The sequence below is a fragment of the Phascolarctos cinereus genome, unplaced genomic scaffold, assembly GCF_003287225.1.
Source record: "Phascolarctos cinereus isolate Bilbo 61053 unplaced genomic scaffold, phaCin_HiC Scaffold_726;HRSCAF=1367, whole genome shotgun sequence".
Classification (NCBI taxonomy): Eukaryota; Metazoa; Chordata; class Mammalia; order Diprotodontia; family Phascolarctidae; genus Phascolarctos; species Phascolarctos cinereus.
In genome coordinates, this window is record NW_027556098.1 from 119826099 (window position 1) to 119898187 (window position 72089).

A 72089-nucleotide genomic window follows, 5' to 3' on the forward strand; every position below is an offset into this window, starting at 1 on the left:
GTATGCTTAATATTCAGAATTCTTTATATGGCACAATTATATTTGTGCAATGTATATTACCAACAAATCACATTTTTGAAGTATGCTTTAATCATTTGTGTATATGTGTAATGCAGTCCTGTAATATTTCCATTATCTTTTTGGCTGAGATGTCCACTATGACACTTTGCTGGCTGGAGATTGGATGAAAAAGAGAGCAGCTAGGTGGCGCAGTAGATAGAGCACCAGCCCTTAAGTCAGGAGGACCTGAGTTCAAACACGACCTCAGATCAAACACCTGACACTTACTAGCTTTGTGATCCTGGGCAAGTCACTTAACCCCAACTGCCTTTTTAAAAAAAGAGAGAGAGAGAGAGAGAGAGAGAGAGAGAGAGAGAGAGAGAGAGAGAGAGAGAGGAGAGGAGAGGGAGAGGGAGAGGGAGAGGGAGAGGGAGAGGGAGAGGGAGAGGGAGAGAGAAAGAAAGAGCCTACTTTTTACTAGCTGTGTGACCCTGGGCAATCACTTAACCCCAACTGCCTAAAAAGAAAAAAATTGCTTATTATGTGCTGGGGGTACATAATAAAAAAAGCTCAAGGAATTTTTCTGACAAGGAGACCAACACATATAGGAAACTAGCTCACAAGGGAAAGCCCCTGTTGTCCTGAGACATCTGGCCAGCAGACATATCACAGGATTAAATCTTTTAATCTATTATTTATAAAAACACAAATATAATAAAATAAAATTCAATAAAAAACATGAATATAATCCATATATTTATATGATCATGATTAAATATGAAAATATATGAAAATATAAATTAACCTATTAAACTTGTAATTAAATTATTAACTTGGGGAAGAATCCTAATGGTAAAAAAGTGATTGCAGATTTGTTTTCTTCTGTTACTGTGTCCAAACGAGCTGGACATAGTGAATTCCCAGGTGAGGAAACTCTCTAATGCTTATTAGCACCTTCTCTATAACTTGTCCTTAAGAATTACTTGAGTGCCTTGCCAGGGTCAGAAAGCCCGTATACACCACTACCTCTTATCCTCTAATGTTGGTTCTTACTGTTTAAATACTGGATTACCAAATGTTAACAAATTATCCAAATATTAGATTACCAAATTTTGGATTATGTTCAAATAATGGTAACTGGATAATAAGAGGAATTATGGTCTATCAAAACATTTACAGTTAATTCAAAATTTGTGAATTTATACCTGGTATATACTTTTGCTTTTTCTTTTATTTTGAAAATTTTAACATTTTTTATTCTGAACTTAATAAAACCAGCATTTCTAAAACCAAGTCACCCCATGGCTACCAACATGATACAAATGTCAGTTCTCTGGATGCAAACAACTTTCTTCATTGGATCTTTCTAGTTAATTTGGGCAAGTCAGAATGAATTGGTCGCTCAATTGTTTCAATACTGCTGGTTAGTGTATACAACGCTCTCATATATTGAATTAAATTGAATTTACCAAGATCTAGATAAAATAAAGTCCTAGAGTAAGCATGTATTTATACAATACCCAATCTGAAAAAGTAAAAACCTCAAAAGAATACAGGAGTCACAAAAATTAATGTCTTTGGGCATTTTATTTAGTCAAGTAACAAGAAACCTCTACAATATTTCACATACCAGCTAGTCACTAGTAACAGCAATAATCTATGCACCAAAAACACAGCTGAGTAGTACAATCACAACTCTAATGCAATTATTTTTAACCTGCTGAAAGTTTTAGTGGATAAACATTGATGAAATAAGCACACAGTGAGATGCATGCAAGTACTAGGGGAAATGTCACCCAACACCAAAAACAAGGAAGCATGAGCACAAGATGTCCCTTCTTTGATCTCAAGCCTCAATTGATGGGCCATGCTTTTTAGCATAGAAAAACCTTATTATCAGCAACAAAAACCACTATACCGAACATTATGGAAATGCTCAGGAAACCCCCATGTCTTGGGCCAATTAAATCAAGAATGATTTGAACCAGAGGAAAAGTTATTAACCCTTCCCCAAACCTATGTACTCCTAGGACATAGACATGCTCTTGGTTCTAAAGAAGAGGTCTGTGAGCTTAGGTAGAAATGTTTAGAAGCACTGGGCCCAACCATGTAGCCTCCTTCACATAAGCGGCTGTTATTACTGAATTACCCTCTCTAGATCATTGGTGAGGTTAAGATCAGATTGCACAAGAATTCAGAGACAGGCACAATTCAAGTTCCTCAATCTACAATTTCACTTGAAGACACCTTAATGGACCTGCCATTGTCTGGGTATGTGGTAATTTTGGATGACCTCGAGAAGCCAATGGCTAGGATAGGCATTTGCTAAGAGGAAATCCCCTTTACCCACATAGGCCTCCAGGTTTGTCTGCATCTATAATGATCACCATTCTATTAAGCAAATAAACATGTTCAGAGACCCCTGTAAACCTTCTCCCACTCTTTCCCACTCCACCCCCTTTCCAGCTTAAAAAACCCTAAAACTCAAAAAAACCCAGGTCTGCTCTGAATCCTAACTTTTCATTAGGACCAGCTCAAGAAATGCAACCAAGTGGAAAGTAAGCACATTCATTCATTGTTAAAAGTAGGCCCTGACATATTAGTCTAACAGAAAATTTGGAGAAACCACAAGTATAAGGAAAACACCCATATTAAATGGGGGGAACCCACAAAAACCTGAAACAGTTTTTTACAATGGCTGAATATTTACTAGACAATGTTGACTACAAGGTATGCTTCTGCAACTAAAGAGGAGAATAAAAAGATGCTGAAAATACATGTTAGATACTAACGATCTTCAGGCTTTGAAGATGTCATTGCATGAAGAAAATTATGGGAAACACTGTCCCCGATAATTACGTACACCCTTAGTGTAACATATGGAGATCACTGTCTCCGATATAAACACCGTGGTAGGCAAAAACTACCTTGTTCTTTACTCATTATGGAAGACACTGCTTCCGATAATGTAAGCTAGATTTGTAAAAGAGGTACTGGAAGTTTTGCACTGAAATTCTGATGCAATGCAGGCATGCCAATTTTAAGATGCAACATTTTACAAAGATGACCACCACTACTAAAATCTTTTTTAAAAAATAGTAATTGGGTTTATTTATTTCAACTTCATTATCTTTGTGCTAAATAAATGTGCCAATCTTGCCTAAAATGTTCTAATCCTGACATGTTCTGCTCAATAGGCTATTTCCTCAAGGATTTGACTTCATCGCACCATTTACTCAAAAAGTTGTGGTCAGTCTAAATTTTAGAGTCAAGACCTGTCCGGTGGCAGCACACAAACAAGTCAAATGCAAAACTTCTAGTATCTGTTCAGATTTATTAGCAGATGCTGCTTTTAATTCAAAAAAACGACAGTATAACTGTCATAATTATGGAAGGCACTGCTTCCGATAATTATCTTCTATAAAAAAATGAAACACCATTTATAGTGAACTCTGTCACTGATAAATAAAGACAAATAAATATCTCAGTGCCAAATAACAGAAAGCTTTCCCATGAAGTTAACTATTGGCCAAAATTTGGCAAATATATAGTTTAGATTTGACAAACTGAGCAAGAGTGATAGCTTTTCAATAGTAAGCATCAACCTGACCTAGTTCAAAGGACTGCATGGAAAAGTCACGAAGGCCAATTTTCTTCTTAGGGGAGGGGGATGGAGGTGGGGGAGACAGCAGGAAAAAATTATTATCAAAAAAGTTCTTTGGCTTTAGTCTCCTCTATTCATGAAGAATTCTAGGGTACACACCAGGGTCATGCTTCTGTGAGAATCACCAAATGAAATTTATTCAGGCAAGTCACCTCTTATTTTAGACACTCCTGGCAAGGAAGTACTCTCCCTGATTGACTCTGTTTCACAGAGGGAAGACAACTCTCACATCTCATAACCTCATCTCTTGGTCAACAGCAAGAGAATATATTAAAAGTGGACACGGAGTCCTCAGTGGACATCTTCTTTTTCATGTTCAGGGTAACAATTGTTGAATGAGGACTTAGTGCCATTACTGGACCTGTGGTTCCCCCAACTGCTTTTGGTTGTGAAGGGGATGAGCTGAGAGGCAGTTAACACTGCAAATAACCTTAGATGGAGCCTACAGATTAACTAGAAGGAAAAGTCTTAATTTTCAATAATGAGTTTAGTTTGGCAGGGGTGTAAAAACACTCACCTGGCGTTAAGTACAATTACCTTGTACTAATTGCTAGGCAGGATTTAACTCTTTAACAAAGCTTTTAACTTTATAGTCCTGCTGAAAATATTGGGTAAGACCAGTGATGATTTTTGAGGACTACACTGCCTTACTGTTCTCAGATGAGTTGTGGGAGTTTCATCTAAAATTCATTGTCTATGTCCCAAATATTACCAGCCAGTGCATTTGCAGCCCCTTGAATTGTCCAGGTAGCAAGGGCTAACTGGTTTCTGAACAATGTTTCATTGAAGTTATTGTCTTTATTCTTCAAAAGCTGTAAATGGTCTAACAAAGCTGAAAGAGTATGAGAGCCAGATCCCCAGAAGATATGACGAAAGGGAGTTTCCCTTGGAGAGACATAGGGAGAGAGGAGGCTGTATTCCACCTAAAAAAAAAAAAAATTAATCCTCTACCACAGGTCTGGAAACCACAACTTTTAAAAAACAAAACTTTGAAAGACAAGAATTCTGACTAATGTAATGACGAAAAACGATTCTAGACAAGAAAGGGAACAGACTCGAAATGGTAGGAGACACATTTTTTAGACATGGCCTAGGTGGAAATTGATTTTGCTTTACTATGCATTGCTCCCCTCGCTCATTTTCCAAAGGTAAGGAGGTGGGACACAAAGTATGGAACATAAAGATGCAAAATACAACGGGTCAAAAAGCTGAAATGGAAGTAGGCATGAATATCTACAGGAAGAGGTCCTTAGCCCCTAAGGCAGTTATTATTAGGCAATCAATACACTGGGTGGCCCAAAATTCAGGTGCAGCTTTCAATTAAAGTATACATTTACAGACACTTTAAATCTTTAAGGCTTCATAAAAAAATTTTTTTAGTTTAAGAATTTCTAATGCAAATAGTGAACCCACTTGCCAAGTTATTACCTGCTGTGTATAGAGAAATCCTATTTTACCTACAATTCAAGATGGAGACATTTCCCACCTATCTCTAAGTTCAGTGCCTAGCTCCTAGGTCTCCTCTTAGCTCAGGACTGTTGGATTTTCTTTATTCTGTAAATGAAATATTTTTGCCAAGAGTAAATTACTTACTTTCATGATACGATCATTGATTTCTCTATTAACAAGTCTATTAGCAGTGTCTGAACGATAGAGGTCATTTGTGAGGTCATGAGTAGCCCTGCTAAAGTCCCCACGAGCAGAGAACATCCATTGGTAATTCAGATTCAGGCTCTGAAACAGACAACACGACGTTTACAGCCTAAGAGGGCAAGTATTCTGTTCAAAGTCAATTCCCAAGGACTTAATGAGTCCTCCCATTCCTAGACAAGGTCAATGCATTTCCCCACAAATTTAAGCACATGACATTGAAAACTCAGATAGCCAACCTAGTAGACAAGAGAACCTTTGTGGAATTAAAATACTAGATTTGTCCTAGGGATTTAAGCAATACAAAGCAAAGTACAATAGAACACTTAAATTTGTCTCATTGTGGCACACTCAAACTTCCCAAGAAGATCTAAAAACAAAGATTCTGAAAACTAATACCTAAAGAAATAAACCAAGCTTTATATAGTACAAACCTTCAACTCTGACTTGTAGAGCAAAAGCTTCCTCACAAAACTGAATAACTCTTCATTGTACCTTTCATAATCTAGGTACAACTCATGGTCCCGGGTAAGCCTAATCACCATTTGGACAGCCACTTCTGCAGCTGCCTTCATCAGCTCTTTCAGCTGAGGAATATTTTTCAGTTTATTGTAAGTATCCAGTTTGGTGCCCAAATATGGGTAAGGTATATTCTAGAAAACAAACAAAATCTGATTAGTATTGGGAAAGTTTCGGGAACCTTGAGTTCAGATTTTATTTCTAAGGGAAATTTAATATTAAATAAAAATTTCTAAGCGAGGGGAGAGTATCAGACTAGTGGTCATTTTAACAAGCATTTACTGAGTGTTTACCTATGTGTCAAAAATGAAAGCTCCTGACTTCAATTAGCTACGTGAAGGCATTAAGATACTTATGTGCCAATTGATGGAGACAGAAAGGGGAAAAGGTCTGGGACCTCAAGGCAATTATATTCTACTGGAAAGGGAAACACCAATACAGTTAAATACTAGATGCACAATACAGTTAAATACTAGATGCACAGTCAATGATGGGGAGGTCGCTAGAACCAAAGGGACCAGGATAGGCCTATAATGGGAGACACCCACTGCTCCATGCCTGTGAGGCAGCCTATGCAAAGCCATGGAGACAGGAGATGGCCATTGTGTCCAGGAAACAGTGAAGCAAGTCTGACACTGAATTGCTCTAGAAAGTCTGAATTATTCTGGAAAGCAATTGGGAATTATGTCCCAAAAAGTTACTAAATTACCTTTGACCTAATAACCATATCACAAAGAATGAGGAAAAGGACCCACGTATAATGGCTCTTTTTGTGGTGGCAAAGAATTGGAAACTGAAAAGATGCCCATCAACTGGGGAATGACAGAACAAGTTATGGTATATGAATGTGATAAATGAAGGTGGTGGTTTCAGAAAAACTTGGGAAGAGTGGAAGGAACTAATAGAGAGTGAAATGAGCAGAACGAGAACATTTTATCACATAACAGCAATGCTGAAAGACCTAGTAACTGATCAGTACAACGACCCAAGGACTTGTGATAAAACATGCTATCCATCTCCAGATAGAGTGCTGATGGACTCAAGCATGTAGATGGATGTTACATAGAGCTACTCAAGTTTCCCAAGCAGAGAAATGACATGGTCTTAACTGTGATTTAGTAACATTAAAGTGGCAGCTCATGATTGTCTATTGACCCTCTACAGTACCTATTACTCCAGTAGCTCTTCCCTAGGACTCCCACTTCTTTGCTTCTCTCCTAATACCCAGTGCTTCAACCTCATTCTTGTTGCTTGCACTTAAACACTAAGTGAGCATCAGTTCTGCTGATGTTGACCCCTACCTCTCTATACTATGTGGGCCCTCTCATTCCCGGCTTTGATAAAGCTGGGTCTCTCCTGACCAACATGCCACCACTGCCAACAATGCTATGCTGCAGTTGTAAACTGACTAAACTCTCCATTATTCTAACCATTCAACACAAGCATTTGCTGAGAATCTATCATGGGGAAAAAAAGGGGAAAGGAAGGAGATTCAGCAGTAGGAGACCTTTATAAGGCAGTAAATATAAAAAATCCAGCACTGGCTAAGAAAAAGAAGATAAATTAGTGGAACAATACACAGTAGTAAATGACAATAACAACTTTGTGTTTGACAAATGTAAAGATTTAAGTTTTGGGGATATGAATTCATTATTTTGGGAAAAAAAGCCTGACAGAAATTTGGGCATATTAGGCATCAATATATTACATCACGTATCAAGACCAGGAACAAGGATAATATCACAGCTACTATTTCTATAATACTATGCTGCCAGGCACTGTAAAAAGGATGCATGAAAGAAAACTATATTTTATATTTTTATAGTATGTATGTGACCCCCAGTTGTGGTTCTGGTTTATTTTTAAACATCTCTTTCAAACTCACCTCACAAAAACGGAATGAAACTGATGGGATTCCAGAATAAGCAAGGAAAGGGTAAGCAGCATTTTCCAGTGAAAGTGGCTCCCTGCAAGGAAACCAAATATTAGCCATTATGACTAAGAATACCTCTACAGAAAGCATTTCCCTCTAAACAGTTTTAGTGAAATGGAACATTGGAGTAGGCCATTTTTTAAAAAAAGCTGTTTTAAACCTTAATATTTTAATACAGAGCTAAGCATTTAGCTCATGTGATTAAGTTGGTAGGCCACTGTTTCTTCATTCAAGTAGCACCCAAACTTACACCTCGCTGATCCAGTTAGTGTCTCTGAAGAGAGGCTTTCCTGTAATTGGATGGTTCACCTGCATGCAAGAAAGACTAAATTGGCATCAACTTCAACTGAAAGCTGCCTGAGCTCAGTAACTTCAATAATTTTAGAAGCAGTCAGCTTTTAAACAAGATTTAGACTAAGACTGAAGATGGAAGAGGAAGAAGAGTATAAAAGTTCAAGTTTTCATTTCAGTAATATCCTTTTAACAAGGTCCACTTATTAATGTAAAAAATTTTAATTCTATTTATGCCCACAAGTTGCTTCTTTTCCAAGGAATTACTGATCTCAAGAGTGGTTCATTACTTTGACAATGGATACAATGGTTTTTTTTGCTAGCAGTCCCCATCTCCTGATATGACCACCTCTGGATATGAACTATTTTGCATACACTTAACTGATTGAATTTTGTAAACTAAACTCATGGTATTGAGTATTTACTTAATCCTAAAATATAACTTTGATTTACATTTATTTTTCTTCTCCAATCTATCTTAGGAAATTTAGTATGGCATTTTACTTCCTGGCCCAAAGTGGTTCCTTACTTTAAATCAGGCAGAGGGACTTAGGGACTAGGACTAAGGTCCTAAACAATCTCCTACCCAGCCTACCAATCCATTCGACCTAGCGGGTTTGTTTTATTTGGTCCTTCTAGCACACGAGAATGTTTTCATTCTCATCTACACACATCGGTGTTCTCCCTGTCGGGAACGCCCACCTGCTACATCTAATGCTAGTCCTGACTTCCACCTCACTTTTGTGAAACCTTGAACCCAACCCATAAGGCCCTTGTCGAACCTGTTGGTTATGTTAGTGCTATCTTCTCTACCATACATGATCTGATGAGCCACACTGTACTTGGCCCAGAGCAGGAAATCACATGTTTACCGATTAGCAAGTAGGGGAATCTAAGTTAGTTCTATTTGTAAATGCAGATGTTACAAAAATGCAGCTTACTACATGTGTCATGCACAAATGTGAGCCAAGTCACAATCTTGTGGTGCTCTAGGAAACTGCTGGAAGCATTCCTTGCTGAGAAGGTGCCGTACTGGCAGACAGAATTTCCTCACCTGGCAGTTCCCATTTAACATACAATCCAAAGCACCAATTTGAAGGACTCACCTCTTTCATGATTCTCTCGATGAGCGTATACAACAAGGGACTGGCAGAGACTTTGAAGTTACTTGAACCTGTAAAGTCAACAATACTTATTTTCCATAGTAATTTTTGACTTACCATAAACTAATTTTGATGGTGGTCTAGATTCAATTTTAAAGTGATTTTTAAAAAAGCTTCATAACCTAACTCAAAAAACCTAATTAAGTCATTTAGAGACACAGGAAAAAAAATGACCAGGGTCCAGTAATAGCTTTTAGTATGCTACAACTCTGATTTAAGAGAAACCCTATTGAATATTTTCAGAAGTCAAAGCAACATCTTTACAAGTATATACATATTTAGGGGCAGCTAGGTGGCGCAGTGGATAGAGCACCGGCCCTGAAGTCAGGAGTTCAAATCCAGCCTCAGACCCAACACTTGACACTTACTAGCTGTGTGACCTTTGGCAAGTTACTTAACCCCAATTGCCTAAAAGCCAAAAAGAAACCCAAAAAACAAGTATATACATATTTGTAAGTATACATAGCACAGCCTGACAGAACTCAAGCCAGAAATCCAAGAATACTATTGTTTCATATGGAATAATTTGAGTGGTCAAATGTTAAGGTGATTAATGAATTTATTGTTGCTTAGGGAAAGTGATGGTTCTAGGCTGAAATGCTACTCAAAGTTATCTCTACAAAATGTGAAACGAGTGGTGAAGTTAGAGCTGTCGGTGCCATTTCCATACATACAAGCTTTCCTGAGGCTCCCTTACTTGCACCTCACACTGCTACCCCCCTGGAAATCTGTAGAACATAAGCTTACCAACAACAGCAGTGTCCAAATTGATGTAAGCAACGGCCTTTAGGTGCAATGTGCAAAGGTAACCCTAAACAAGGAATCCAAACAAAACATAATTCAGTTTGAAATGAAAAGGCTGGCATTTCTGTTAAATATCATTGACATGTCCATGTTAACTAGTACCATTAATTAAGAACTGGAGAACAGTATTAAAGACAGCATACCTCTAGCCATTCAGTGGCACCAACAGATCCAAATTCTCCGCCACTCCAGCTGGCAAAGACGACGCTTCTTCTAGGTTTATACCCGTCTTAAAACAGAAATGAAATTTTTCTGTTAAGTTGTGTTGATTCTTTTCGTATTTGACCTCAGTTGCTCCCCAACAGACTGCCTCCCTCCACTGAACTCTATATGTTTTAGGAGGAGAATATAGGACAGCCATTAAGCAAAGGTGACAGTGTACCCAGAAGCCTCTACCAGCGATTGGTCTTTTTTCCAGGAACAACAAATTTGAATCTTATTGCCTTTTTTACTCTATATAAACCAGGCAAGTAAAGTAATTTACAGCCTGCCAGTAATACCACAGTCAGTTAGATAATGAACAGACAGACCGCCTCTAAGCGGTGCCACTAGCAGGTCTCAATACAGATGGTTCGACTGAATGAAAAGTGAGACTGTCCCTGCCCTCAAAGAGCTTATACTGAGGGAGACATTGTACACATAAGGGTTCAGTTTACTGCAGATACTTGGGGTACTGGTTCTGTTACTGTCAAGGATCTTGGTAAGCAATGGCGAGGCAGATGGTACCCAACCAAGTGAGTCCAAGGACCTGAATGAAATGGGGCCTGAGATACTGCTGGCAGAGACAGTAATGGCAAGGGGGAAGAAGAGTTTAAGCAATCAGCTGAGTCAAGCACCTGGTGGGAAGCCATAACTGGGGGTCCAGTTTCTGGCTATCACGGTAGTCTTCGTGGTCAGGCTGCCTATTAGAGAGGAGGAAGGCAAGGTCCCTTAGCTCCCTGTGGTGAAACTCCATTGCTTAAACAAAATCTAGGGGGAGGTTTTAACTGAAGACAGAAGCTTCTGCTAATGTGCCTGAATGTCCTATGTTGAATGAGGATTACACCATCAATTTTTGCCATGACTTTATCCTTTTTATGACCAAAAGGCTCACTGAAGCTTTTTACCATTTTTTCACCCTATAAAAAGGCAGCTGAAATGGAATTTTCTCCATAACCAGCTGATCAGCCAGTGAATAAGAAAGCACTTTCAGCTCAGCTACAGATCATACCTTTCACTTCACCAAGAAAAAAAACTGAGGCCTTTTGCCAAGAGTACCCTCATCTCACACCATGCAGATATCTTCCTCCATTATCCCCACCTTCACCTGAAGAAGCTACTTGCTTCTCTTTTATCAGGATTGCTGATCTTTAGTTTTCATCTCCCTGTCTACTGGTGGCTTCTATAAGCATGCTGCCACAGTGTGCCCAATCCTCCAATACATTTGATCCATCCCATCCCTGCCAGCACCTGGTGGCTAAACTCCTTGAGAAAGCTCTCTACAACTGATGCCTCTATTCCTTTCTCACTCTTCTAAACACTGTATAGCCTAGCTTCCAATCTCATCATTCCACTGAACCTGGCAAAACAACTGTCATCTCTCACAGCCTTTTCTTAATGTCTGTCCTTCTTGACCTCTTTGGTTAATGAGCCTTTGGTGCTGCTGCTCATCCTCTTCTGTATACCCTCTTTTTTCTAGGTTTTCATGGCATTGCTCTCTCCTGGTGCTCCTTCTCTGCATCTCTGCCGGTTCTTCCTTCAGGTCTCCTCACCCCCACGGCTCTGTCCTGGGCTTCTCTTATTCCTCTATACGCTCACCTCTACTCTCACATCACCAACTGCCTTTTGGACATTCAACATACTGTCCTGGAAAACAGATCAACTGGGAATCTCAAACTAAGAACATCTAAAACATTCCCAACCCTGGTGTCATCCTAGAATTCTTCCTTTCTCTCATCCCTCTATATCCACATTTGTTGCCAAATCCGATGGATTCTATCTTCACAGTATTTCCGGAATGTGTTATCTTAATTCAAAACAGCCGACTCACTGGTACAGGCCCTCATCACCTCATACCTAAACTACTGCAATAGCCTTCTGGTACAGCCAAAGTGATCTCACTAAATCACAAGTCTGATCATGTCTCACATGGCTTCTCTATCATCTCTAGGATTAAACAGAAAAATCTTTGATTTGGTCTATAATGACCTTCATAGTCTGACAAGGATACTCTTTCAGTCTTCTTACACATTACTCTCTTCCATATAAGTTTCATAACAGACCTTTCCCTTCTGAGATTATCTCCCATTGACACTGTATTTATCTTTTATGCATGCAGTTTGCACGCTGTCTCCTTAAGAAAGTGAGTTCATTGTGTAAAGCAATGCAAATCAAACAACTCTCACATACCACATCACACCTATCAGATTGGCCAACGTGACAAAACAGGAAAATGATAAATGTTGAAGATGCAGGAAAACTGGAACACTCCTGCATTGTTGGTGGAGCTGTGAAATGATCCAACCATTTTGGAGAGCAATTTGGAACAATGGCCAAAGGGCTATAAAAAAATGTGCATACCCTCTGACCCAGCAATAGCACTTCTAGGGCTGTATCCCAAAGAGATCACACAAATGGGAAAAGTACCCACATGTACAAAAATATTTATAGCAGCTCTTTTTGTGGTGGCAAAGAACTGGAAATTGAGAGGATGCCCATCAATTGAGGAATGGCTGAACAAGTTGTGGTATATGAATGTAATGGAATACTATTGTGCTATAAGAAATGATGAACAGGCTGACTTCAGAAAAACCTGGGAAGACTTGTATGAACTGAAGATGAGCAGGGGCAGCTAGGTGGCACAGTGGACTGAGCATCAGCCCTGGATTCAGGAGGATCTGAGTTCAAATCTGGCCTCAGACACATAACTAGCTGTCTGACCCTGGGCAAGTCACTTAACCCCATTGCCTAGTTAAAAACAAAACAAAAAAAAATGCACAACTATAATTTAAGGTCACGCTTTGTAAATTATGTTAGTCCTGAAGTAATTTTACCTTTAGACACCAAGTCAGAATATGCACGTGCAATCTCCAATAGAAGAGATGTCCCTACAAGAGATTTGGCAGTTCCGGGGCCCCAGGCATCCCTCTGAGCCCCAATCACAACATAGCGATCTGCAAATAGAAAGATCATAACGAATTTATGGTTAACTCAGTTCAAGCTGAAGTGAAGAAGTGAAAGATCTTGAAAACAAAATAGGCTTTTTGGGAAAGATCTGTAGAGTACTACTCTGCCCTTCATTACAAGCTGGGACTATTTGTGCTTTGGGAGAAAAGACAGCAAATTGGGGCACTGGCCTTGAAGCCCTAGACTTTATGATACTGTGACTCAGGTGAAAAATAGGTTGCTTCTTAACACAGCCCCATCCCTATGAGCAAGACATGCTTCTTGAAAAGACTTTTTGTGAAACATGGATCAAGTAACTAGTCTATGATAATGATGAATCTAAAAAAAAGTCCTAAGCTGCTATCATTGACTAATCAAGAGTTCAGGAGTCAAATGCTTAAGTATTTTAACATGTATATCCGTATAGCACAAAGAGGTAACCTACCAGTAGCTCACTCAGTATGTTATTTTTCAAGTATTTCTTTTCAAAATATTTTTTTTCACTTGCTAAACTTACAAAGAGGTTCAGAAACAGCTGTTTCTCTAGCTCCTACAAACTGGAAATCATGATGTCAAATAATGTATTTGAATTCTGATTTAGATAGATCAATATATCTCAGCTTCCTAGAATGTTACTGAATTTTCCCTACTAAAAAGAATAAGCTGAAACTGTAGGAGCCGTAAGCAGCCAGCAGGAGCATACATAGGCCAAAAGTTCATCTGGGATAACTAATACTTAAGTATCTGAGTGTCCACTTTTAAATATATATAAAAAAGGAAGAACATCAAAGAAAGCCTTACCTGGTTCATCTATGCCTTTGACAACTCCAAAGACGTTGAGAAGTTTTCTTTCTTCTAGCACATTGTTGACAGTAAGTCTCACATTCATTTTTGAGCTCATCTTACAGTTATTACCTCCAAACCAGGATGAGGGACAGTCCTCTCCCCACATTTCACTGAAATGGAATAAAGATGAATTGCCACCCCTCCTTTCTGCCAAATAACCATCAGTCATACAAGTGTTTGATGACATCAGACCTTGGAGAACAAGAGCCACTTCTTGGCAACTACTCTCTTCCCTCCTCTGTTATTTACTTACCTACTTTACCTAATAAAGAGATTCTTGCCTAGAGTATAAGCAAAGTTAGGAAAGAGACCCAATCCAATAGCCAGTAACATGGAATTTAACAGGGATAATTATAATTCTACAAAGGGTAAAGATCTGGCCTGAAAACAGATCACAAAAGACACTAGGGCAAAAGACTTTGGGGCTTTTATTTAAGTATACTTGACTCTGAAACATAAGCATCATGGATTTAGGGCCAGAAGGACCTTAGAAGTCACAGAGTCCAACTCTTGTCATTTCACAAATGAGAAAGATATTTTCCCAGGGTAGTAAGTAGTAAAGCTGGTTTCAAATCCAGCAGCCTTTCCACTTACCACAAGATTGAATAATGGCTTATGTTTTAAGGTAGACCAAGCCTCTTCAAAACCCTTAGTTTCCCTGTTCTCTCCAAATCTACAAACATTTAACACGCTCTCAGAAAAGTCCATCCCAAATCTCCAAAATTATACCTTACACAAAGACAACTTCTTACCTAAAGAGTTTCGATGCAAGTGCTCTGGAGATTGTTTGGACAGGAATATTAGGTAATCCTGATGACTGGGATGGCGGGAACTGAGTGTGATTGAAGGAAGGGAAGCCAGGTGTAAAAGGATCACCTGTTCCTAGATGAGCCTATTAAAACAAGAAATTATTTCATGAGTTAACAAAAAGATCAGTTTCTATCAGTATACTATGACCAAGCAAATCTAGGTCCTAGATGATAGAAGAGTGTTTTAGCAATATCTAGGGACTTGAAAGATTTGGGAAATCAAGGATCCTTGATTTTATTTGTACACATGACCTGTGCTTCCATTTCTGGGTGGAATATGCCCCATCTTTCAGAGGTTTATGGACAACTCTATAAAAATCATAAAGCTGCCAAGATGACACTAAGAAAACCTATTTTACAGAATTACCAACTAATTCTCAAAAATCAGAGCCAGGCCTTTCAAAATTCACCTAATCCTCTGGTCTATAAAGGTTATAACTATTTCAGAAAGATGCCATATACACTTCTCCATTTCCTTTGATGAAGACCAAATCCAACTACTTCTGGAGAACATTCATCCAGACAGGGAGAGAAAAAAAACTTACATGTCCAAAAGGTACAATATCTGCATCAATAATATCAAAGTCAGAACGGGCAAGGTATATCAAGACACCAACTGCTTTATAGGCTTCAGCATTTGCAACCTAGAGAAAAATGACAACATTTTAGGTTTGACAGGGTTAAAATGTTTGGTTCTATGTTTCTACAGAGCTTAGACTTCCAACCAAGATGATTATGATTTCATGAACTGGACAAATGGACAGAAGTGGCACCAACAAAAGCAGAAGGCAGAAATTCAGCTCGATATAAAGAATTAAGTAGTGAGAACCGTATTCCTATATGTATGCCTTTTCTTAAAGGCAGCATGACCAATTCAATTCAATAAACAAGGGCTACAGATATAATGAGGCAAGACAGTCCCTGCGCTCAAAGGAATCTAATGGAGGAGACAACAAGGCATATTATACAAAGCAAGATATATACAGAGGCAGACCCAGACAGATGATGAGGGCCTGCACCAGAGTAGTGGCAGTGGCAGAGGAGAGATATGTTGCAAAACTGACAGGTCTTGTTAACGGCTTGGGGGGGGCGCTGACACGAGACTCCAAGATGACTCCTAGGGTTATGATCCTGAACAACTGGGAGAGCGGTATTGCCCTCTACAGAATGTGGCCATAGGATGGCATATGTATGATTATCATATTGCTTGCCTTCTCAATGGGTGGGGGAGGGGCAGAAGGGAGAGAGAGAATTTGGAATTTTTAAAGTTTAGAATTTTTAAAGGAACAGCAGGCCAGTAATCAGGCTAGCACAAGTGCCAGGCTGAGATCTCTTAAATCTGGCCTGAAATGCCAATGAGAGCCCTGAAAGATCTAGGGGACCCCTTCCAGGTATGAAGGGCAACACAGGAATCCAGGGGATCCAGGGCAAGACCAACCAGGGCCAACCACCTTACCCCCAAATAGTAAGGCAGAGCCTGGAATTGGCACAAAGCCCCAGTTCATGAACAAATCAAAGAAACACCAAGCAGTATGAAAAACTATAGTTCTAGAAATCAACAAAAAGTTTGTTCCAAAGGAACCTGTCTGTTTTGTTAACAGCCCTTCCCTATTATTCTAGCCAATAACCTACTCACCTTCTCCGCAAAAGAAAGTTTCCCAGCTCTAAGTAAAACCACAGATCCATCTATGGTAATATTTTTTAACTTTAGCTGCTCGAAGTCATCTTTGGAACCATAATTAGCATAAACCAGTGTACCCTAGAAAACAATTGTTTTAAGTCACCATTCTAGTAGAATAACTCTACAAGCTAAATAATTCTTTATTGTACTGATAGTCAAAGGCTACCATATATTTACTCAAACACACATGTCAGGAATAAAGTAGAGTGACAGCAATACTTTGAATATGGCAATATTGTGTAACTAGATCTATATTCTTAAAAAGAAATATGTAGGCATATTTCATAGTAATAGCTTATCCGGTTAAATTTTAGATTTTCTGAAGGTTTATAGTTTGGCTTATGCAGTAATTAAAATACTTTTAAAAAATCACTGGCCAACATCTTTACACTTACATTAAGTTCTAGGTGACTACCTGGAGTAAGTGAATAATTGCAACTGCAGAATCAGAAGCACTGCTATGAAAAATCTTTCTGAATCACTAAGAAGAAAGAAATTAGCCACCAAAAATGCAACATCCATACCCGTAAAATTTAGGTTATTCATTCTAGAATTTTCTGGCATTTCATTATATACAGTCTTAAGAAGCTAGTGCAAAGTCTAGTACTGTTTTCTTAAATTTATAATTAAGTCCCTATCTGCAGTCATCATTGTATTCATATTCTGGTTTTCTATACGTAAGTACTGACTTATTACAAGGATGTTAATCACTGAGGTATGAGTCCAGTGATAGCCAGGCTTGCCAGACCTCCGGAATAAAGCTCTCTTATAGCCAAAACCAAAGCCAACGCAAAATAGGGTGTTAATAAATAGGGTCTGGGAGTTTTGTACCTCATGACTCACTTACGTTTGCTGTTGAATTGTTACTGTATGCCACATAACCATCTGATATAGGCCGAGTGTCACTGTTATTTCCACTTGCATCAAATATGGTCACTGAGTTCTGAGGACCACTAAAAAAAAAGTTTTGTACATTCTAGAAAGAATGAAGCACTTTAAAATGGCTAATGTTTTGATTATGTAACAACATCTGACATGATCTATGAGTTAACATTTACTTAAGATAAAGGATTTCATATTTTAAAGCAGCCATTTTGTAAAATCCCCACTGTTGTCAACATACCTGCCTTTGACTTGTAATTTAACATAGTGTTTATCTTTCCAGACTTTGCCCATGTTTAGGTCCCTCCACTGCTGATAAATAAAATATCCAAGCATCTCATCCTCTTTCGAGCCAGCCTCATGAGAAGCATACTTCTCACTCAATGTGCTAGAAAGAAAGGCCATTCAAAATTCAACTCTTAATTTTGGAAGAAAAATGAAGCAAATTTAAATCATTTGAGACTAACTCAAGTTTCAGATGACAAATCTATTCAAGTTCTTGAAAATGGGTTCACACAATACTTAACTCCACAGTGCCACTTGCCCCCAACCTTCTGTTTCTCTTACTATTGGAGTACTTCAAAAAAGCTAAATACAGGCCCTTGTTGACTCTCATCCAACCCACTGGAACTGCCTTTTCACAGGCAGAATCACCTTGATCAATCATTACCTTTCCATATTTAAGGTTGCTTTATCCTAATTACTGATTACATTCTCATCTTATTTTCAAAGAGCAGGTAGAGAAATTCAGAGTAGATGCAATATTCAGAGCTCAGGATCATATCCAGTTTTAGATATTCTTATGCTGTCAATCCCAACAAGTTACAGATTTCTAAAACCACCTAGTTTTAGATGTAACATAGTTTCTTATTAACTAGAAAAAATATATATACTTGCTATTCTACTAACAAGTGCCATTTGCAAAGTGTCATCTTCTTATAATGTCTAGAATGTCTTTTACTTTCTTCTGCTTTAAGACCCCTTCAATTTATCTGCATCTAGGCTCATCTTCTAGGGCTCTCTAGACTCCACAGCCTGGCAGCAACAATTGTGCCTCCCAATAAGGCAGAAGATGCCCAGGCCTTACCATCACCCTGTCACTCAAGTCCTCTGGACCTCACCATCTTGGAAGTTGCTGGGCCCTGCAGATTCCTCTACACTGTTACCTGACCTGCTGGTACACCTTAATTTTGTTTCTTCCAGTTAGACTGTGTCGAGCTCCTCAACAACAAAGGCTCATTTTCTCTATTCGTATTCCCAGTGTTGAGCACAGTGCTTGGCACACAGTGACAATATTAATCTATTTTAGTTTATGCTAATAATTCAATCTTACTTATTTTAAACTAAAGGCGTTAACTTAAAACTATCAAGACAATCTTCCAACTGTGATACCTATTTTGCATAATGGTTGAAGTTCCTGGAGTAGTGAAGTAATGGAACTTCTCTTAAATAAGCATTTGTCTGCCATGGTCTACCAACAGATTCCTGACAGGCACTTGGCATTGTAGACATGACCCAACTTAGTCAACGTATCTACATGACATAAACTAGTACAGCACAGTAACTGTAACATTATATGATGATCTATATGAATAACTTAGCTATTCTCAGGATTACAATGATCCAATGATGAAAGGTGCTATCCATCTCCAGAGAAAGAAAGACAGTTTTTCTTTATTTTTCTTTGGTTGGTCTGTTTTCACCCCTGTCAAGGAAGCACCATTCTTCCAAATTCCCAGGTTTACACTCTGATGTTGTTTTTGCCTCTCCGCTCTCACATTCTGCATATGCAACCAACTGCCTGCCAAACCTTGCCATTTCTGCATTTCTACATACACAGCCACCACCTTGGTTCCAGACTAACAGCCTCCCAACTTATCTCCCCATCTTCTCTCTCCCCCACTATACCTATATCACAGGCCTGGGAGGGGTGGGAGTGGTGGGGTAACAGTGAGGGTCCTTGGGGATTTACGGGGTGATTATATCACCCCTTGACTCGACAAGCCCCAGTGGCTCCCATTACTGCATTACACTGGCTCTCCCAGAAGTCCTAGTACAGTTTATAGCTACTGTTAATACTCTGCAACCTGTTTTTTGTCCCTACCATTCTAATTATCAAATATAATGTCTCAGGTTTTTAATCCTAGATTTTTAAGATATGGCCTCCTTGAAAGTCTGTCCTTGGCTTCTGTGAAATGGCATTGTTTCTAGGTGTCTTTTAATCTGATCTCTACAGCTCCAGAGAGCAGTCATTCAGAGATGGCCCTTTGGCTTTCCTCACTACATCCCTCCTATGTGGATCACCTCAACATATTTTTGGCCTGAACTGTTTCCCCCATTCTAGTCAAATATTTCCAACTATGGATAAATGCCTATATGGAGCTATTTCATTAGTCTAAATCCCAGAATGCACATCTGTAACTCTTACCTTCTTATTTTTTGATAAATGACTACCATACTGTCAGATCTCTCAATTCTTTCTTTCTCTGCCGAGTTCACGTAGGTATTTTCTACCTCACTATACTATTGCTATATTATCAATAGCTCTATTTTCTTCAAAAATCAAACAAAACCAGTTCAACTCTGATCATGTCACTCACCTTCCCAAGTCTTTAGACCTCCTTACTACCTACCAATAAAACCTAAACTTTTTAGCCTGGTATTCAAGGCTTTCTACTTCTAAGCCTCTCACCACACCCCACAAAGATGGACTACTCACCATTCCCCAAACATGCCTTGTATTTTCCTATCCCCCATGACTTGATCACATTTCCATTTCTACCTGGGGACATTCCTATCCACCCAAGATCAAATGCTGCCTCCACAAAATTCTCTCTGGGAAACAAGTATTTTTCTGAACTCCCACGGTATTTTCACACTTCACAATGCTTAACCAAAATAAGCAATAGCAAGCAAAATATAAGTGCTGATCTCCATTAGACCACACCTTTTTCTTCATTTTATTAATTCACACCTAGCATCTACAATATGCAAAGGACTATGTTAGGTGCAGGGACGCAAACTATAAAGTGTTGTATATCCCATTTTAATGGTTTTCTAATTACAAGATAAGAAACAGACCCCAAGTTCTTACCTAATTTTGTCAATAAGATTTTCAGCATCCAGTCTGTTTGATACCATTTTTTTGAGGTCATTCCAAGATAATTCAGGTTGAGAGTCCAGGAATGGAAGTTCCTCTGGCGAATCATCCTCTTCCTCAGTTTGCTCTGTTCCTCCATTGGAAGCGTTTGAACATTTACTGTTGGTTTCTAGCTGCTTACAATAACCCAAGTAGCCGACCATAAATCCTAAGGATAAACAAGAGTTGCTATCTGAGGTATAGTTCTAAAACTATAAAATTTTCCCCTAGTCATATAACCCTATTCACAAAATGTCAGAGCTACAAGGAATGGTGTGGGTCATCTAATCCTCCCAGTTTATAAGCATATGTGTAATTGACATTTTTAAAAAGCTAAATACCTCCTAAGTTATTGCTTTTAACATTTGCTTAAAATTGTGATAAGCCTTTGGGCTTTGGTTTGAGCCAAACCAAAAATAAAAACAAAACAAAACAAAACCTACCAAAAGGTCTCACTGGTCTTAATAAAGTAGTTTATTATATTGTATATGTTTATTTAAATACCACTGATTGATCAATTTTAGTAGTGGAACTGATCAGATATCCAGGGTGACATTTTATACAGATAAAAAAACTGCTTTTCACTTACCAAGGCCAAAACAGACAGCCATGACTCAATTCTAGGTCACAATTCCTGGTCTAGTATCTTCTATAACACTACTGTCTCAGTGAAACCTACTCAGAATTAGTCTAACAAAGCAGAAGTGGCATAAAAGAATGAGTGGTGGATGATGAAGGGTCCCTCCTTACCAATCAAGAAAAAGATCGAAATCGCAATAATCCCAAAGCAGATGTTTCCACTAATGGGCTTTTTTTTGACGACATGGGGATGATTATTCTCAACGTTGCTTTCACTACTGTCTTCATCTTCTGCAGCCAGTTTCATTTCCACATGACTACTGTCACCATCCATTTGCCGGGCCAAACTAAAACGTGTGTATGAAAGTGGTTCTCCACTAAACTAAAGTTTAAAGAGAAATAGATAAAAGTGGATGAAAAGGAATTAGGAGTTATGTTAGAAAGGGGAAAGCACACGAATTCAAGAATACTTATGTTTTGGCTCTTGATTTCTCTCCACATATGTATCCCTACACTCACCTAAAACATCAGCCAACTGGCCCCTCTCGTTATTCTTAGTTATTCAAGTCCCGTCATCTTTTATAGATTTTCATCTGTATACCCCTTGTTGGGAGTTCCTTTTCTGAAACATGAGCTGAAAGCGTTTTTCTTCTAGACATTATACCAGGCTTCTATAGGAAAGTGCTCGGATTAAACCTGTTCTAGAATAATCATCTCCTGAAGGAATTGGGCCTCAAAACTCAAAGTTCAATCACAACTTTAATCACAAAAAAAAAAATCACCCCAAGCAGTTCTGGTAGCATTTGATATTCTTCCTAATTTTATCACTACAGTCATAGCCATGCTTATCAGGAAGCATTTACTAACGGGTCAGGCACTGTGCTCTACTGGCACTAGGAATACCAAGACAAAGTCTCTACTCAAGAAGCAAACATTCTATCAAGGGAGATACCATGTAAGTACTAAGTATAAATAAAGACCAGCTGGTGAGAAGGGGAGATCAGAAAAGACTTCCTACAGAAGGAAATGCTTGAGCTGTGTCTTCAAGGAGGTGACTGAATGTATTAGGTGGAAGCAAGGACAGTATTTGAGGCCTGAGAGGCCAGTCCATGAGAGGTCAGTTCAAAGTCAAAGCATGAGCCGAATACCGTAATGAGGATCAGAGAAAAGAGTGGTATAGCTGAACTATGGACTACCATAGTGGAGAATCATGTATAATGAAATGGAAGCCAGAAAAACAGACTGGGGCCAAGTTTTGAAGGGCTTAAAAAGCCAGGAGTTTTATGTATTCAACATTCTTGAAGACGCACAAAGAACAGATGTTTTATGTTAACAATATGTTATCTTACCAAGTTGGAGATTGCTGATCTGGCATGATCCATCATACTGAATTTCTACACCAATTGCTCCAATAACCTAATAAGGTAGAATAAAGGGAGTTATTAAGTTACAGAGTTAAAGTGATGACTACTAATAGCCTACGGTTCAATTATCTTAGTTCCTATGCCAGATCTTAAAACTTAGTTAAATAAAACCATGAATATGAATAAGGATATTTTATACATTTACTTTATGCTTGTTTCTTACTATGTTATCTAGGCAAGCACCACTGTACTGTTCAAAGATCAGAAATTAATATTGACAAAGTGCTACTTTTCACTTTAAAGATAAAAGTATTGGGGCAGCTAGGTGGTGCAGTGGATACAGCACCAGGCCTGGAGTCAGAAGGGTCCGAGTTCAAATCCGACCTCACACATAACACTAGCTGTGTGACTCTGAGCATGTCACTTAACCCCAACTGCCTCACCAAAAAGAAAAAAAAATGTGTATGTGTGTACACACACACACACACACACACACACACACACACACAGAGACACATTATAGATATAGATATTTCTTTAAACAAGCAAAGTAAGATCAGTCATGAAACAAGGACAATCAGCAATCACTATTTAGGGAAGAAGCTTAATCATGAATGGTTAAGATCCTATGGCTTTGTTCCACGAGATCGTCCCCCACAATGCCTCACTGAATGGCTCTGAATGCCAGGCAACCTCATTCAATTCTACCTGCAACTTTCCCTTCTATAACCTCTTATAGTTATCCCTTCTATATCACAGGGGGCAAGGATTAGGGGTAAAGCATTCCTGCAATCTGGAAAATCCACATAAAATTTGGTCCTCTCTTCATAGCAGAAGTAAAAAATTCTTTTTCTTTTATGGGGCGTTTACATTACCTTACTGTAAGTATTTGGTCACAGGCCATATTATACAATACTACACATATATTTTATGCATTTCTCAGTCTCAATCAATCAGTATTAATTATTAAGTGTCCTACTATGTGCTGAAGATACAAGAACAAAAGTAACAAAAGTCTGTCTTCAAGGAGCTTATTGTTGACAAGTAAGCAAATATAGGCCAAAAACAAAGTAAAACATAGATGGAAGTGGGAAGAATCACTCAGAACACAGTGGCTATTGGGAGAATCAGCAAATGCCTCTAGAAGACATGCTTGAACACAGCCTTGCAGGAAAGTGGGGATGTAGAGATGACAAGGGAAGAAATGTTCCATTTGGGTAACAAACAGGCCAATTTGGCTGGGAAACAGAGCAAACAAAGGGAGAAATGTGTCACCTGACTAAAAGGCAAATTGTGAAGGCTTCAAATGCCAAAGAAGAGTTCAGATTTTATTCTCAAGACACCAAATTTGAGTAGCGAAGGTCACTGCCTGGCCACACCCATACTTTAGAAGTATCACTTGGGCTGTAGTAGGAAAGAAGAGTTGAGCAGATACAGGAAGACCAATAAGGCTATTGCTTAGGTTACAGTGATAGTCTAGTCAAGGTAACGAGGGCCTGAAATAAGGTTATTATTATTTTATAAAGGAGGGACAAGCAATAAAACTTAGTAACTTGGAGGGCTCAGAGGTGAGAATGAAGAACTGAGGCTGACTCCTAGGTTACAAACCTGAATGCTTAGAAGAGTACTGGTACACTCCACAGAAGCAAGAGAAATTAAGTGGAAGGGCGAGTTTAGGGAACAAAACAATGAAGTTCTGTTGTAGACCTGGGAACAAGCAGGTGGTGATTTAAGGGTTGAATCTATGGATTTGGGAATTATCTGCAGAGATGATAGGTGAATGCATGAGAAATGCTGCAATCAAGAGAGGACCAGGCCCAAGCTACTCTCTGGTACTTGTGCTCATGTTTTATGTCTGAAATAACCAATGAATTTCTAGTGTTAGAAGCCCTTCTCTCCTCATGAATACAACTGTCATCTAAATTTTAATGGATATTAAAAATGATGAGTCCTAACATTTCAACAAGCATTTGAGTAAGGACTTCAGATGGAGACTATCCTCCTCAGTTCAAATCAAGGCTCACTCACTAGCCGGGTGACCTTGAGCAAGTCACTTAATCCAGTTTCCTCATCTGTACAATGAGCTGGAGAAGGAAATGGCAATCCACTCCAGTATCTTTTGCCAAGAAAACCCCAAATGGGGTCAAGAAGAGTAGGACTCAACAAGTGTTTGTTTTTATGTGTCATTTCCCCATAATAAGGGCACTAGCACCCTGAAGGCAGGAATTGTGTATCCTACCTCCCCTCCCCCAAAAAAGTAATAATTGCAGACTGATGGCACCTAATATGCATTAACAAAAATTCAGCCACCAAGATACTTCCTATTTATAACTTGCTGTGGATAAATTTAAGGGCAAGTGAATGCATATTTTTAAAATTATATTTCTATGACATATATACAGCTTTTTATAGTTATTTTTAGTTTAATTATCACTGACATACCAATTTTTTAAAATAATTTTTTAAATTTAAAAAAGTAGTAAACGTTTTATTTTAAAATTAGGAATTCTACAACTTCTGAAATTTAATGGTTTGATACCATAGTTATTTCAGGTAGTTCTCAAAATACCAGTAAATATACATAGCATACACTATAACTATATATCTCACTTGGCTATAGCGTGAATTATAGACATTGTCCACAGTTCCTAACATCTATAAACTAAAAAGGGCATCAAGGTCATTTTCCAAAGAAAATAAGGGGGAAATAGAAAAGCCAGAGTTTAAGTAAGAAATTCAATTCCTAGAAGTATATTCTCTTACTATTCTGGGAATTGACTTATCACATCGCCTACACTAGACCAAATCTCCAGTGCCAGAACTACAAGAGTTACCACACCTTTAATTACGTAGCCATTTTCTTCAGTGAAAGCTGTTCTGCACTACAGAAGTTAACACTTTTAGCTGATAAAACTGTCCAAGTGTCATGTCATAGTAAAAAGGACTCTGGAAAGAATCATATGGTTTCTGCCACTATCACAGAAATTCAAAAATGGAAAGGTACCTCAGAAACCACCTAATCTACCACAGAAATCCAAATCAGTGGTCATTCAGCCTTTGCGTGAAGATCTTTAGTGAGAGAAACCTTCCACCTCCCAAGACAGCTAATTCAAGCAGTTCTGTTAGGAACCTGACTGAAATCACCACACTATTCCTATATTTTTGTTCTTTAGGGACAAAAAGAAAAGTACTTGGTCCGGATGAACAACTCACATTTATATAATTCTTAAGTCTGATCCTTTAAGTCTGATCTTTCTTGTGTACCATCACGTTCCTAATTACCACATTCTCACATACCCTACCCAACTCCACCCCTATTCCTTTTGCTTCTTCAGGCTATACATCCCCAGTTCCTTCAACTGAAGGCATCGTCTTCATTCTTCTTACTATCTAGATTACTCTCTTCTGGAATCACTCTAGACCTTCCTAAAATGAAGCACTCAGAAATAAACACAATATTTCAGATTTGGTATGATCAGGACAGAATACAGGGCTATTCAACTACTAAATTTCTTACTGCAAAGAGAATACAACTTTTTTTGCCAGTTGTAATGTATTACCAGTTTTTCAATTAACTAAAAACATACTAGGTTGTTTGAAAATTCTGATAAGCAAGTCTTAAGGCTATACCTCCAACCAAAGCATTCAGTAATTTGGAGTCTAGGACAGTTAGGAGCATTTGGCAGAGCCTTCTCAGTTAGTATCAACCATCAACCTTTTGAGTCCAATCATTCAACTGACCCAAATCCACCCCACTGTACTACCGTCTAGCTTCCATCTTATCCACAAGGGCAACGGGAGAGACTCTGCCAAATACTTGGTTAAAAGGAAGGTTATCCAAGTCTACTACTTGTATTACCACTGGAAGGTCACAACTCGGCAAAACAGACTGAGAAGCCAGTTTGGATATATGTTGGAGACCTTGGGTGGGGCTCCTATAACTAAAATCCCTTCAGAAGTGAGCCCCTATCTGAAAACCAAATTAGAAAAGTGATCAATGGCTCCACAAAATTCTACAAACCCTGAGTTGTTAGATATTGTCACTTGACTTTACAAGTTCATTTTAAAAAACAAGCTTTCTGGGATCAGTAAAAGTCATTATGTCAAGTTGATGTATTTTTTAAAAATGGGATTCCATCATGTTGTGTTCAGAAATGTAAGTTGGCTGATAGCAAACGCCTAGAATTACAGAGCATCTCAATGGTGTAACAACTAGTTTCTATTATTTATAGTTTGTATATCATTAAAAATGAGAAAAAAAGAATACTATGTAACAACATTCCATTTCAGACTACCAATCAACAAACAATATAATTTGAGTCCCTATATGGCACAGTGTACCACAGTCAGGCACTGTGCTAAATGCTGGGCATATACAAACAAAAAGGAAACAATCCCTGTTTTGCATAGATGTTAGTGGCGAATAACTCCTCCTACTTGGGGTACAACAATTTATGTAAAAATGAACTTTCCCAAACCCAGTTATTGACTCTGGCTTTGCTCCTATCAGGGCAAGAACTGACTATCAGGCTAGTTCGACCATGGGAATGAAATGTCTTATGGTCATGTGCTCCATACTCCAGACAGAGTAAAACACCCTACTTTCTCTATTGTACAGGTATGGGGGGGGTTAGCTCCTTGGTATACTACTGAAAGCACAATTCTCAATTTAGAAGCACTATGGGGCAAATGGATGTCAGCTTTTGTTTCATGGTCAATGAGGTCAAATTTCTGAGCTTACAAGAGATCACTGAATCAGCATCTTGTATTCCAAACCTATCTCCAAAGCCAGAATGAAAAGTATCAGATGTCAAAGGACTCAAACTGAACTGCTTCCTCTTTCAACTTTCCCTAAGGCTATGCATAGGTAGATAACAACTGTGCTAGGTCAAAGTTAGGCTTTTTTTAAAAGTTTTTCTCTTCACCTCTATAAAAAAATAAAGAGGTACAAGGTACAGATTTTCAGCCATTAATGTATGTTTACTTTGCAAGCTGACTGAAATTGCAATATCAATATCTTAAGTTCTAATATCATGGGGGGTAAAAACACTTTGTACTTGAAACGTCCATTAGTTCGCGAAATTCAAACTACTCAAAAAACATTTCAGTAGTAAATAAAGGGTTGCCATCTTCTAAGCGGCTAACAGCACCTTTAGGTGAGGTAACTCAAAGTCACTGGCAAAATCCTGAGTAAGAGAAACAAAAGTTATGCCTGGTAGTGGGAAAAACACCTCCCCCCTCCCACTTATACTCCACGGTGCCAGCTACGATGTCCCACTTACAAAAATTCAAATCCCAAATACCTCTAACCAGACCCACTATTCTCCATATAATATTAACAAGATGTTCCTTGAAATATATTAACAGGCCTTTTTTATCAACCAAATATGAAAGATCAATTCTAATAGTCGTTTCCCAAAAAACTGCCCATGACCCTTTTACTGCTTCATCTCATAACCTGGGCCCTCATCCATAGATCCCCTCGGGCTCCCCCCCCCTTCCCTTCACAACCTGGGCCCCACCCCAGAGAACAGATGAGTAAATAAATTAAGCTATAACTATTAAAGTTTTTTTTTAATAGAGACTTCCAATATTCAGCCTGATGCCCAAAGGGTCCTAAATTGTAAAACAACCTGAGATATTAGACCAAAAAGTCAAGTTAAGCAAAAAAGCATGCATGGGCTGACATGTCATGGTCCCTCTATGTATATGCCAGGTTGACACAAGCTGCAATCCCCTAGCCTGGACTACACGCGGCAGCCTCGTTCCTTCCAAGGATGAATGGGTGGCTACCCAACCCCCTGGGAAGTGCCAGGTTCTGGGCTCAAGGTCACTTCGTAGAACCTGACACTAGTGCCCGGAGGCCACTTCCTGAAGCTGCGGCCACGTGCTCCAGCAGGCAAAATGAGTTGCTGCATTACCGGCCAGAAGGGACTGTGGTCTCTGTCCTCTCACTCAAGGACCACAGAGCCTAAGGCAAATTCTATTAAACGGCTTTGGTTTCAGTGCCTTGAAAATTACGGGCCAGGGAGAGGGGGAGTCAGGAAAAGCTCGCACCCTGGAGGGTTGGGCAAAGGAGGGTGATGGAAGAAAGCTTGGGGGCAGCGTGGGTGGCGTGGGAGATGGCAAAGGGGGAGGGGAGGAGCCGGCACCTCGAAGCATGGGGGGAGGATGTTTTCCCAACTACCACACACAACGCACGCAAGCCCACGCGTGCCCAGCGAGGATAGTTCGAGCGCTTTGGGGGCGCCCCCATGCACCTGCAGTGCGCTCCGGGAGGCGCGCGCTCCAGCCCCTCCCAAGGCGGGAGGATGGGGGACGGGGTGGGGAGTGAGGGGAAAGCCCGGCCCCGTTCACCGGCCCTTCCTGGAAAGCCCCTCGCTGCACCCCCGCAGCCTCGGCGGCCAGCGGACAAGGATTGGGGAAAATGCAGGGAGGGAGGAGGAGCACGGGAAGCCGGCTTCGTTCATCCCCACAGAACGGAGAGCCCGGGATGGGGAGAGGAAGGCCAAAGTAGCCCTTGGCCGCATATCACTCACTTCAGATCGTCCTCCGCCGTGCCGATGTCGATGTCAATGCCGATGCCGCAGCTGACTCTGCTGCCGCCGCTCTCATAAACGGCACCGACTACTCCGCCAGAGCCCACCGAACCTCGGAGCTGCGAGCGCCCCCGGCCTTATAGGTCAGATCGCTCCTTACGTCACTTCCTCTCTCACGTACGCACCTCTATCCCTCTCAGCCCGCCCCCCCAGACTTGGTGAGAGGCTAAAACCTGGGAGCTGGGAGATGCAGCGCGCGCGAACGACCGAGAGCGAGCGGGCCCTCCCCGCTCCCCCCTTTATCCCCCCCCCCGCTGCGCTTAGAGGCGCCTGGGGAAAGGTGGAGAAAAGGCGCCAAACGGCCGGAGGTGGGGGGAGAGCCTGGTGGATTGTGTCGCGGCGCCTTCCTTCCTTTGCCCGCGCCCCCCTCCCCTTGACGTCACACTCCTCCGGCCCGGCCACCACGTGTCTGTGTGCAACCGTCAAGTGGAGCGGCAGATGTGATTCTGCCCAGCGCAAGCTACCACGTGTAGCAAACCTGGCCCTCCAGTGTAGCATCATAGACTGGCAGCTCCCCAAAATAGGGGGTCTTGAGTGTACCGTGCAAAATCAAACCGCACCAGGATTGAGCTCTTGAGAACGTTTGGGTTCCAAGATTTTTCTAAAAGTTGGATTATGCTTGGCACAGTAATAGGTGCTTATAAATATATATTATATATATTTATATATATATACTTTATAACTGTATATACTTGATATAACTATATATTTATATAACTATAAATACTTTATAACTACTGTACTTTGAAGGATGCTTTTTTGTGTTTTATTTATTTCATCAAACATTTCTCAATTGCATTTTTTAAAAGTTTTAACAATCATTTTTTAAAATTTTGTGTTCCAAATTTTCCTCAGCCCCTTGAGAAGGCAAACAGTATGATGCGGATTATACATTATAAAAAACATTAATGCTTCTTAACTTGATTTTCCTCCTTCCATCCAAACTTTTAGAATCTCCAAGGCTATGGAGACTAGTATTATATATGCACATGTTATATATACTGAGTGATAAGCTCTCTAAGTTGTCCATCTAACCGCATGTCATAATTCATCCATCTGGTTTTTACTATGTGGATAATTAGCCCACAACTCTTGAATGATTACACGTCTCACCCAAGAGTCTACAGTGTTCTGGGATTTAATGTAACCAGCCCGATATCATACACAAACAGGAATACTTAAAGAATCTCATAATCTGTAGGAAATTTCTCTTTGAGTTGGATTCTGAGCTGAATCTCTTCCATGACAATGATGAACACCTCTGGCAAGCATGTTTCTCCATGTTTTATGCCTTTTCAGCTAGGTGGCTCAGTGGATAGAGTGCTAGGTCTGGAATCAGGAAGACCTGAGTATAAATCCGGCTCAGACAATTAATTGCTGTGTGACTGAGCAAATTGCCCTTTTTTGCCTTAATCCACTGGAGAAGGAAATGGCAAATCAGTCCGGTATTTTTCCCAAGAAAACTCCATAGACAGTATTGGTGTGCTATGGTCCATAGCATCATGAAGAGTCAGACATGATTGCATAACAACAATGTTACTAATCAAAAGGTCCTTGAACAAGGTAATCTCTACCCCAGAGATCTGTCCTGGGCCATATCTCTTCTTTCTATTATCTCTCTAGGTGATCTCACCATTTCCAAGTGACTCCCAAATCTAGCCTTCACCTCTTTCCTAAATTACAGTCTCTTACTTCCCACAGTCTGCTGGGCATCTCCACCTGGATGTCCTAAACACATCTCAAACTCAACATATTGAAAATAAAACTTATTGCCTTTCTCCTGAAATATAACCCTCCTAATTATGGTTCTATTTCCATGGAGGACACAGCCATTCTTCTAGTAGCCCAGATCTGCAATAACTACAATGCAGTCACCCTCATCTCCTCATCTTCCTTCTAACCAGTTACCCGGTCATGTTGATTCCATCTCCTTAATAACTTCCAGCTATCCCTTCATTTTTTATTAACAACCCCCCCCCCAGTCTTTATCACTTCTCCCCAGGATTATTGAAATAGCCTCCAAACTGCTCTCCCAGAATTCAATCCCTCTCTTCTCTAATCCATTCTCTACCCAGTTGCCAAATTGATATGCTTAAAATACAAGTCAGATTATCTCATTCTCCAGTACTAGGAGCTTCAAAGGCTCCCAATTACCTTGAGGATAAAATGCAAACTCTGGTACTGGTTAAGAAATAGAGTGGTGGATAGGTGGAATAGGTTAGGTATGCAAGACAGTAGTCAATGACTATAGTAATCTACTATTCAGTAAACCCAAAGACCCCAGCTTTTTGGATAAGAACTCACTATTTGACAAAAACTGCTAGGAAAACTGGAAAAGAGTATGGCAGAAACTAGGCATAGACTAAAATCTCACATCATATTCCAAAATAAAGTCAAAATGGGTTCATGATTTAGATATAAAGACTGATACTATAAGCAAATTGGGAGAGCAAGGAATAGCTTACCTATCAGATTTACGGAGAACAGAAGAATTCATGACCAAACAGGAGATAGATAACATTATGAAATGCAAAATGGATAATTTTGATTTCATTAAATTGAAAAGTTTTTGCACAAGCAAAGCCAATGCAACCAAGATTAGAAGGAAGGTAGAAAATTGGGAAAGAATTTTTACAATCAGTGTCTCTGATAAAGGCCTCATTTCCAAAATATGTAGAGAATTAAGTCAAATTTATAAGAATACAAGTCATTCCCCAGTTGATAAATGGTCAAAGGATATGAACAGGCAGTTCTCAGATGAAGAAATTAAAGCCATCTCTAGTCATATGAAAAAATGCTCTAAATTACTATTGATTAGAGAAATGCAAATCAAAACAACTCTGAGGTACCACATCACACCTATCAGATTGGCCAATGTGACAAAGCAGGAAAATTATAAATGTTGGAGAAGATGTGGGAAAATTGGAACACTCATGCATTGTTGGTGGAGCTGTGAAATGATCCAACCATTTTGGAGAGCAATTTGGAACTATGCCCAAAGGGCTATAAAAATGTGCATACCACTTGACCCAGCAATAGCATTTCTAGGGCTGTATCCCAAAGAGACCATACAAGTGGGAAAAGGACCCACATGTACAAAAATATTTATAGCAGCTCTTTCTGTGGTGGCAAAGAATTGAATTTGAGGGAATGCCCATCAGTTGGGGAATGGCTTAACAAGTTGTGGTATATGAATGTAATGGGATACTATTGTGCTATAAGAAGTGATGAGGGGGCAGCTAGATGAAGTGCGTAGAGGACCGGCCCTGAAGTCGGGAGGACCTGAGTTCAAATCTGGCCTCAGACACATAACACTCACTAGCTGTGTGACTCTGGGCAAGTCACTTAACCCCAATTGCCTCATCAAAAAAATGTAAAATTAAATTAAAATTAAAAAAATTTTATAAAAAAGAAATGATGAGCAGGTGTACTTCAGAAAAACCTGGAAAGACTTGTATGGACTGATGCTGACTGAAGTGAGCAGAACCAGGAGAATGTTGTACACGGTAACAGCCATGTTGTGTGATGATTAACATTGATACACTTAGACCTTCTGAAGCAATGCAAGGATCTAAGATATCTCCAAAGGTCTTATGATGGAAAACGATATCCATATCCAAAGAAAGAACTATGGAGTTTGAATGCAAATTGAAGCATACTATTTGCTGTTTTTTTTCCTTCTGTTTTGTTTTGTTTCCTCTTTCTGGTGATTCCTCCTTTTGGTTCTAATTCTTTCTTACAACGTCACTAATGTGAAAATGTGTTTATTAGGAATATATATGTATAGTCTATATCAGATTGTGCACTGACTTTGGGAGGGAGGGGGAGAGAGAGGGGGAGAAAAATTTAAAACTCAAAAACTTATGGAAGTGATTGTTGATAAATCAAAATAAATTAATAAAAAATAAAATAAAATAAAATGCAAACTCCTCCATTTGGCAGATAAAGACCTTCACAACCTAAATCTGGCTCATTTTTCACCACTCCCAATCACTCATCTGCTATTATTCTTAACCCCAGTGAGTAAAAAAGGAGCTGCCCACTGGGGACCAAATTTGAAATGGCCATTTGGACAACGTGGTTTTCCTTCCTTCCTTCCTTCCTTCCTTGCTTCCTTCCTTCCTTCCTTCCTTCCTTCTTTCTTTCTCTCCTTCTTTCTTCCCCTTCCCTCTGTCTACATAAGGTAGCAGATACTCTGCCCAAAAGAAATGTAAATTTTAATCTCTGAAATCTTTTTTTTTAACCTTAAAGACCAGCCTTAACTCCAAATCACTGTACCTCTCATTGTTTGCCAAACAATAGGTCCCAGGCCAAGTGATTCAGAATGAATGTAAACAGCAATTATTTCTGTTTTGACCAGAAACCTGAGGGTCTTCCCCTCCCAGATTGTTTTTATTTATTTTTTGTTTGTTTAAATTTTTAACTAGATAAAGAGTTATCTGCCTCAATTCTTATTAAGTCTTACTTACTCACTGAATGGGCACTACCTCAATCAAACTGAGACCTGTTAAAGACCTTAGCTTGAAAAGGCCAATGTCCCCAGTGCGTTCTGGGCCACCTCCAGCTGTCTGGATCCATATCTGTCCACTGGACCCAGATGGCTCTGGAGGAAAAAGTGAGGCTGGTGACTTTGCACAGCCCTCCTTCATTGTAATCCAATTCACTTGCATGTCATGGCAACACTTCCCTGATGTCATGGTCCTCTTTAAGAATAAAAGACAAACAACAGCAACTGCATCTCCCACTAATATGCTTTTGCATAGAATATTCGTCCACGCCTGGAATTCTCTGTCTTTTCTTAGTCCCCCTAGCTTCTTCCACTGTTCAGCATAAGTACCATGTGAGAAATGCTGAATTATTAGGTTCCCACATAAGTTGCAAAAAAACAGGAAAGGTGCTGAATGGCTAATTAAGGGGAGAGTGACATTCCTTGAGCCAGTTAAGCTAGGTTAACAGCAGAGTTCCTGTCTTTACAGGTCAATGTCTGAGCACAAGAATCTGCTACTACTCAGGCTCAGTGAACCTCATGTATATCGACTAAAGGATCAGGATTTTCCACCAATTGTAACTCGGATTGAGGTTTCTCTAATTGGAATATGGAATTGTGAACCTAACCAATTGTGAAACTTTTGATCGTAACTCAGACCAATCCCATTCTTGGAGGGAGGGGTAAGTATAAAGCTCTCTCTCGCTTCTGTGCTCAGTGTGCTTCTTTCTTGAGAGGGAGTGCGTACACTTCTGAGGAGAATTGAATAAAGGAATTTCTTCCTTCACTCTAAAAGAGCTGTATCCTGTTATTTCTACTCTTGGCTGGCTTAAAACTGGGGAAGCAGTGGACAGTGGCAGCTTGTCCCCTGCTAACTCCCCAATCTTGCTGGTCCTGGAGGTCATTGATAACATACCACCTCCTGTAAGAGGCCTCTTCTGATTTCCCCTACTTGTTAGTATCCCTTCCACACACTGTGTGTGTGTGTGTGTGTGTGTGTGTGTGTATAAACACATACACATCTATATACATATATGCACACACACATACATATATGTGTATATATAATATATATATCCTATAATTATTTATTTCTGACCATTGTATCCTTTCAGAATAATGTAAGAGAGAGAACAATTTCATTTTTGTATTTGCACCTACCACAATATCTGACATAGTAGGGTGTCCAATAAATGCATGGTAAGTGATTGACTGTTCAACGTTCTATCTTTCAAGGAATGTTGCATAATTTTGATGTATGCATGGAGGACTATTTGTTAGAAGTGAACTTTCAAGGCAGTGTTTTGCTTCCTTAAAGACTTAACTTCTTATTAAATTTCATCTCTTTAGATTCAGCCCAATAGCTGGTCTTGTCAAAATCTTTTTTGACTCTTCCCATCCTCAAACTGCAAGTTTGATAAGTATGCCATTTGTGTCTTTAACCAAGTCATTGATAAACATATTAAATAGCATAGCACCAAGCACAGATCTCTAGCACATACCACAGAGACTTTCTTCTAAATTAATTGAATGAATAAAAATTTGTTAAGCATTTGCCATGTGCTGTTCTAACTACTAGTGATACAAATGACAAAAGTTGACTTCAAATCTTTATTGACTGTACTGTGCTTTGGGTCCAGACATTGTGTCCTAATTCTACCTAAATGTAGTATTGTCTAGTCCAGGGGTGGGGAATGAGCAGCCTTGAGGCTACATATGGCCTTCTAACTCCTTCAATTCCACTTTTTGACTCAGTCCAAATTTTACAAAACAAATCCTTTCATTAAGGGGATTTGTTCTGTGAAGTTTGGATTCAAAGGGCAGCACTTGAGGACCTAGAGGGCCACATGTGGCCTTGAGGCCACAGGTTCCCCACCCCTGCTGTAGTCCATATCTCTCCATCTTAACTACAAAAACTATGAGGTGCTTTGCTAAAAAAGAGAAAACTCTATATATAGCATTCCTCTGATCTAGAATTACACTTGAATGGGAATTTCACAGCAAGGCATGAGCTTTAAGATGTAATACACTTCTAAAACAGGATGTCACTTCCAGTTCTAGTCCCTCACATGTGGTCAGGGAGAGGGAAATCACAGAAATTCAGCCATCTGGTCCAACCTGTTCCTGAAAAGGAATACTCCATACACCATAGCAGACAAGTGGTCATCCAGTCTTTGTCTGAAGTCCTGCAATGAGGGAAACCTAGTAGCTACCATTAAGCCTGACCTCCTTATTTTACAAATATAGAAACTGAGCCCCAGAGAATTTATATGGCTTCCCCAAGGTCATGCAGCAAGCCTGTGGCCAAGCTGGGTTGAGACTACACAGAAAAGCAAGTGCCAATTATCAGTATGAATTTTTTTTTAATTAGCTAAGTGTTAAACCTGACAATGAGTGAGTGATAAGTGTTCTTTGTTTAATTTTACAAAAGACATAGAAGAGAGCACAGAATAGTAAATGAATTTGTGCTTAGAAAGTTTGGAGTTTGCCTCAGATCCTTTCTATCTTTCTCTTTTATCTGAACACTTAACTGAAGAAGGGAACAAAAATTCAGAATAAATTATAAATTTTCAACAAGCAGGGGAGTTGCTTAGCTATTTTCACAGTTGATAAAAAGAAGGCAGGAAATTTACAACAATTTAAATATTTTGTGTATACACATACATGTATGTTATATACTTACATGTGCATACAAAGTAGCATATGCCATGTGCCCAATGAGTTAAACAAAGAATAAAGGAGTTCAGAGAAAGAAGCAATCACTGAGGCTGGAGTATTCAAAGATTTCACAGAAGAGGTGAGCCCTAAACCTAGGTGCTAAACAAAGGCTTAGTTTTATTTCTTCATTTCCTGTTCTAAATGGTGTAGCTCTTTAAATATTACTTAGACATTTTAGTCAGTGGCTTCTTATGCTTAGCTGTTTTGGTAATTATATCTTGATTTTTAAAAGCATATCATTTGAGTAGACCAAACTTTTTCGACTCAGTCAAATCAACTGAAAGCCTGGCTTTTTGACCATCGATCAATCAAAGTCTTTATTTAGCACCTACTATGTACCCAACATTGTGCTAAGCACTGAGAAACCAAGTACTGTACAAAAAATGAAACAATTCCTGCTTGTAATGAGCTTCTATTTTAATGGAGGAGACAAGTGCATACACACACACATGCACACACACACACACACACACACACACACACATATATATATGCACACACACATATGCACACACACACACATGTATATATGTATATATATGTATACAGCATAAATATGAAGTGGATAAATACAAATATATACAAAGTAGTTGACTATAGAGTAGTTTGGAAGGTTGTTGTCTGTCCTTTGTTCTTGAAGAGGACCATGACATCAGGAAGGTGACACCATGATTTGCAAGAGAATTGGATTTAAGTGAGGAAGGGCTGTGCACAGTCACCAGCCTCACTTTCTCCTTTGGAGCCATCTGGGTCCAGTGGCAAGATCTAGATCAGAACAACTGGCGATGGCCCCAGTTTGGGAGGGAGGCACTAGCAGTTGAGTTAGACCAGCTTGAGCAGTGTCTTAAAGAAAGAGAGGTGATGGGGCAGCTGGGTGGCACAGTAGATAGAGCTCTGGCCTTGGAGTCAGGAGGGACTGAGTTCAAATCTGGCCTCAGACACTTGACTCTTACTAGCTGTGTGACCCTGGGCAAGTCACTTAACCCCAATTGCCTCACCAAAAAGCAAAGGGGAAAAAAAGAGAGAGGTGATGAGGAAGAGAAGATATTTGAGGTCCAGGCATGTGAGAAAGGGCAAGGAGTTGAGACATGGAGTGACATGTGTGAGGAGAAGAGTGAAAGCTAATTTGTCTAGATCACAGAAAATGGAAGGGATTAATGGTCAATGAGGCCAGAAAATAAGTTGGGGCCAACTTATATAAGACTTTAAAAGCTAAATGTAATTGTAGGCTAAAAGAACTTAAGAGAAAGATAAATGGCCTCAGGAACACTAACCTAGTCTACCAAAACTTTTGAAAGTGATGGCAGGTGGAGAAAGGAAATGTATCTGGATTTGGTACTCTTCCCTTTATCATTAAAACCTTGACCTGCCACTCCACTGACAGATAGCGTAAGCCCATTTTCTGTTTTTGAGGTATTAGGTGTCCGTAGAATTTTATATGGGCCATCCAAGGTAGATAGATCCCCTCACTCTATGGTAGCTAATCTAATGGAAGGCAACAACCTACTGAAAACTAAATCTTAAAAGTTGGGTTAATTTTTAGTCTGTCGAGTCACTCATTGAGCCATCCTTCTCTTTCCTTGCAATTCGACAATTTATTGAACATCTGTCATATATGTGTCCTCTCACTGAGCCATATATGTGTCCTCTCACTGAGCCAAGAAGCATGATTTAAAGAGATTTCTTTGATTCAATCCAATAAATTTCTAAGAAGGACCTGCTTTATGTGAAAGCATTGAGCTGATCAAGGCATTGTGCCTAGAAACCTTTTCAAATATTGCAGAGTGATATAGACTTTGGTCACTGGTGGTTTTAATGTCTTACTTTGTAGTGGTCCTAATTAGGACTTAGTACCACAGACTGAACCAACTTTCCTCCATCTAGAAAACATATATTAAATTTCCTGATTTGCAAACCCCTTCATAATCTCAGAAGCATGGTGGTAAAAAGAAAGAAAAATGCTGGAGTCAGTTAACTTGGAACTAAATGTAGCCTGGAGAATGGTTGGACAGAGTTAGCTCATAAATTTGAGGGTAGTGTAATTTTCCATTTTATTTTTTCCATTAAAATTTATAGCCCTAAAAAGGACCTACATGTGCAAAAATATTAATAGCAGCCCTTTTGTGGTGGCAAAATATTAGAAATTGAGGAGATGCACATCAATTGGGGAATGGCTGAACAAACTGTGTTATATGAATGTAGTGCAATAAGAAATGATGAACAGGCAGGTTTCAGAAAAGCTGGAAAAGACTCGTATGAACTGATGCAAAGTGAAATGACCAGAATCAGGAAAACATTGTACACAATATCAGCAACATTGTGAATGACTCTGCTCTTCTCAGCAACACAGTGATCCAAGGCAACAACAAAGGACTCATGATGGAAAATGCTATCCACATCCAGATAAAGAACTGATGGACTCAGTACAGATCGAAGCATATTTTTCCACTTACTTTATTCTTTCTCTTGTTTTTTTTTTCTTTTGATCTGTTTCTTCTTTCACAACTGTGACTAATATGGAAATATTTTTATGTGATAGCACATGTATAAACTATATCAAATTGCCTACCATTTTCAGAAGAGGGGAGGATTGAAGGAGGGAGAAAAATTTGGAACTCAAAACCTTGTAAAAATGAATGCTAGGAATTTTCTTGACATGTAACTAAGGAAAAAATGAAATACTATTTTTAAAAAATTTGCAGCCCTCTTTTCACAAATCAATACTACAGATTTAATATTCTTTTTTTTCCTTCTAATAATAAGAAAAGAAGAAGAGAGGATGGTTCAGGATAAGAGTTAATTTCCAGTTAAGGTGAAGGGTCTATCTCCTCCCTTTTTAACAACCAGTGCAGCATTATTTGAACTAGGTAAAAGAGAATATTTTGGCTTTTGTAAACAAGGCTATTAAGGTCAGTTATATCTAAGTTTAGATTGTGAGCAAAACTTTAGGACCATATCTATAGCAGAAAGATGCCAATACATTTAGCTAGCGTCATTAGCCATCATGTCACTAACAGATCTGGACCGAGACTGTCTACACAATATGAATTTATATCCTGATCCATGAAGTTGTATTTCTAATAAAGAATGCCTGATTAGAATGTCTCCTTATCTTTTTCTACAGGGGATCTTGCATAGAAAGGTAGGTTAAGGGGAAGCCACCATTGACTTCTGTATGTAGTACCCACACTCCTGGGTTATAGTCAGCACCTAATGAAATAAAATATACAAAGCTCTATATAAATGTCAGTTATTACTGGTGTTATGGTACACATGGATGTTAGCAAAGCATTTATCAGAGTCTTAGAAAGATGAGGGCTAGATGCTAGTATAGTGAGATGAATTGGTCAATGGGTCAATGTCATCTTGGAGACAGGTCTCTGGGGGAGTGCCCAAGAATCTCTGGGGTCTTGGGCTGGTCAACATTTTTATCAGTGATTTGGATGAAGGCCTAACTGGTATGCTTATCAAATTTGCAGATGACATAAAGCTGGCATGGTCAGCTAACACATTGAATGATAGTAACATTTTAAAAGATCTTTTGTCAGGCTAGAACAATGTGTCAAATCTAAAAAGGGGGAATTTGATAGAGATAAATGTGAAATTCTTAGTGCCCTCTCATGAAAATCTTCAGCAGGTAGTTGGTAAATGGGCTCAGCGCTCAGGAGAACTCTTAGGGCAAGTAGTATCCATTTGGGAGTCATCCACATAGAAATGATTCATTTATTCAACAAATATGTATCACATTGACCATAAACATTGTTTAGCAGAATGAAGTGAGACCTCAGAGGCAAAAAGAAATATCCCTGCAAAATCCTTTTTTTTCAATCTAGCAATTCACCAGTATATGCAAGCAAGCGTGGCCTTCTCTGTGCCCAGTTTTATGCTAGGTGTTAGGGATACAAGACATCAATGAACTGATTTCTGTTCCCAAGGATATTTTATTGGTGGAGGGTGGGGGGAATGAGGGACAACATGTATACAGATAAGTATAAAGAAAATAAAGACAGGGTAGTTTTGCCTGGAGATGCTTCACGTAGAAGGGAGCATTTGAACCAAGCTAAACTAGAAGAAAATCAGTGACTGTTAAGAGATAGAGGTAAGGAGGGAACTTCTTCCAGGTAGAAAAAAAAAACCTGTACAGAGGTATGGTGACACAAGATATAGTGTCATGTGGAAGGAAGAGCAAGTAAGACAGCCAATTTGTCTGGATGAAAGAATGTATGAAGTCAATTAATGTACAATAAGGCTATATGTATGCCCATTATGCATGTCTTTGTAACAATCTTGACAATCAATGTTGACGATCAATGGATTACATTTGTTAAATACATGAATCATTTATACAGGTGTGCTTGACTCTCACATCTATATTCATAGCCCTAAATGCTCTCCTGAGCTCCTGGACCCCTATATATACAGACATACGTGTACACATAGATACACACACAATGTGTGTATTTCTTGTCTATTTGTCAACCTACAATTTTGTCAATGGAGGGGATTCTCTGTGAGGAAATTTCTTCCACCAATGCAAATCTGAAACTATTCTAAACTTCTAGCCTTAGACAGTTGCCTAAGGCACTGGCCACTTGCCCAGGACCACACAATTAGTATTTGTAAGAGTTGGGACTTGAATCTAGGTCTTCTTTGCAGGCCAGCTTTTTATCCACTACTTCACATTGCCTCTAATGTATTCATCTGTGAACATATACATGACATATAGAAAGATGTGTGTATGTATGTATGTATGTGTGTGTGTATATGCATGTGTAATACATATAGACCAACCTTAACTGGGACTGTAATTATGGAAAATATAAGTGTCTTGATTGCATCAAGCTTGCCTTTAAATTCTATGACTGTATTAGAATCCATTTCTTTTTAAAAAGTAGACATTCTTTCCTGAATCCTAGAGCTAGAAATGACCTCAAGAAGTTACTAGTATACCCCTATACCTCTGGACGGGGATACATTCAAGCCATCCAATGGATTGCCCTTTTGTCCTTCTAGCTTAAATAACTTCTAGAGAATATAATCTTTCTTTTTAACAAGTTGTGGTAGGCAAGAATAATTTTAAAGGTCATGGTCCCCCAAATTTGAGTCACCTTGACTCTTCCCCTCCCCTTTTTAACACTCTGACTTGGAATATTCTTCCATGTGGTCTTGCTTTCCTCTGTAGAGTTAGTTCAGAGAATTTTTTAAAAGTGGCTTTTTTTTTTAAAAACAGAAGGCACAGATGCCATATTGTTAAACATTATGTCTAATGTCTCAAAATGTGGGCCAAGAAGAATAGAAATGTACTTCCAAAAGAGCAATGTGCACCACAGGATGGCTGCTGATGTAAATTGGAAATGATGAATCAAGGAAAACACTTGCAGAAGACCATTAAATCTAGTCCCAAGACAGCAAAGTCAGTGTTCAAGAAAAATACCACATCAGCAAAAATCATTGGTTTCCTTAATCTTCTATGTAGAGTAGAGTAGACATATGCATTTTCCTGGGGTTTTGTAAACGGCCCTGCCAAGAGTACTTTCCACAGATATAAATATCATGGAGAAGACAAACACAGTTAAAAACTGTTATAAGTTGGAGTTGTAAGGATGGTACAAGAAAAAAAAATTGGCTCTAGAGTGAGGGGACCTGGCTTCAAATCTTGACTCTGGTGTTTACTACCTGTTGAGACCTTAGGCAAATCCCTTGAACTCCTTAAGCCTCAGCTTCCCTTTCTGTAAAATGAGACTCAATAGCCTTTGATATCCTTTCTGGATCTATGATCCTGTGTTTTAGCGTTAGACAGGATCCACCCATCGGGTATGACAAATTCCAATAATAAGAAGTTTTTTCAGGGCCGGGGCATTTAGGGATTCAGGATTTTCCTGGTGGGATTATGACAGCAAAGATACAAGGTAAAGGAGGAGACAAGAGAGGAATTTGTCATTGGCAGACCCACCTTTTGGAAAGGTGGTCTTTAGATGGTCTTTAGAATATCTCTAGAAATGATTTGGTGGACCTAGATGATCTGAGGCCCTTCTAACTTTAAAATTATTCAAAACTGAGCATGATCATTTTCCATTGACTGACCTTGAGTCTTAGCCTTGCTGACAGCAGAATCTGAGATTTGGAAGGGACTTCAGAGATCACATAATCCAGCCACTATACATCCAAATCATGAATCCTGTCTACGATGTCCCCAAACAAGTGAGCAGTTAGCCTCTGAGTATCTCTGGGAACAAGGAGCGTACTACCTGCCAAAGAGAATGGCTAGATCTCAGAGGACCCTGCTGTCCTCTAGTCCAACCCAGACCATATTCTCTGTGTCTTGGGTCAGAACTTCAAGGGAAAAAGCCCAAAACCAAAAACTACATATATCTGGATCACTTGCTATAAATCAATCACATTTCCAACATAAGGACCTTCAGAAGGGTGAGGGTTATTCTCTTCCTTGTTAACCCATCACTCAGACTATTTATAGCAGAATTAAAGAAGCCAGAACAGAAGCTCTGAAAGGATTTATTAACTTGAGACCCACCTTTTGGAACAAATTAAACCTCTTAAATTTACTCGAAAATAGTTCTCACATCTCCCCCTAGTCTTATTTTTTTAATTAACAACATTGTTGTTGTTTGTTGTTTGTCCTTTGCTCTTGCAGAGGACCATGATGTCAGGGAGGTGATGCCGTGACTTGCAAGTGAATTGGATTTAAGTGAGGGAGGGCTGTGCCCAGCCATCAGCCTCACTTTCTCCTCTGGTGCCATCCGGGTCCAGTGGCCAGATATAGATCAAGACGACTGGAGATGGCCCTGGATGAACAATAATAATAATAATAATGAGTGGTAACGTAGCACTTTTAGGTTTATAAAGTATGCTTTACAAATATTATCTCATTTTTATCACTGTAACAGCCCTGGGAGGTTTGTTCTGTTGTTGTTCAGTTGTTTTAGTCATGTCTGACTCTTTGTGACTCTGCATGGGGATTTCTTGGCAAACATACTAGAGTGGTTTGCCATTTCCTTCTCCAATGGATTAAGACAAACATAGATTAAGTGACTTGCCCAGGGTCACCTATCCAGTGAGTGTCTGAGGCCAGATTTGAATTCAGGTCTTCCTGACTCCAGACCCAGGGCTGTATCTACTGAGCCACCTAGTTACTTCCCTGGGAGGTAGGTGCTATTATTATACACTTTACAGATGAGGAAACTGAGGTGGTTAGAGGTTGAGACTTTCCTAAGGTCACACAGCTAGTAAGTGTGTGAAGCTTGGTTTGAACTTGGGTTTTCCTGACTGCAGGTCTATCACTCTATCTATCGTGCCATCTAACTGCCTCTTATCCAGTCTAAAGTTCTTTCAGTAGGTAGATCCTCATATGATATGTTTTTTAGTCTCCATACCATTTTGGTTGTCCTTCTCCGGACCCATTCTACTTTGTTATCAATCTTCCTAAATTTAGTACCCAGAACCAACCCTAATCCTGATTCCAAGGTACTCCAGATGTGTTCTTACCAGATTCAGCTGTATTTCCTATTCTGGATGCAGTGCAATTTAAGATGGTGTTGACCAGACATAGTGGTATACGCCTGTAGTCCCGGTTGCTAGGGTGGCAAAAGCTGATGGATCCTTTGAGTTTGGGAGTTCTGAGCTGCAGTATGGCTAAAGTCAATTGGGTGACCACACTAAATCTGGCACCAATATGGTGAGCCCCTGGGAGTGGAGGGCTGCCAGGCTGTCAAAGGATGGGTGAACCAGCCCAGGTTGGAAAAATGGACCAAATTAAAGCTTCCATGCAAATTGGTACTAAGATTGGGCTCATGAATGCCCACTATATTTCCAGTCTAGATGAAGTAAGGAATCTCAGTCTAAAAAAAAAAAAAAGATGGTATTTTTTTTGGCTGAGTCACACTTTTGACTCATTGACCTTGCAGTCCATTTAAATTCTCAGATCTTTTTCATACAAACTGCATCTGTGCAGTTGATTTATGAGCCTAGAATAGAATTTTACATTTATCCCTATTAAATTCCATCTTAATAGATTTGGCCTATTCTATCCTATTGAGAGATTTTAAATTCTGTTATCTAACAGGTTAACCAACCCTATATTTGTGTCATTAGCAAATTTGATTAACATGCTATCTGCTTCATCCATGTCAGTGATAAAAATGTTAAACTTCAGGCCAAGGCCAGGTTCCTGGCAGGTTCCAGTAGAGGTCAAGTTGACATAGCTCCATTTTATGATTACTCTTAGGGTCCAGCCATTCAGTCAATTCTGAATCTACCAAACTAACCCAAACTTCATCTTGTCCACAAAGAATGCATGAAAGACTTTGTTAGATGTTTGCAGAATTCCAGATATGGGAGAATTCCTCCCATTTGACCTAGCAAAGAAAGAAATTAGATTAGTCTGGGATTACTAGTCTTGGTGAACCTGAGCTAGCCCTCAATGCTTTCCTTTTTAAGTACTCATAAGCCACACCTTTAATAATACATTTTAGCATTATTTTAGCCAGAATTTTGGGTCAACCACATTGGCCTATAGTTTTCAGACCCTTCCTCTTTTTTTTTTTTTAAATTAGGACATTTCCCTAACTATATATAGTCCAGTGAATTGGCTCACACTGTCATGCTTTCCCAGATTATTAACAGTGGCTCAGCAGTCAATCTGCTGAGTATCTCAATATCCTGAGATGTAGATTGTGTGGGCTTGGAGTTCTGTTACCATCTCCATGCTACACATGCGCTTCAATTTCTCATTAGTCATTTTTGTTCCATCCTTCCCAACATAAAGGTAAAGAAAATGGCAGAACATAAGAATTGAGTAGCCCTGTCTCTTCTTGCCATCAGATGCCACTGTCCCATTCCCGGTAGCAGTAGCAGCCTCGTCCCTTCTTTGATCTCTCTGTCCCCATTATGGATTAAAAAGCCCCTTTTGTTGTTCTTCGTTTTCACTGCCAGCAGCAGTTTGTATTGGGGATTAGCACTTTTGAAGTTATTCTTGTTAAAACTGTCTACTCTTATATTTGTCCTTAGATAACTTGCCTTTGGCTTCCATCTTCTGTACATGATTTTTAAATTTAAACTTTTATTTGTGTCTTTTGTTTTTACATCATTTTCATCTCCAAATATATCCCCATAGACAATCATCCCTTATAACAGAGAATAAAAAAATAAGGGAAAATGTAGTTTAGCAAACCTAACCAATGCATCAACTAAGTCCAGCATTATTTACCATGTCTCACAATCTTTGCAAAGAAGAAAGGGAGGTGCACTCTCATACCTCTTCTGCAGGGTCAAGTTTGGTCATTAAAATTTCACAGCCTTCAGATTTTATTTTTGCCACTATCTTCCCATTTGCATTGTTGTAGTCATTGTATAGATTATTTTCCTGGTTCTGCTTTCTTTACTTTGCATATAAGTCGTCATACTTGTGCTTTTCTGTGTTCTTCACATTCATTTTCTTCCTGCAGCGCAGTAATATTCCATTGCCTTTGTGAGCCGTGATCTATTTAACCACTCCCCTGTGATGAGCACCTACTTTGTTTCCATATACCTGATTTTCAAACCTACGCTGGTTGATGAGTTTTCTGTGTATCCACATTGCTCTCTTTAAACAGATCTCCCCGCCCCCACACTGGAGTAATTTGTGTTTGTCTCTTCAGAACTTCATTCTTGAGACCATTCCATCTGTCTTTGTTCAATTTCCCTCTTAGAATTTTAAGCCATAGCATCCCACTTTTTCTTTCCCTGTACTCTTTAAATACCACCTTCCCAAAGTCTAAGGCATGCATCAGACTACGCCCAGATATTTTCCACTTTATTTCACAAACTCGAAGGCCAGTTCTTCCTGAGGTTTCCATTGTTTCAAATTCAGCAACCACCTATAGTTCCCCCTGGTTGGTGAGAATCAATTTAGAATAACAGGCCTCCTCTTTTCCCCAGTCATTTCATTGATATTTTGAAGAATAAAATTAACACGAAAGTAGGTCACAAATTTCTCAATGTTCTGCTTTTGACAAATGCAGAATTTGTTTAGGGGGCAGCGTGGAACTTTCAGACACGGGCCCTGAATTCATCATATCCCTTTAATTGCCATGGGAATATTGTGCAAACAACTTTACCTGTTTGAGCCTCAGCCTCCTATTCTGTAAAATTAAGGGGCTGGAAGAGATAACCTCTAAAATACTTTGCAATTCTCTATCTGGGATCTCATGTCTCCATAGTTGAAGTCTTCCATAATTACAATAGAATGCTTTCATGAGAATTTTTTACCCACTCTCTAAACTCTTCAGCTGATTCTTCCATTGGCTCAGGTGGTCTGTAGTTTATTTTCATGATAATATTATTTTTTTACCCCCATGTATACCTTCCTTTATTTTTCTCCTCTTGGACTCCTCACATGAGTATATCTTCTTAATATACAAAGCTTTTCCACTATCCCCTTAATCTCTTCTGTTCCTTCCAACTAAGGTATACATTTCTATAACCATATTCTAGTGATTAATCCCATACTGCTCAGTCTTAATGATACCTATGATATAGACATAGGCACCTGGGTGACACAATAGATAGAGTCAGGAAGATCTGAGTTCAGATCCTGCCTCAGATATTTACTAGCTGTGTGATGCTGGGCAAGTCATTTAAGTTCTCTGTGCCTCAGTTTCCTCATCTGTAGAGGGGCACCTACTTCTCTGGGTTATTGTGAGGATCAAATAATTAACATGCGTAAATTACTTTGCCAAGCTTAAAGTGCTGTATAACTGCTAGCTATTATTATTACAGCACAATTAGGCCACTTCTCTTTTTGCCTGGAGGAGAAGGGACAAGCCAAAGACAGACAGACTGAAGAGCATCCATGTGCACAGTTCCCAGTTCCAAAGACATTCAACCAAGCTGGGATGGAACCTTATCTGACCTCCTCTAGGGACACCAGCTCCCTTTGTCTAATCTCAGTAAAAAACAGCATAGCCCCAGAATCTGTACCCCTTCTAGGGTCAGGCTATCTGTCTGGGTAGAACTGGATTCCTGGGGGCAATGATGGGTGCAGACAAAAGAAGGGAGATGAGGCAGGTGGTCCTGGAACAGATGGGCAGGTTTCTTCTTTGTGTGAAAGAGTATGACCATGTGCCTCGTTATTATTCAGTAAACCCTGTAATTAGATCAGCTGGACGTGAGGCTTGGTTGGTGCTTCGTGAAATCCACAACATGACCAGCATGCATTCATTTCTTTCTCTTTTTCTAAGCAGGTTTTTTCCTTTTATATCCCAACTGCCTTATTGGTCATTCTCTTGCTTCCTATTGTCTCGTTGCCCAGCGGGCATTCTGCTCTGAGAGAGAGAGAGGCTAGAGATGCTCTTTTGTGCAAGATGACTTGACCATAAAAAAAAAAAAAATCTCTGAGGTGCATATGCCTAAGGTAGGATCCCTGAGGTAGAATTAGGTCAGAAGGGAGGTTGACATCTATCTAAAACATTCGATGCCCTTTGGAAATCAGACTCCTGCCACCACTTTTCAAAAGGCAGTCACAGCCAAAACTGCTGTGTACAGGCCTGCAAATGTCACAGGGTGGTGGGGGCATTGCTATTGTGCAAGGACGAGGATACCAGCACGTACTTTGGCCTCAGTCTGGGTCACTGGCTAAAGGGCAGTGCAAAGCAAATTAAAATCAGAGACCCTGTTTGGTCACAAAAATAAATATTATCCAGTCCAGGTGCCTTTTGTTTCTAGATAATTAAGGAAAAAAGCTAAATTCCATCTTCATTGACGGAAGGGCATAAATTCCTTTCTGGGTCAGGCCCATGGTCTATCCAGCCCACTCTTTTGTGTCTGTTTCTCCTCCCCCAGCAACCTCCTCCCTCACCCCCCTCTTCAAGGACCATTTGTCAGACATTGTCTTCTATGATGCCATTCTCTAAATAATAGATAGGGATGTATCCTAAACATCAAGTCCTTTCCTATTATATAGATCAATAATATGTTGATCTAAACCTTACCCTTCAACCTATTTTTATCTCTAGTCCATACAGTCTCTTGGGAAAACAAATTCCTTAAGTTGTGTAAATTGCTGCTTCCTTTTCATTTTCCTAAAGCAATTCCTTGAAACTTCAAGAGGTTTAGACTTTGGGGCCACCCACTAAGTTCCTGCATCCTGTCTGAGGGATACTTCCAGCTCTCAGCAAATCTGTAGAACAGAGATGGCTGTCCTACTCTAAGTCTGATGAATTAGCACATCTTTTCTCAACTTACCTGGCTAACTTAGTCACTCAGATGCCTTTCCCTTCTGCCAATCCCATCAGGTGAGTGGTCCTGCCGTGCAAGTATGAATAGCCCTAGAATAGAAGTCAGGAGACCTAAGTTCTAGCATTTGTTTCTCTTGCTATTCACTAGCTGTATGGCTGCAAGCAAATCACTTAACCACTCTAAGCTTCATTTTCCTCAGCTCTAAATTGAAGAGAGCAATTGCCTGGCCTACAACACAAGGCTGATGTGAAGATTGATTAAAAGATGGATCATTAGAGTTTGGGTGGAGGAGTGGGTATTATTCCTTTGTTTTAACTGCTTATGAGCTGGCACCAATTGGAATCCTTTCTCTGGGGCTAGTCTGGGGACACCACTGAGGCTTTCTGCTTTAACTGGCACCAAGTGAAGCCCCCATAATCTACCTCTAACCTTCCTGCCAATGCCTCTATCCCCACCCCTTTCAGAGGAAACCCCAAAACTCTATTCTAGTCTTACCCTTAGACCCCATCCTTCCTTCCCAATGATGGTAGGCCACTCCCCTCCAGGATCTCCACATCACAAGGCAGACAAGACAATGCAGCCTAAGGACTCCTGGGACTCCATCCAATCGATGTTTCCATAGGACATTTGGCTTTTCCATCAGCCCTGCAGCACACATCTCCTATATTTGTTTTCTTACTTAATTAAAGCGTGATCTCCTTGAGAGCAGAGATTGCCCCTTTCTATTTGTATCTCCAGTGCCTAGCCTGGTGCTTGGCATATTGTGAGCACTTGATATATGCTTTTTATTGCTTCATCTATTTCAACAACAACCCTCCTCCTATATACAAATACATTTTTCTCCCTGATCTCCCCATCAGAAATAACCTATTTGCTAAAATAACTGATAGATACACAGGCACGTCCTCTCTCCCATCAAAAGAATGCTAGCAAGTCCCACATGCATCATTATCCAACTTTCTCACAACTGGTATATTAAAAAGGTAACTGCAGTTTACTGGTCAGTCAACAAGTGTTTATTAAATACATGTTCTCTTCTGAGCACCAAGGATACAAAAAAAGAAAAGACAAAGACTCCAACTCTCTTTGTCCTCTGGTGTAGAAATATTGCTGTTGCTGCTGTTATTCTGGACAGAAGTAGGATTGCCTGGATACAATATGTGTGATAGTTGTCTTTCAGGGGCCAGAAAAGACAAATGAGAAAATGGATGTCCAGTAGAGCTGATTGGCAAATGTATTCTTCCATCTGTGTATATGTGTGTGTGTGTATAGATATATAACATGTACATATGTATTTTATATGTGTATATACAGAGAGAGAGATAAAACAGAGAGAGAGAAACTGTCCTTCCTCATGTAGAAGGGACCCTTTAGCCCTGAACCCTCCTTTTGTACTGTGTGTGATCTGAACCTTTGCTAAAGGATATATCAGTTGACTCCTGGTTGGTCCTTGTGACCAGGTTTGAAGGAATGAGGATAACAGGAGGCCGTGTTATAGGAGACTGGTGAATACTTTAATTTTTTCTCAAGTTAAGAAGAGATTTTCTTTGTTGAGCAGAATTAATTTACTTCTTGCTATTTATTATTAATGCTAATCCATTTAGCTAATTTAATTTAATTAGGGTTAATCAGTTTGGCTCTCTTCTAGTTTTACAAGGTCAAACAGGCACCTAGGGGTACAGAAAGGTGTCAGAGGTTACTGGATGCACTAACTCCTCAGCTGGTGAGTGGAAGAACATATTTATCTCTTTCAGAAGTTGTACTGAGTAGGCCCTTAATGTTCATTGGATTTAGATTTTTAAAAAATTTTTAGTTTTAAGGAGAATGGGAAACTCCACTAAAAGAAGAATAAACCTAAAGATTAGCATCAGACCTTCTTTTGTCTGATAAGGGTGCTTCAATGCAACCTTGGGTATATACATATATTTTTTTTTCTCAAGTATTAGGTTAAATACTTTCTTTTTTTTGTTAAATCCTTTCTTACCATGATATCATACACCAGCTAAGAAAAATTGCAAAAGTCTTACAGGGATAATTAGGATTTTTTTTTCCCCAAAATGAATCATAGCTCCATAATGAGACTCAACAGTAGGGATTTAGGCAGAGAATACACATTTAGGTGGCAAATTCAGTCTTTCAACTACTAATCCACAGTAAAAAACCATACTCCGTTATTCCCCCACCCAACTTTCAGGCCACTGATTCTGCTGCAGGTGCGGACAAGAAAACATGTCCACTGGTTTTATCTAGATCAAAATAGGAGTACAGTGAAAAGAATACTTGGACTTGGAATCAAAGACCTGAGTTCAAGGCCCCAGCTCTATTGCCATGTGCAAATCACTTTACCATTCTAAGCTTCGCTTTTCATTTCCATCAAATGGAAGCAACAGAACCTGTGCTGCCACCCAACAGAGTTTTTGGGAGGAAAGCCCCTTTTAATCAAGTTTTATAAAAATATATTATATGATTTCTCTCCACTCATACAGCCATCACCATAGTCCAGGTTTTTGCCATGCCTCACCTAGATTACTTTACTGCCTTCTAATTGGTTTTTCTGCCTCAAGTCTCTCCCTATTCCAGACTATCCCATACGGTGTTGCCAAAGCAATTTTCCTTAAGTATAGAGCTGACCATGTCATTCCCTTATTCATTCAACTCCATTCAACTTTTTCCTTCACATCTTTCTCTGAACATTACTCTCTCCTACACTCATGACTGAACAAACACAAATAGTGTATTAATGTGCTTGTTCTCTCATACTCCTTCAACATTATTTCCATCTTTCATTATCCTTGATTTGATGAGTGTAAAGTAAAACATCAGTTATTTTAATTTGCATTTCTTTTATTAGCAATTCAATAATTCAGTTCAATAAACATTTATGAAGCACCTGCTGTGTGCCTGTAATTCGGTTATTATTAGTCATTTGGAACTTTTTTCATATGATTGCTGTTGGATTATAATTATTTTCGACTTGTTTGAACATCTCCTTTAACCACTTGTTTACTGACTCCTTTGTTATTCTTGTTCAGTCGCGTCTGATTCTTCATGACTCCATTCGGGGTTTTCTTGGAGAAGATACTGGAGTGGTTTGCCATTTCCTTCTCCAGCTCATTTTACAGATGAGGAGACTAAGGCAAATAGGGTTAAGTGATTTGCCCAGGATCACACTGCCAGTAAGTGCCTGAAGCTAGATTTGAACTCCCAAAGATGAGTTTTCCTGATTCCAAGCCCAGTGCTCTATCCCCTGGGCCACCTAGCTGCCCTGAATGACCCCTTCGTCTTATATATTTGTTATGATCTATTTTTATAGCTCAAAAAACCTTGGTTCTAAATCTTTAAGCCAGTACTTAAGAGGATCCATGATTTCATTGACACGGGCATGGTTTTGCCGATGCAGATCACAAGTTTCTCCATGCCTTACATAGATAATCTGTGTGAAATGGCACCCTCAAAAATCATTCTAGAATCTTTTCCATCTTGGGATAGAAATTTTCTGGCAATATGCCAAATGTCTAGAAGGTGCAGTCAATAAAGAGCCAGCCACTAAGCCAGAAAGACCTAACATATTTATAGTGTTTGTAATGTTATATTCTTCCATTCATGCAACGGGGGAAAAGAGCACCAATTCTGGAGTCAGTGGGCTTGGGTTTGAATCCTGACTCTTCTATTTACTATCTTTTCTGACCTTGGACAAGTCATTTGCCTACTCTGGGCTTCGGTTCCTGCATCTGTAAAACTGAAGGGGCTGGCTGCTAGATGTCTGTGCACTAAAGTCTTTTCCAGTTCTGTCTATGATCATGATAGCTCCACCGATGGAAGCAAAGTTAAGAGGCAACACGATAGAGTGACTAGAGAGACTACAAGGTCATGAAGACCTGTGTTCAAATCCAGACTTTCACATAGACTGGTTGCGTGACTCTGGACCAAGATGATAAGTTGTAAAACAGTTGATAGCCTAAATGGGTGGAGGAAATTTCTGCATTTGAAGCTCCCTAGCCAACGAGATCTGGATCCTCCTTCTGTTCCCCACCACCACCTAGGGGTAAAAAAATTCATGATCATAGAATGTTAGAACTGGGAGAGAACAAATAGTCTCATTCTACAGAAGGGAAAACTGAGGCCTAGAGAAGTTAAACTCAGATCTTCTGACTCCCAATTTCAGGTCTTTCTCCTATTCAACCTCCTTATTTTACAGATGTCAAAATGATTCCTAGAGAAGAGTCCAACGACCATCCCAAAATCACACATGCTAGTTCATAGCAGAACCAAGACTAGAACTCTCCTTTCTTGATCTGGGCTGATGTTTCATCTCTGGTGTATTATCATAATAGCCCTGTGTAACTCCCTTATGCACTTAAGTCTTCATGTGTATTGGTATCTACATATTAGGTGTTTATGAGAGTCAGCAGAGGTGACTGGAGAGCTAGTCTTGGAGACAAGAATGGCTGGGTTCAAGGCCCACCTCAGCCACAGGGCTGTGTGACCCTGAGCAAATTACTTAACCTCTCAGGGCTCTAAGGCTCTAGGCAACTAAGACTATAAGCAGCAGAGAAGATGCTGACCTCATTGGTAGAGGGAGTTCCCTTACCTAGAGGTTCTTCATGCAGCAAACTTGGAGTTAAGAAGATTGGAATTTCCTGCCTTACTAGCTATGTAGCCCTGGATAAGTCACTTAAAAAAACAAACCTTGTGCTTACCTCAGTTTCTTCATCTGTAAAATGGGGATGATGATAGCAACTACCTTACAGGGCTGTTGTAAGATAATATATGTCAAGCACTTTGGTGCTAGTTAGTATTATTAATTATAATCATTCTATAATATTAATATAATGATATATATGAATAATAAAATAATATATAATTATATAATAAAATATATGATTTATTAAGAATATATTGTTATATAATATATAGTGTGTTGGTTATATAATAAATAATTGTTAATTATATATAATATTAATATGTTAATTATCTTATGTATTTATAATATAAATATAATAATTATTCATAATAAGGAAATCACAGGTCCAGTCCCCATCCCTATCAAAGTTCTTAGTAATAAGTTTTGGTTTTTTTTAAATTAGTAACATGGGCACACCTATTTTGTATGACAAAAAGCAGTAGCTAATAATAATTCTATTTTAGTAATAAAAACAAAAGACAAAGTGAGGGCACTGGTCTGGAGCAATCGCAGCTCTCTAAACAGAAGACAGAGGCAAAGGCTGAGCCCAAGATAGAGATCACAGCAAGAAGCCCAGAGCTCCATAAGCTAAGACAATGACTCATTGCAATTATTCTCTAAGAACAGACTTGTTTTAGATATCTTATAATCCTGTACTCCTGGAGTTAGAAAGGGCTTGCAGATGCCATCTCCTTTGTCACTCTGTCTCTAGGGAGAACTCCTCTATGCCATTTGAGAAAGTATTAAGGAGAATAAAATCTGTCAACCATGTTCTTCATAAACAATACAGTGTTGATGACCTGTGACCCTTAGGAGAGGCTCTGAGTGATTTTTTTTCCTGCAATGGAATTAGATTTACACTAATCCATCCATTTGGACTAATTACATCAAATATGACCTAAATTAACTCTAGCTAACCTCTGGGCCATCTTGCTATAAAGGCTACATGACATAGAACTAAAATTTATTCTCGGTTTCTGAAGGCATAGCATCCCATCTGTAGGGATTTGGGAACCTGCTTCTCAATCCATCATCTCTCATTCTTTTCAAAAAACAAAACGAAACTTAATAATAATCTCAACAAAAAGTGTTGTTATGGGGCAGCTAGGTGGTGCAGTGGATACGGCACTGGCCCTGAAGTCAGGAGGACCTGAATTCAAATCAGACCTCAGACCAAACACTTGACACTTACTAGCTGTGTGACCCTGGGCAAGTCATTTAAACCCAATTGCCAAAAAAAGAAGAAAAAATTTTAAGTGCTTTTATTTTTATTTTGATAAAAGAAAATGTACATGTTAATTTTGGGCAAAATAATAAAATGACATCTTATTTGCTGTGCCTTCTTCAATTGCTTTTCTTTAAAAAAAAATGCCTATTTAAATAGAGGAAGCTTGACACGGTAGACAGAGAATTAGCTTCCAGGCCAGGAAGACATAGGTAACATATTTTGTTGTTCAGTCATTCTCAGTTATTCCCAACTCTTTGTGCTCCTATTTGGGGTTTGCCTGGCAAAGATACTGGAGTGGTTTGCCATTTCCTTCTCCAGCTCATTTTACAGATGAGGAAACTGAGGCAAACAGGGTTTAGTGACTTGTCCAGGGTCACACAGCTAGGAAATGTCTGAGGCCAGATTTGAACTAAGGAAGATGAATCTTCCTGACTCCACGCCCAGAGCTCTGTGCACTGCGCCACCTAACTGCTTTATGCTACCTGTGCTACCCTGCAAAAGTCACTTGAATGCTCTAAGCAACTCTCTCAGACTTTAAATCACAGAGAAGGTGATGACCAACACTGGTAGAGTGAATTATTTCACCTAGAAGTTACCTATAGCAATGAAATCATAGGTCTAATCCTTATTCTGTTTTTATTTGCTCACAGTGAATACCTGTCCATTACTGTTTTCCTTTCACTCTGCTTTACCTCTTGCCACATTTCTCCCAGTCGTATTTTTTATGGCACTGTATTATTCCATCGCATCAACACACCACAGTTTAATGCCATCCCCTTATCTATAGATATCTGGCTGTTTCCAGTTTTTCATGATTCCAAATAAAGCTGCAAATATCTTGTATAAATAGGTCTTATTCTTTTTTTAATGATATCTTTAAGATATTGTCCTAGTGGTGGGTACCCCTGGGTACTGCTTTAGGATTCAGCTCAAATGCCACTTCCTAAGACCTTTCCTGATCTCCCCAGTTGTTCGTGTTTTCCCCACTCAGACCACTCCCAATTACTTTGTAAATATTTGTATTGACTTATCTGTATACTTATTTCCCTCCCTCTACACCCTCACTCCCCCTGCACTGTCCAAAACAGAATATAAGCCTCTTGAAGGCCTTTGTCTCTCCTGGTACCTAGCACAGTGGCTAATACTCATAAATGTTTGAATTTAACTGAATCTCTACTACAACATGTTAGACAAGCCCCTGCTTGAACACTCTAGGGATAAAAACCACTTAATAAAATAGCACATTCCATTTTGGCATTGCTTTAATTTATATAGTTTATATCTTGAGCCATAATCTGACTTCCTGAACCCATTAGTACTAATTCTGCCCTCCAGAACCACACGTAATAAATTTAATCCTTCTTCTTCCATAGGAGGCCCTTCAAATATTTGAACATAGCAATTATATGCTCCTTAAGTCTTCTCCTCTCTAGGCTAAGCATGCCCAAATGCCTTTTATCCTATTCCACCTATGAGTTGGTTCACTATCCTGGACATTCTCTTCTAAGTATGTTCCAGCTTGTCAATACATATAGCTCATGCTCCAAGAATTCATGACTTCATCAGCATTGGCCTTCACACCCCTGATGAAGATCATAATTGTAGCAGGCAGATTGCATATCTTAGTAGAATGGTCTTTGTGATCCAACGTAGTTTGTTGCCAGCCACGTACGTTTATTAAGGTCAGAAATTATTTTAGATAATGACCTTGCTTCCTGAACTTAGTTTTGCTCCTGTGCCTTTCCGTCTATCCAGTTCATTTACATGAGAGACCAAAAAAGTCATGGTTTTCAGAAATTGTAGAGGACCAAAATCCAGAGAGCCTTTGACAGTTTGCTAGAAGGACTGCCCTAAATTGATGCTGAGTGGGTACTGAGAAGCAGGGAACCACAAGGAATTTCCAACCCTAAGTCAAAGTGAGGCCTTTAGCCTGAGCGCATTGAGGCAGCTCTGTACTTTCTGGTGCCTGGAAGCAGGGATCTCCTTCTAAAGAGGAAATAGCCATTCTAGTCAAGGCTCAAAGACACATATAGACTCATTTTATAGGAGGAAAAGCCTCCGGATTTTTAAATCTTTGTCTAGCTATTAGGTGTGTGAGGTCTCTTTCTAAATAGCAAAAGGTTGTAGTAAAAAGACCTTGGTACTTTAAGCTAAGAGAGCTATGGCAAGCCTACTCTTTCTCTCACTGGGGAAGAGGTTATACCTCAGTTTAAGCCCAGATTCAGCTGGAAGCAGAATGACTGATGCTGTAAAGCTGCATTCACAATGGAGTAGTGCCTGATAGACTGGGGGACAGATGGAGTATCTACAAGCAGTGGCCACTGCAGGCCAACAGGAAGAAATGCTTAGTAGACACTATACCTCACGGCTGGTGCTTCTGGGAGATTGTGTATGGGGCCTGGCAGAGACTACACCTTTCAGAAGACCAGCAGGGAGGGGCCTTGGTGGGAGCAGCAAGAAGACATTGCCAAAAGCCTTCAGCAAGGCAAATAAGGGAAGATAATCAATCAGACAATAGAGTCATTCTCAGCCCCAATTCACAGATGGGTAATACAGCTCCTCATAGGCCTATGGAAGAGGATCATTGTTACCTCCTAACTCAGGTATCCAGTGGCCCAAATAAAAAACAAAACTCCAGGTTTCAGGGCTGTCTGAATTGTATACCCCTGTGGAAGCCCTTCTGAGTAGACCAGAGATCTGCTAAAGACTTTTGTCTTGCCTTCCGGGTTGTCAGGGTGCTGGTGTGACTCCCTGGTTTAGGGGATGGCATGGTAATATCACTCCACACTTTCCTCTTTCACCTTCTTATTCTGACTACAGTTGCCCATTCTGCACAAATGACCACATTTTCTCAGCTCCACTTTTTAAACCTTTGGTGTCCCAGAAGACTTCCTACCAAACAGAGTTCTTGCCTGGTGATATGACTTCTTCTCTTATGTTCATACAACCCCAACCATCGTGGGTTATGAAATCTTTGGAGCTTTCTTCCTAGGCCATGCACAGTCTTAGAGAAAGAGAGGTCCCGAATCTAGGAATCATAGGCTCATAGGACAATAGATTTGAAGGTAAGAAGGGACCATAGAGGTCATCTAGTCCAACTACCATGTTTTACAGATGAGAAAATTGAGGCCCACTGAGGTTCAATGACATGCACAAAATCATACAGGTCATTAGTGACAAAAGCAATACTTGAACTTAGGTGCACTGTCTCTCCCAGTATGAAGATGATTTTTCTTTCATGTTTAAATGCAAACCCCACTTTGATTTCTAATTTGCATCATGGAAAGCATTTTCCCAAAATCCACGTGGGGCTGGCCTGATGGGAATTTTCTAAGTTGTGTCACAGGAGGACCATATGGGGAAATCTACTTCCTCTTTAAATTCTGCCACATTTACCAACTTTCTCCCACACCATATGTCAGTCTACTTCTATTTCAGTGGCAGAATTTCCTATACCAAGAAAATTTATTACAACATCATTCTCAGCATTATCATTTCCCTTCACTCCAGTGGTTTCTGGATCTCTTTCTTTGCAAGGGGTAAGTAGACTGGTTCACAATGGATCAGGTAGGTCTCATACCCAGTTCTCTTTAGACTCAGAGCATCAAAACATTGGTTAGTGTCCAATAAAAGAGGTAATAAAAAATAACCATAACTGCCATTTGTACACATTTTGTGGCTTACAAAGCACGTGCATACATAAATGTTATCTTATTTGATCCAGCAACCCTATGACATTTGTTGTCATTCTGTTTCAGTCATGTCTAACTCTGACCCTACTTGGGGTTTTCTTGGCAAAGATACTGGAGTGGTTTGCCATTTCCTTCTCCAGATCATTTTACAGATAAGGAAAGTGAGGCAAACAGGGGTAAGTGACTTACCCAGGGTCACACAAGTATTTAAGTATCCAAGGTCAGATTTTAACTCAGGTCTTCTTGACTCCAGGCTGGGCACTTTATCTGCTATGCCAACTAGCTACCAAGGCAGTGGGTACCATTGTTTTCATTTTATGGTTGGGGAACCTGAGGCTGAGAGAAGTTACATGATTTGTCCATGGTCAAATAACTAGTGACTGTCAGAGGTGATATTCATACTCAGGTCTCTCCAGATTCCAAGTCCAGTATTTTGTCCTTTATAGCTCTCTTCAGAGAAATTGGAAAATGTAAAGAAATGCTGAAAGTGTGAGTACATCTGCAGAATTCTCCCTTCTGTCTTTCCCCTTGTGTGTTAAAGTTGTTTCTTATCTTAGAAGAGGTGCCCTTCCGCACCTAGCCTGGTACTATACATATTGCTGGTGCTTTCAACAGATGCCTTTTCTGGTTCTGCTTAATGTTGGTTGTTAGACCTACACCAGGCTCCCAGCTGCCAATGGAAAAGAATGAGGTGTCTGCTACCATTGAGCTGTTCAAGCTCATTGAGCTCTGTGGCTCTCTCTCTCTCTAGCTAAACGGGGTGTTTCCAGAGAAAGGAACATAAAGGAGTTAGTTGTGTTTGCCCCTGACACAGTGCTCTGAAGGTGACCTGTGTGATTACTGCCACTCCTGTTCCTGGTGTGAACTACCTGTTCCATGGCAGAGATATCATCACTGCCTTCCCATCTAAGACAAAGTACAGGCAGAGTAATGTTTTATGTCTGTCCCACCATCCCAATTCAATTCGATGATTCACCAAGCATTTATTTAGGGGCCTGCTATGTTCCAGGCATTGAACAGGATGCTGGTGACTAAAAATACATCAATTAATTGAAACATGTGAAAGCCCTTGCCTTCAAGGAGCTAACATTGTATTGATTTTTACAAGCTCACAAAACTGAAGAGATTAAAAAGGATTTAGAGATCATAGGCTCATAGCTTAAAGAACCTTAACAAGGTTACCTTGGGCAAGTTACTTAGGATTATAGGGCCATAGATTTACAGCCAAGAGGGACCTTAGAGATCATCTATAAATAAATATTTATTAAGCACCTACTATGTTCTGGGCATTGTGCTAAGCTCTGGGGATACAGAAAGATGCAAAAGAGTCCCTGTGCTCAAGGAGTTCACAGTCTAATGGGGGAGAAAACAAGCAAATGAATATATACAAATAAGCTATATTCCAGATAAATAGGAAATAAACAAGAGATGGAAGTTGCTAGAATTAAGAGGGGTTGGTCCAACCATCTCATTTTACGAAGTCTTCATGGGCGGTAAGTGACAAACTCACCATGTCATACAAACTTAGCCCTCTTTCTCCTGCTCCATGAACCTCAGTTTCTTCATCTATAAAGTGAGGAGATTGGATTAGATGGACCAGAGGTGTCATCTGACTCTTGGATCCCATAAACCTCTGAGTCCAGTAAAAACAGGTCCAGGCCAGTGGAAGGGTTAACCCCACTAGTAACTGCCCCCCCCACCAGAATACAGATGTCTTTAAGAACACTCAGCCCAGCTCCTTGGAAGAGGAAGAGCCTAGAGAACTGAGAAAAGAAATCCCTTGTGGGGTCACCAGGAGAAGCAGTAGCACAGGATGGCCCCGGAGGAAGTGGAGGACACTAAGGAAGAATCTAATAGGTCTGAAATGAGACCCGCTCCCCCTTCAGTTAAATCTGTTTTTTTTATTTTGAGCCACATTGCTAATCTTTGCACCCCCGGGTCTCCAGGCATCATGATTGTCATTGACTGATGGAGCCAAGTTAGTCAACCTGGGGCTGACCTTGGGGCCATGTTCTGACATGCAGGCTTCAGTATGAACTAAGGCAAAACTTAGGATCTAGCAATATCCCGCCTCTGAAAAAGAAAAAGGGAAACAAGCAATAATACCCTGATCCCAGGGTGTGATAGTCTCCATTAAGCCCATAAAACCCAACTATTTCTGTGATCTGCCAACAGAAGCCTTTAGAATTATGATGAGTGCATCAAAGTTTATTTGCAAAATGCAGATAGTTTCTCCTCTTTATCGTTTTAACGTGTGCCCATGGGAAGCTCCTTTATCTTCAGATGGTTTCAAAGTTTATTTTTTTTAAATACACTGATTTATTTTTTAAAATTCTGAAGGCATTCTATCCCACAGGGTGTGCAAGTAGTCAGTCTGGGATTTTATGAATTTTTTTGTTTTCAACTTGGCCCTGGATGGTAAGGCCCACTAAGATTCCGAAGATGATTTTTTTGATTCTGAGTTTGTTTGGTTTTTGGTTGTTGTTGCTTTTTTTTAACTTTGTCTTTGGGAGAAGAGACTGCCTTTCTTTCATGGTGGAAGAGCTGGTTTGCTTGGCTTGGTTGAGACTGCCTAAATGTGGGGCAAAATGATCACCTTGAAAAACCTTCAGGTGAGTTTTATAGTAATTTTCATACAGAACTTCTAAATTACTGTGGATGATTTCATTACCCTGAGAACTTTTGTTTAATACAATACTGGAAGGCAGAGAATCCTCTCACCAGTCAATGATTACAAGACAGAACAGTAATTGCAAACCATCTTGAGACAGCTGGATAATACAGTGGATAGTGGACCTGGAGTCAAGAAAACCTGAGTTCAAATCTGGCCTCAGAAACTTGCTAGATATGTGACCCTGGACAAGTCATTTAACCTCTGTCTGCCTCAGTTTCCAACTGTAAAATGGGATAAAAATAGCACCTAACTTGCAGGCTTGTTGTGGGGATCCAATGAAATAATATTTATTTTTTTAAAAAGTGCTTGGCACATTGTTGTGGTTCAGTTGTGTCTGATTCTTTGTGACACCGTATAGGGTATTCTTGGCAAAGACAGTGGAGTGTTTCCTTTTCCAATGGATTAAGGCAAAGAAAATTTAAGTGACTTGTCCAAGGTCACACAGCATAGTTGCCCGGCACATAATAGGTGCTATACAAATACTTATGCCCTTCCCTTCGGATCAAGGAGGTCAAGGAAAGGTAATCCTACTAGATTTGGGAGCCATCTTATTGAGGCAATCACTGAAGTCATGAGGAACCACACTGGAGGGGGAAAAGCAGTGAATCTGAATGGAAAAGGAACTGACTTTGTATTTCAAATCTTCCACTTACTCCCTGTGTGACTTTGAGCAAATCACTTATCTCTCTAAGCCTCAGTTTCTTCAACTGAAAAAAAATTAGTGGATTGGTCTATATTATTCCCAACATCCCTTCAACCTCTCAAGTCTAGGATTCTATGAGTGGATGAGATTGCCAAGGGAGAGAGTCCAGAGAAAGAGAAAGAATCCTGAACCCTGGGAAAGTCACATTTCAGAGGCAGGAAGAAGATAAACCAACAAGAGATGGAAGGAAGGAAGGAAGGAAGGAAGGAAGGAAGGAAGGAAGGAAGGAAGGAAGGAAGGAAGGAAGGAAGGAAGGAAGGAAGGAAGGAAGGAAGGAAGGAAGGAAGAAAAGAAATAACTTTCCTTAACTCTTCCAGCTGTTGTCTCATTTCTCTTCTCCCCTTAAAAGCCAAACTTCTATATTCAGTGTCTCTACCTTCTTACCCAATTTTCTGAACACTCCACCTCCAATTTCCAACATTTCCACTTCTGTCCCACCACCCACTTTCTCCTTTAACACCTCTGCCCTTGCCATTCTACTGATAATGTTCTCTCAAAGGTCACCAACAACTTTTGGGTATTTGCGTAAGGCTTACTGATATTCCTTTCTCTCATGCTGGCTCTCTCTCTTTTTTTAAAAAATCCTAATGACTTCCTTCTGCAAATAGAACTCTCCCTTCTTCCAAACAAATGATGTAAGGCAAAACAAATCAACATGTTAGCCATGTGTGAAAACATTTGCCTACCCCCTTCTCTTCTGAAAGAGACATGCTTCATTACCTGTCATGTAAAGTCCTAACTAGACCACAATAATCTAAGTTTTGTTATGTTTTTGTAGTCATCTTGCAAAATGTTCTTCTAGCTGTTTATCAATCAATAAACATTTATTAAGTGCCTACCATGTGCCAGGCACTGTGCTAATTGCTGAGGATACAAAAAGAGGCAAAAGACAGTCCCTGCCCTCAAGGAGCCTACTTTGAATCAGATCATGAAAGTTTTCCAAAATTTCTCTGAATTCCTCATATTCAGAGTTTCTCATGAAGCATTAACATTTTATTATATCCATATGCCGTAATTTTTTTAGCCATTCCCCAACCACTAAGCACCAACTTTCCTTCTAGTTCTTTGCTATTACTAGATGTGTTGCTATAAATATATACTAGGGGATGTTGCTCAAGGGACCTCTGATCAATCGATTGGGTTAGAGCCCAGTAGATGAAATTACAGAATATAAGGGGTAGGTAACAGAGACAATGAGTAGACAAAGTCTTAAAGTGAAAAGGAAATGTTTACAATTTGTTCTCCCTTAAGATGTGAAGAAAATCTCCAATCAAGCTTGATGGAATAGGAAAGCTAGCAGATATTAATGAAAGGCTTAGCCATGTCAATCTAGAGTGAAAAATGAAATCTTGATGAAGTCAGTTGAGGCAAGAGATAGATACCTTTCTATTATTGATCAAATGAGATAATATTTGTAAATGAAATGACAGCTGGGGCAGCTAGGTAGTGCAATGGATAGAGTGCCAGGCCAAGAGTCAGGAAGACCTGAGTTCAAATCTGACCTCAAATACTAGCTGTGTGACCCTGGGCAAGTCATTTAACTTCAGTTTTCTCATCTTTAAAATGAGGATAATAACAGCACCAACCTCACAGGATTGTTGTGAGGATGAAATGAAATAACAGTGCTTAGCACAGTGCCTAGCACATAGTAGGCACTTAATAAATGCTTATTCCCCTCCCTTCCCTAGTATACATGATGTCAGTGATGATTTTCCCCATGATGCTATATTTGTGGGAGAGTGTATGCCAAGTTTGGAGGGGGTGGGGTGGGAGAATGTTTCCTAGTTGTATCAGCAAATCACCATGTCAGTAAATGCCTTTGTTTTGAGCTGTCTCTCCCTCTGGCTATCACAGCACATGTTGACCAGAAGTAGTCATTCCCCAAGGGACCCAACCTTGAGTGCAACATGAATTTGTTGGTAATACAGTGGGGGTTGAAGGGGAATTGGAAAAGAGTAAGAGTAATGAGAATGGCGTTGACAGCTCAGTAAGAGGTTCTATGGGCACAGCAGACCCTAGTAACTTGAGAAGCTAAGTCAGATGACCGAGATTATAGAGAGTGGATATAATAGTACAAGGCAGCTAGGTGGCCCAGTGGATGGAAAGTCAGAAAGACTCCTCCTCCTGAGTTCAAATCTGACCTCAGACACTCACCAGTTGTGTGTGACCCTGGGCAAGTTTACTTTTCTATCAAGTTGAAAAGAGATGAGACTTATTTTGTGTCATCCCAAAAGGCAAAACTAGGACTCCCTAATAAAAGTTACGCGGAGACGAATTTGATTTAATATAGGGAAGAACAATTAAGACATCTGAACAGAGATGGCTTCTGAAACAATGCCCATGGTGCATCCAATAGAGGTCAAAATGGTTTTCAAATATTTTGTGCATTTCTAGGCACAAAATAGGGAAACCATCGACAAATGATAATATGTGCAATACAACCTCACTAAATGGGTAAAGGATTCAGAAACAAAGTCATACAAGGTATAATTGAAGGCCAGTGCTCCAATGTGCCCATCTTCTGGACGTACTGTGTCAGGATTCCTTGACTTCTGGCTTGGAAAACTCTGAGGAAAGTTTGATCATTGTAGTTTAAGTTGTGGAGAGGAGGTATTTTTCTTGTCTGCACACTCTATGAAGAAAGCGTCAGCAAGATTGCAGCTCTTACTGGCATTTTGACACAATTTCTTCACTCCCACAGTCCCTTGATACTCTCTGTGTCTCAGTGGCCAGACTTGGTACACAAGATTGCCCCACCCTCCCACACCCTTATCCCCACCTGGAATAGCAACTGGCTATTCTGGACAATAGAGGAGATAACATACAAAGCACTTTGTACAAAAGATACATGCATAATAAATTTGAGCTAATCTTAGAGGGAATGCACTAGTATTAAAGAGATTTGGCTAATTCTTGTAAATTCTTACAATAGATGGGATTTTAGGAAACAGAATTATGCTAAAGGATGAGTTGAATACAGTAACATTTGGGGCTTTGAATTCCAGCTAATGCTTATCAGAGAAATATGACAGAGGGACTCTGTGCTGGTGGCACAGTGAATAGAGCTCTGGCCTTGGAGTCAGGAGGGCCTGAGTTCAAATCTGTCCTCAGACACTTGACACTTACTGGCTGTGTGACCCTGGGCAAGTCACTTAACCCTGATTGCTCACCAAAAAAAAAAATAAATAAAAGAACACAACCTAATGCCTTATTTACAAATAAGGCCAGCTATGTGGCACAGTGGATAAAGCTCTAGCCTTGGAATTAGGAGGATCTGAGTTCAAATATGACTTCAGACACATGACACTTACTAGCTGTGTGACCCTGGGCAAGTTACTTAACCAGATAGCCTCACCAAAAGGCAAAAAAAAAAAAGAAAGAAAAAAAGAAAAGAAATATGACAAAACTGAGTTGGCACAACTTCCTTTTTGATCTCTCACTATAATACCATTTATTCCACTAACTCTATATACATAGCATTGTACTAGGCATGGGGGTGGAGGGGAGAGGGACTAGATGAAGGAAGAGAGGAGTAAATAGAAGGTTCCTATCTTTTTTTTTAATTTTCACATTGGTGATATTGTAAGTAAGAATTAGAACCAAAAGGAGGAACTACCAGAAAGAGGAAACAAAACACAACAGAAGAAAAAAAGATCAAATAGTATTCTTTGATCTATGTTCATACTCCATAGTTCTTTCTTTGGATGTGGATAGCATTTTCCATCATGAGGCTTTTGGAGATGTCTTAGATCCTTGTATTGCCGAGAACGGTTAAGTCTATCAATATTAGTCATTGCACAACATGGCTGTTACTGTGTACAGTGTTCTCCTGGTTCTGCTCACTTCACTCAACATCAGATCATACACGTCTTTCCAGGTTTTTCTAAAGTCTGCCTGCTCATCATTTCTTAAATCACAATAGTATTCCATTACATTCATGTGCCACAGCTTGTTCAGCCATTCCCCAATTGAAGGACATCCTCTCAATTTCCAATTCTTTGCCACCACAAAAAGAGCTGCTATAAATATTTTTGTACATGTGAGTCCTTTTCCCATTTGTATGAACTCTTTGGGATACAGACCTAGAAGTGCTATTGCTGGGTCAGAGGGTATTCACATTTTTATAGCCCTTTGGGCATAGTTCCAAATTGCTCTCCAAAATGGCTAGAAGAAGGTTCCTGTCTTTGAGAAACCTGTAGACAATTTAAAACAGATTTTACACATATATTTGCTGGTAAACATTTAACAAGTGACTCCAAAACCACACAACACACTCAGGTTTAATCTACATTCCTTTTTTGAAACAATGGGGTTAAGTGACTTGCCCAAGGTCACACAGCTAGTAAGTTTCTGAGGCTAAATTTAAACTCAAGTCCTCCTGACTCCAGGGTAACTTACTCTATCCACTGAGCCACCTAGGCTGCCCCTTTAATCTATATTATTACCATTTTCTCCATAGTCTTCTTAAGTCTAAACAATCAACAAAACAATAAATTAAGCCTTGATTTTGTAGCACTTGCCAATTTCCAAGGTGTAAATACTTATGCTGAAGCTGTAACCATCAGATGGGTTTGAGCTGGCTCCAGCACACACCTAGCCATAAGAATGAAGAGAGTGTGTTAAACAATACTTCAGTGAAAGAGAAAGAAAGGGCTAACTCAGGACAGAGTGAATTTGTCACTAGAGGTCTTCAAGTGTGATCCAGATGACTAGTCACTTATGTCATAGAAGGGTTGTAGTTCAAAGTATATATGGGTTGGATTAGTTAGTACTGATGGTCACTTGAAACTCTAGGATTCCTTGATTCTATTTCCTTCAACCCCAGCCGCATTGCTACATTGGGATAAAGTGCTTCTTGGCTCTCTCTCCTTACCTCGATCTCTCCTCCCACCCTACCCTGCCGGTATTGTTGGCCAGCCCTCAAATACCAGAGGGGAAACTCTGTATCTCCTGGCTTTTTAAGTGCAGGCTACAGGCAAGCTCATTATACGGGAGAGACTGGTAAATTCTTTGGGGCTACTGTCTAAAATGCTGCAGCTTTCCTGGATGGTCTCTCACCCATTGTCCTAAAACACTGGTGTATTCTACTCACTCCACCTTAGTTCCCAGCTCCATGACCACTTACTTTAGACTTTGGATTGTCCCTAGGTCTCATGATCTTGGGGTGACTTTCTGGTCACCTAGACATCAGTTTCTCCACTCTGTCCCAGATTACCTAAAATCCTGGGGTGTGCTGGAACTACCTCAATCTGGCTCAGGGAGAGCCAACTGATTATATATGTACCTGCATGTGTGTCATAGCCCCCTACTAGATTATAAATAACTTGTCTTGGCTCAAGACACAGTCCCTGCTCACTTGAAACACCACCTTCTGTGGGAAGCTTTTGCTGATCCCCGCCCCACGCCCTCCACCAGATGCTAGTGCCTTTCCCAAATCACCTGGCAGTTATTTTGTATGTACTTTGATGTATACATGTTGTCACTCTGAATGGACTTGAAAGCTCCTTGAGGACAGGAACTATTCAATATTTGTCTTTGTATCTTTAGAGACTAATTTTTTATCTTTGTATCTTTGGAGAGTGCATGAGATACAGAGTAAAAAGCTTGTTAAATGCTTGTTGGTTTTCTAAACTTTGTCCTTCCCCAGTGCCTAGCATATGCTCAGCTCCTAGTATTTGTTGTTTATTCTTCATCTGGAAAATGCGGTTGGGGACTAGATTGTGTTTGAGGTCTCTTCCAGCTCTAAGTCCTGGGATAGCCCAGAGCAGGTTAGAGAGGTATCTCTAGATCTCCTTATTTAACTTGCCTAAAGGCTCATCTTCTTATCTCTTCTTCCCTAAGTTTTCCTAGAGCCTGCTTATTTTAGCTGAGGAAAGGAAATAGCAAGTTCTTAACCCCTTTAGAACTGGTAGTGTTATCTACTTTTCAAGGAAACCTTACGGGAGGGGAGGAGGGGAAATGGTTAGATTAGATCTGACACTTAGGAATTGCTCAGGCTCTTAAGTGTCTTAGGACCTAGCAGGGGGAGCTGATTCAAAGTATCTATTTGGTCTAGTCAAGGTATGAAATGTTTCTGCTTATGTTTTACTATCTCTGAGACTTTGAGATTTTATTGATTCTGTAACTGGGCTCTGGATAAGTTCAGAGTATCTCAGATGTCACCGCTCTATGTGGAGGAGGCTGGGAGGCCTACTTCTGGGAGAGTTGTGATGACATGGAGTAGAAGTGCCTTACACTTTGTTTTGTTGCTTTCTAATATGCATATCATATAGTGTTTATTGTATGTGTACACGTACACACACACACACATAAAGCACAACTCTGACAGGCTGGTCACATTGTTCGAATTCCAAACATACGCTTTCCAAAATACTATTTTACAGAGAACTCACACAAGACAGGCACATGTTGGTCAAAAGAAGCAATACAAGGACACTGTCAAGGTCTCTCTTAAGAACTTTAGAATTGATTGTGTGACATGGGAGACACTGGCATAGGACTGCCCAGCATGACATGCCCTTATCAAAGAAGGTGCTGTGCTCTACCAGCAAAGCAGAATTGAAATAGCTCAAAAGAAATTCAAGATGTGCTAATTTAGACAATCCACTCCAGATGTTCACATGGACTATTTGTGCTTGACCTGTGGTAGAGCATTCTGAGCTTGCATTGGTCCTGATCAGTCATGGTTGGACATGCTGTAATTTGATTCTAACATAGTAATGTCATCTTGGTCCTTTTCAAGAATGAAGGACAACAATCAACCAATCTGTATATGTGTCATATTATTCTACTAGATTGTAAGTGTTTCTGTGTCTTAGCTCAAGAAACAATCCCTGCTTACCTAAAGCACTACCTTCTATTGTGAAGTCTTTCCTGATCCATCCCCTTGATAACTGTAGAGAATGTATAGACATTCTATAACTGGTTCCAGTCCATTAATCATATGGTTAGGAGGAACTTTTTTTCACTGGCTACATAAACAGAATTGGATATCTTCAAAAAGACCTGAGTCACAACAACTTGAAAATTTGTTTGTCTTCATCTGTATAATTCATGGGTTCCTTGAATCCATAAGTTTTTCAGTAAAATTTAATCATCTACATGTAGTTCTGGATAACTAACTTGGAAATTGTTCATTTCTGTTAGAATTTTTCTGAGCTGAAAATCGTAGCCAGTTGGAATACTTTCTTCAAATTCTCTCTGGACTAAAAAATAAAAAAAAATGAAAAATGAAAAAAAAAAGATCTGAGTCAGCTAGGAATATCTCTCTTTGAGAATCCTTAGCTCACATCGTCCAGTGAGAGACTATGTTGTAAGGAGAAATATGTTGAGTCAAAGCCATATGGTCCCAAGAAATAGGCCCCAGTCTTTTGCCTTTGAATTACTGCTTTTCTATTTTAGGTGATGGAGAAGAGCCTCTAATTTAGTGAGTTCAAAGGGACCAGAGGGTACCTTGCCACCTAGACTTGAGGTTACAGCCAGCATAGCATAGATGCAAATTAGGATCAAGAAATGTCCTTTGAGAATGACTTGTATCCTAGCCCTAGTCTCTTGCTTGAGACAAGAAATCATCTTTGAGCAATGCTGCCTTTGGATATGAACTTAGTGGGACTGATGTTATGTGGTAACTGAACTAAACTGAGTATTCTTTTCCTAGAGATTGATGTGGCATAAGGCAAAGGCTGCCTTCAAAGTTTTTGGGGGAAATGTTTGTACCTTGTTCCTGCTATGTCTTGGAAGTAAATATCCCTTTGTAAAAACTGCCCAATGTTAAGTGGTTAACTGGGCTACTGGCCCCTAGCAATAGGGGGAATACAGCTGGTAGGGAGAGATTGAGTTGTTGGCAGAGGAAAGAACCAATCCTAGAATCCTGAGGGAGGGATGATGGCTGCCTGGTCCTGAGACAGAGAAGCCAGAGCGTGGCTTGCTACAACACAGGTGTCATTTGAATTGACACAAAATGAAGTGCCTGCTAGCCACAGAGAGCAGGATTTTCTGGCATTTGTAATATGAGCATATGTAAAAAAGTCACAGAAAGAGTTGTCCCTCATTGCCCCCTCCCCATCCCTCTACCCCAGGCTTCTAGTCTTCCTTGTTTATCTCTAGCCCAACTCTTCCTGCTGGCCAATTCACTTAACTTGCTTTATTTCACTCACCTGTAGGATGGAGAGATCAACAGGAGCAGAATGATTATAAACTCCTTAAGAGCAGAGACCTTACATTATTTATGTTTCCTCTTCCACAATAGCTTTCATGATGCCTTTCACATTGGTTGTTGAGGGTCAAATGATATAATAAATGTAAAGTGCTTTGTAAACCTTAAAGAGCAATATAAATATTAACTGCTGTTGCTGCTACTGCTGCTGCTACTGCTATTGCTACTGCTACTACTACTACTGCTGCTGTTGCAGCTACTGCTATTACTACTATTACTGTTGTTACTACTACTGGTACTACTATTACTGCTATTACTATTGCTGCTGCTGCTGCTGCTGCTATTACTGCTACTACTATTACTGTTGTTACTGCTGCTACTGCTACTATTACTGTCATTGTTAACTGCTGCTGCTACTGCTACTACTACTACTACTACTATCATTGTTACTACTGCTGCTGCTGCTACTGCTACTACTGCTGCTGCTGCTACTATTTCTACTATTGCTACTACTGCTGCTGCTGCTGCTGCTGCTGCCTTTGATCTTAGGGATCTTATATCCTATACGAGGCAGAATATATAGCTATAAAAGTATAGACAGAATAAATTAAAGGTAGTTTAGAAGAAACTGCATTAGCTGATGGGGAGCAAGTGGTACTTGGGAGGTGAGAGTCTATGAGGCAAAATCGAGGAGGAAGTGCATTCTAGGCAAAGTCAATACAAAGGCAGAGAGAAAGGAAATGGTGTGAGGAACTGAGAGGATTAGTGTGGTTGGACCAAGTGAGAGGTGATGAAGGCCAATAAAAAGGTGACAGGCTATCTCACTATGACAGTGAGAAGGAGACAGAATGTTAAGGAGATAAAACTGACAAGATCTGGCACTTGGGTATCTGAGGTAAGGGAGAATAGAGGGTCAAAGATGACACAAAAGTTGTGAACCCAAGTTGCAGGAAGGATAGTGGTACCCTGGGCAGGTGTAAGAAAATTTAGAAGACAGATGAGTATGTATGACTCGCTCTATCTTCCACAGAACAAAAAGGGGGAAGGAGAGCTTTGACTCACTGATCACTGCCCCAGAGGATAGAAGTCACCCTCTAAGGTGTGCTTATGACAGTCACAAGGGGGAAGGGAATGGTTTTGCTGGGGGTTGAGGCATCAGTGCAGCAGCTGCCGTAGGAGGACTCAGTTAAGTTAATAATAGGGGTCTAACATCTGGTTTAGAAAGGAAACAGTTGGGAGCTTATACAGAGGAGGGAGGAAACAAAGAGGAGTATTAGAGAATAAGGTAGGTGTGGTTGTATTAGAGGTAAGCTCACGGCTTGCTGTTTTAGTGAGGGTAGGATATGACCTATCTGAGCATTGCTAATGGATCACAAATGCCTTGGGATCAGACCATCCCCCATTCCCATATTGGAAACCACTGAGTTAGAAGCGGGGAAGAAAAAAAGGAGATTTCTTAGCACTAAGCGGGTTAGAGTAGGATGATTGGGTTTCGCTGGGCTTCTCTGTCCTCGTTCTTTGTTGAAGTTTGGATTTCATTGGTAGATTTGAAGTTGTTTCTCTGATGGCATTGTTTCCTAGGGTTTGTTGTGTGTTTTCTTTTATTCTAAGATTAGTGATCTCCTACCTGCCATAGCTGAGGATACCAGGCACTGGAAAAACTATATCGTCTGCCCATAGCCTCTTTAAAGCAGATGAAATCTAAAGCCACATGACCTTCACTGGGGCCTGTTTTAAAAAAAACAGGAGGTAACACTCCAGTGAAAGGCAGTATGATAGAGTGGATGGCATGGGGGATTCGGAATCAAGAAGACCTGGGTTCAAATCCAGCTTCTGATACATATTAGCTGTATGACCATGGATGAGCCTCTGAACCTGGGTAAGGCTCAATATATAAAGGCCAATCAATCAACAAGCATTTATTAAGTGCCTACTACGTGCCAGGCCCTAGAATACAAAGACAAAAAGTGATATAGCCTTTGATCTTACAGATCTTATGTTCTATAGGGGGCAGAATAAATACCTACAAAACTGTAGACAGAATAAATTCAAGGTAGTTTATAAGAAACTGCATTCAAAGATGGTGATATCAGGGAAGCCTTAGTATTGCAGATGGTTCCTGGCCAGAGTCTTGAGGAAGTAAGAGTCTATGAGGTAGAAATGAGGAGGAAGAATACCCTAGGCAAAGGGACAGCCAGTACAAAGACAAAGAGGGGGGAAATGGAGGGCCGTGTGTGTATGTGCAATAGAGAGAGGCCTAGTAAGGTTGGATCACAAAGTGCAAGAAGTGAAGTAATTTTTAATTTCTAATAAGGCTGGAAAGGTAGGTTGGAGCTATTTTGTGCAAGATTTTAAAAGTCAAACCAAGAAACTTGTATTTGACCCTGCAGGCAATGGGGAGCCAGAGGAGTTCACTGAGTAGGTAACTGATGTGTGCTTAAAGAAAATTAC

At 39.8% G+C, this 72089-nt stretch overlaps 1 protein-coding gene across 1 annotated transcript; it reads right to left on the reverse strand.

The window, feature by feature from the left end:
* Nucleotides 1–1568: 1568 nt before the first annotated feature.
* On the reverse strand, nt 1569–29266 carry TFRC (transferrin receptor). The gene is made up of 19 exons (XM_020986034.2): nt 29008–29266; nt 22454–22520; nt 21276–21486; nt 20481–20694; nt 17628–17774; nt 17352–17457; nt 16460–16582; nt 15369–15467; nt 14767–14906; nt 13970–14124; nt 13057–13176; nt 10168–10253; nt 9968–10031; nt 9164–9231; nt 8017–8075; nt 7719–7800; nt 5749–5967; nt 5258–5398; nt 1569–4587 (listed from the first exon to the last, which is right to left on the reverse strand). Exons 2-19 carry the CDS (start codon nt 22487–22489, stop codon nt 4345–4347), a joined length of 2313 nt encoding a protein of 770 aa, XP_020841693.1. The 5' UTR covers nt 22490–22520; nt 29008–29266; the 3' UTR covers nt 1569–4344.
* Between the last annotated feature and the right edge of the window lie 42823 nt (nt 29267–72089).

Coding starts and splice junctions, on each gene's coding strand:
- TFRC (XM_020986034.2), bottom strand. CDS start 22,489: ATGATGGATCATGCCAGATCAGCAATCTCCAACTTG. Junction 16,583..17,351: donor GTAACAATTCAACAGCAAAC/GTAAGTGAGTCA, acceptor ATTGTTTTCTAG/GGTACACTGGTTTATGCTAA. Junction 5,399..5,748: donor TCTACAAGTCAGAGTTGAAG/GTTTGTACTATA, acceptor TGTCTGTTTCAG/AGCCTGAATCTGAATTACCA.